The sequence below is a fragment of the Bufo gargarizans genome, chromosome 5, assembly GCF_014858855.1.
Source record: "Bufo gargarizans isolate SCDJY-AF-19 chromosome 5, ASM1485885v1, whole genome shotgun sequence".
Classification (NCBI taxonomy): Eukaryota; Metazoa; Chordata; class Amphibia; order Anura; family Bufonidae; genus Bufo; species Bufo gargarizans.
In genome coordinates, this window is record NC_058084.1 from 214121384 (window position 1) to 214193472 (window position 72089).

Sequence of the window (72089 nt, forward strand, 5' to 3'; positions counted from 1 at the left end):
CCAAAAATTAAAGAATGGTGATGCATTGATATGCCTATCAAACAGAATGCAACAATTAGGTATTTCAGTAAATCATACCCCTATGGTGAATTTACAAACCTTTAAAACCCAAATAATTGTGAATAATGGTATGCCAAATGAAGTTAATTTGTCTAAAGACACTATCATTGGTATGGCATTAGATTCAGATTATTATACTTTTGGGTTTCAGAATATAATTATTGGCCTAATACCTGAATCGTATCTAACAGAAGAACAATTGGTTGAACAAACATTTTATTCTTCTCCTGAAGGATTGTTCACCATTAGTTCAGTATATCCTTTTAATCTTGAAGAAGGTACCTGTAAGGTAGAGGAATCCTCTCTTACCTTTGATCATACAATCAATGAGCAGGAAGCCCAGGAATATCATGAGTTTGCTGAAAAAGCAGGTAAGTCAAATCATGACCTCACTGACAGATTGGAGGAAACCTATGAAATAGGTCAACCAGAAGTTTTTCCAGGGTTTATGGAAATGGTCCAGCAACAAATCTCATTAGCTGATGGATGCTCCAATGACCCAGAGCGACAACAACTAAAGGAAGTTCTCTTAGAATTCAAGGATATCTTTGCTAAAGATTCCTTTGATTGTGGTCTGACTGACATACACATTGCTAGGATTCAGACTGATCCTGAGGCACCTCCCGTTTATATCAAGCAATATCGTCTTCCACTAGCTTGTTACGACTCGCTAGCGGAAATAATCCAAAATCTCAAGGAGAGAGGTATTATAAGACCAGTACACAGTTCTTATAACAATCCTATTCTTGGAATTCTTAAACCGAATGGTCAATGGCGTTTATGTGCTGATCTTCGTCAGCTAAATAAACGTGTATATATGTCCGGCTGGCCCGTGCCATATATAGACCAATGCTTGGTACAAATGCAAGGCGCTAGGATCTTTACCACCTTAGATTGCGCTCAGGGATATTGGACCATCAAAGTGAGCCCTGAAGATCAATACAAATTAGCCTTTACTTTTGGTAAAGAACAGTTTGCCTGGACTAGACTACCGTTTGGGTACATAAATTCAGGTCATGAATTTGCTGTATTTTTACATAAGGCTATGCCTGATGCCACAGAAAGAGGAAATTTAACTTATGTAGATGACATTTTGATGAAAAGTACTTCATTTGACCAGCATATTCAAGAAATTAGGCATGTACTGAATCAGTTGAAAGAGGCAGGTGTGAAAATTTCTTTACAGAAAGCCCAGTGGTGTCGAACTAAGGTAAATTTCCTTGGACATGAGGTTACCTGTGAAGGCCTAAATCCCCAGAAGAAAAAGGTGGAGGCTGTTATGAAATCTAAAACGCCTACCAACATTAGTGAATTAAGATCATTTCTGGGTATGATGAATTACTCCCGTAAATTCATTGATAACTATGCTGAGATTAGTAAACCATTGCTGACCTTGTTAAAGAAAGGTGTACCCTGGACATGGGGGGAGGATCAGGAACAAGCTATGTCTGAGCTTAAAAGGAGACTCACCCAAGCCCCATGTCTAGCTTATCCCGAGGGGGGTAAACCCTTTTATCTGGAAACTGGTTTTACAAATCTTAGTATTAGTGCTGTCCTATGCCAAAAACAAGATAAATTGCATAAAGTTATAGCTTATGCAAGTAAATCACTGTCACCAGTAGAAATAAAGTTTAGCAACTGTGAAAAAGCTTTACTAGCCACAGTCTGGGCGCTTCAAAACTTTAGAAGTTTTGTACAGGGTGAGAAAATCATTGTTGAAACGGCCCATCAACCCCTACAATATCTACAGAGTGATAAAATTAGGGATGGTAACTTGTCTAACAGCAGGATCACTGCTTGGACCTTGTCTTTACCAGGATGGCCGTTGGAAGTTCAGTATAAGCAAAATAAAAAGTGTCCAGTAGCCCAAGGACTTGCTGAACTGCATAATTGCGCTGATAATTCTCAAACGGAAGAACCGATAGATGATTTTCTAGAGGAACAAAAATCTTCCCCTTACAAAGTGTATGAAGACGACTATTGCTCTCTACTCCCCTGTGCGTACATAGATGGTTGTGCTTACCATGCCATTGTAGGGGATGAAAGAAAACTAGTGGCAGGAATTGGAATTACGTGGATAGATGGGTGCCCGAGTATTTCAATAGGTTATAGTATTGGTGCTAAGAGTAGCCAGGTAGCCGAATTAGCAGCTGTCTACAAAACCGTTAAAATTGCTATAGAGCACAATATAAAGGAATTCGTCATTGTTACTGATTCAAATTATGTGCGGAACAGCTTTGTAGAATATATGCCCACATGGAAGAGGAGTCATATGTTACGGTCCAATAACAAACCAGTGAAACACGCCAAGTTGTTTTGTGCCATAGATGAGCTAGTCCGACATAATGATCTAACCATTTATTGGAAAAAGACTAAAGGTCATTCCAAAACCCAAAATAAAGATAAAGAGGGTAATGACCTAGCTGATAAACTAGCTAAACAAGGAGCCATAAGTGGTGATCATGTGAATATAGATCATTTACTAGAGATGATTCCCATTGACGCTATCACTAGACAACAAACTAAGGCCCAAACTGAAAATAGTATAGTTCAGTGGAGCCAAGAATCTTCTAGTGAGGATCTGATTAAAAGCCAGAAGGAAGATCTTATATTGGGAATCTTCTATAAACATATTGAGGATCCTAATAATAATCCCATATCGGAGGATAATTATACCCAAAAAGAAGACCTCCGATTACTTATGAAATCCAAATCCCAATTTAGTATTCAGGATGGGTTATTAATGAGAACCTCTAAAAATGGTATTCAGCAGTGGGTAGTTCCTACTACATTTAGAGGTTTAATGTTACAGCATGCCCATGATGCACCTACAGCTGGTCATCGTGGAGAAAAGATTACATATGAGTCACTACGTGATTATGCCTACTGGCCTCATATGTTAAAGGATGTCCAAAGTTATTGTCAAGGTTGTTTGGTATGTGCGCAATTTCAACCGCAAGGTCCTAAACATCGTGCTCCACTTCAGAAGAAAGGTTTTTCATTACCATGGTCTGACATCCAAATCGATTTTATTGGTCCTGTTACCCGGTCATCCCGAGGAAATAAATACATGTTAACCGTCACTTGTGTGTTTACAAAATGGGTAGAGTGTCTACCGGCCCGCAATAACACAGCCGAGACCTGTGCATTTTTGTTGATTAACCATGTATTTTCCAGATTTGGGTTACCATTAAGGATTGATTCAGATCGTGGATCACACTTTGTAAGTGAGGTAATGGCGAAGATGTGGAAGATGTTGGGTGTGAAGAGAAAATTACACATTGCTTATCGTCCAACATCTAGCGGATCCGTTGAGCGCTATAACCAGTCTATTGTCAACATCCTTAAGAAATATGTTAAGGAGTCGGGTAAAGACTGGGATATAAGGTTACCATTAGTACTCATGGCCATTAGAGCTACTCCAAGTACGGCTACCCAGATGTCACCTTTTGAGCTGATGACAGGAAGAAGAATGGTACTTCCTCAACATCTGTTGTATCGCACATCAGATCATAACCTGATCAATGCAGCCACGACACATCAGTATGTGGAGGACCTTCGTAAGTATCTTCAACACGCGTTTGCTTTCGCGCAGAAGAATCTTGAGAAAGCCGCCGTAAGTAACAAAACTTATTATGACTTGAAAACGACCAAAAAGGAATATGAGGTAGGAGATAGAGTGTATCTCTATAACTTTGCCCGGGATCGGGTAAAAGAAAGAAAATTTCTCCCATCATGGAAAGGTCCGTATGATGTAATTGATAAAATATCACCTGTAGTTTATAAGGTGAAAATTAATACCAAAGATGGTTTCATCGAGAAATGGGTCCATGTAAATCAATTGCGAGTATGTCATCCAAGATCAGAACTGAGAATCATAGAAGATGACGCTGAATAAGAGAATGAATAAGGATGCGTTAATCTGATTTCTCTCAGTTCACAGATGTTCCAATTCTGGGGTTTCCATATAAAGCATTTTACATAGCAACGCTAGGGAAACTGTATATCTCAAAAGAAAAAATAAATAAATATATATATATATACTGTATTCATACTTTCATTTTCCTTTATAGAAAAAGGACGGGTGGAACCAGACGTGATTCCTGGCGATGATGATGACAACAAAGATACAGATATCGTGCAGATGGTGTTGATTCAAGAGGTCCAATTAAAGACGGAACTAATCATCAACCCGAATCTACAGTCGTGTTTCAGATGTCCCAGGATTGTGAATGATGGCTAGGAAGATTATATTTCAAGAATCTTTGCGAAACTGGATCCAAGGACATTCATTGGATGAAGATACCGAATATCACCATTTTAGCTTGGGAAAGGAACCAAATTGGTACATTATGCATGAGAACAAAGTCACAGCAATAATGGCATGATTGGTGCCAAGTTTTGCATTTTTCTCACATGCTAAAACCATTGGACACAGAATCTCTGTGATAATATACTTTTCCAGGATTGACGTTATGAGGCGATAAAAGACTCAGATACAATATTGATGAACATGAAAATTCTTCCGACCTTCTCCCAGTTAGGTCTTAAGGGGATCCTTGACTAACGTGGGAAGAAGGGGGGGGATTTGTCAGAACTATTGAGTATGAATAAAGTCCATAATTATAAGGCCTATATAAGTGAATGGACATGAGCCTAAGGGACAACCATTTTGTCTTATTTTAAGGCAGAGTGAATTCAGGATTTTTTTTTTTACTCTGAAATTGCTAACCTAAGGTTTACGATATATACCAAAGTGTTTACCTAAGTCTGTTTTGTGAGAAGGAGATGTCCCAAGGTCTAATGAAATGTGATGGCCTAGATAAGACAATGTATTTGAATTCTGATGATTTTAGTAAATAGAAAGACTCTAATCTTTCTTTGTGATTTTTATATTAATCAATATAGGAGTAGATTGATTTTATATAATCAATTTTAATAGGTGTGCTGAATATATAGTATATATATAAGAGTATAGTCCTCATAGATATATTCAATTGTAAGATTAGAAATGAGGTATAAACTCCTCTGTCATGTTTAGAATCTGTCTCAGTGGAACACACAAATTAATTATTTCTTTCCTGGAATGGATGTGGACACAGGTAATCATGAACAAACCCTGTCTCATCCAAGAACAATGAATTGAGATAGCCATATTTATTTTGATTTAATCAAGTCTGGTCAAAAGACTTAAGGATACACAAGTTAGTTGACCAAGTGTAAAACTCATTGTCTCTTTAAGATCTTCTCAAGGTTTGTCTGAAACCTTAGATTACATATTAGTGCTATTATATATGAATAAGAGAAATAAATGAATGCTTCGATTTTTTTGTATGGAATACTAGTGCCATCTAGTGTTAGGGTAACAAAGATCTAGGGTATATTTTTCCCTAGAGGATGGTTCTATTAATTATAAAGTGAGGTCACTAGTTAATGATAAAACTTGGCCAAGCCCTTTCTAAGATAGGATAAAAAGATGGTATGGGCTGACAGAAGGAGGTCGATCTCGCTCTCTCTCTGGACATCATCTTGACCATCTTGCCAGTCATTGGAGGCAGCCATCTTAGAACCATTGAAACTGATTTCTGCTAGCTGACATTTTGGTATAGTATAACCTTACCTATATTTTATAGGATAATTAATTAATATAATACATATCTATAGATATATTCAATTAACCATACTTTGTGTATAGTATCTGTTTTGGAATAAGATTGGGGTGTACCTGCAGCATCATCCTGAAAATTAATCCAATACAGGGAGATTAAAAAGATACTAGTGAAAACACGGTATTATCTCCAAGGAACTGAATTCAGTTCTAGGCCAGTATGGTTGATAATATATATATATTTATATAGATAAAAGATAAACCAGATTTGGGTTTAATCGGACATTTGTCGGCTGAGAGAAATCAAGTATTAAATTGACTTTTAAAATAAGTAAGGGGTATTATTATAAGAAGGCATAATTGTGTGTGTATATATATATATATGTTCTCAATTATTTTTGTCTTTACCACTATTTTGCATATCATTGAGTGAATTTTATTACCGCCAATTTTATTATATATATTATTTTGCACTATAAATTGTATTAATAAATTACATATATATTTTGTCTGTAACTGGGTTTTGTCTTCAATTCAACGCAGATCACGAGCTTGTTTTAGCTTGATATTTATGATAATAAGTTAGAATCTCCTTTATTGCCGATTTTAATTTATTCACATAAATCATATAGACTGTCAATCGGAGACAGCATAAATATTCCGACAGTTTGGTTTTTAAGCATGTTTCCTAATAAAATACGCAGTGTGAGGTGAAGCTGGACAATCTACTTTTTTTTGCTAAGTGAAGCCGCCAGCCCGTCCAACGCTGTACTATCCATGGTGGAGATCAATTGATGTGCCGCCTGGCGGCATACCGAGCACATTAAGTGAAGCCACCAGCCTGCCCAATGCTTTACTATCCATGGGGGAGATCAATGGACGTGCAGGCTGGCGGCATACAGAACACATTAAGTGAAGCCGCCTGCCCGTAGTGCGGACTTAAGGATGAGTGGGTCAGCCCGCTCAACAGTTTAATGGCAGGCTCAGGAGCTGGTAATGAGAGCTCCTGAGCCACCTAATTTGCGCCATGTTCGTTTTATAAGATGCAGTGACTTTTTCCTCCGCTTTGGAAGGAAAAAAAGTGTGTCTTATAAAACGAAAAAATACGGTACCTACCAGATCCCACACCTGCCTCTCCTGTTCTCCGAGCTAAGCCTCAGTGGTGTACCCAAAGAGGCCAGTGATTGGCTACAGTGGTCAAGTTTTGTCAGCATGATGTCACAGCTACAGGCAGGTAAATAGACCCTAGCCAGGAGGACTGGAGCCTCGGTGCGCTATTCAGCAGATAAGCACTTACCCGTACTTCAATGTAGCTTGATCTGGAGGGTTGACCTTTTTCATCCTGAAACTGCACAAACCTTTTAAGCTCCTATTACAGTCCACGATTTTTGGGCCAATAACTGGGAACAAGTGTTCATAGGAATGCTCATTCATAACTGGCCTGTAAAACCATGCAGCTGATCAGCCAATAAACACGTTAATCATTTGTCGGCTGATTTGTATCTTACATCAGAATGAAAGAGGTATAATTATCGGTAGTACATCTCTCTGTGTAATCTGGGATGTGCTGCTGATAATCAACAGAACTGAATGAGGGAGGAATGACTGCGGTAGTGATCATTCTTCCCTATTCACTTTCCATTGGCTTGTGTAATAGGCTAATGCAAACAAGCGCTGATCAACATTTTTTTTGTGTCTCTTGAAATAGAGCGATGTGACTATGCAGCCCCCAAACCAAAATAAGTTGTGCACCCCTGTACTTGCATATCTCTGCATGTTAGGAATACCTTTCCTTTGTATACACTCCTTACAGAAAAAGATGCCCACATAGTCACAGAAAAGTATGTACAAAGAACAAGTTAAAACTCAGGGGGTCATTTATTAAAGGGGTTGTCCCACAAAATGTATTCTACAGTTTTCAATCCAGCACCTGGATCTGAATACTTTTGTATTTGCATGTAATTAAAAATTCTGTATAGCTACTGAGTTATTTAATAAAACGTATCTGTACAGTGCCATTTGAGCAACTCATTAAGAAGGTCACCCATGGTTATTTTCATCTTTCAACTCCCTCCTGAGCTGTGATAGGGAGAGAGCTCTAGCAGAATGGACACGCCCCCTGAGCTGCAGCAGAAAAGACTCTCCCCTTGAGCTGCCTTCTTGATATAAATCTAGCAGAGCAATGAATGGAGAGATCTCTAGATCCATGTGAGGTACAGGGCTGGTTCTAGCTTTGTTAGAAAGAGGTTGGCATGTACTATATTATGTCTGCAGAGGCGGACACATACAGCAGAGGGCCCCCACAAAGTAATTATTACCCCTTTGTACCTGCACATAGTAATGCCCACACTGTGCCCACTTCACAGTAGCTATGCCCAGATGTGCCCCCTTCACAGCACCTATGCCCAGATATGTGCCCCTTTCACAGCATTTATGCCAAGATATGCACCCCTTCACAGCAGTTATGCCTAGATCTGTGCCCATTTCACAGTAGTTATGCCCAGAGATGCCCCCTTCACAGCAGTTATGACCCAGATATATGCCCCCTTCACAGTAGCTATGCCCAGATATGTGCCCCCTTCACAGTAGTTATGCCCAGATATTTTCCCCTTCACAATAGTTATGTCCAGATATGCGCCCCTCACAATAGTTATGTCCAGTTATGTGCCCCCCTTCACAGTAGCTATGCCTAGATATGTGCCCCCTTCACAGTAGTTATGCTCCGATATGTTCCCCCTTCACAATAGTTATGTCCATATATGTTCCCCCTTCACAGTAGTTATGTCCAGATATGTGCCCACTTTACAGTAGCTATGCCCAGATATTGTCCCCCCTTCACAGTAGCAGTGTGATGTCTGACACTACATTGTGCTGCTGCTGTGGAGCCAGGGCCATATTTAGATTTTATGCTGCCCTAGGCACTTTAGTGCCAGCTTCATCCCCCCACTGAAGTCCATATTTGTTAGATAGCTGACAGTAAAATGCTATCCTTCAGGACTCCCTCATATGCCTGGGCTGACCTGTTACATTTGCACTTGGCAGCTGAAGGCATCTGTGTTGGTCCCATGTTCATATCTGCCCGCATTGCTGAGAAAAATTATGTTGTATTATATACAAACGGGGGCTTTACCATTACACCTATAGGCTCCGCTCTCTCTGCAACTGCCATGACCTCTGCACTTTGGCATGGCCAGTTGTGATGACATTTTCACTGCCAGGCCCTGTAAAAGTAGACAGGAAGCAGCAGTTGCAAATAAACTGGAGCCTCTAGGTGTAATGGCAATGCCCCCAATGCTCCTAGAGGCTCATTTGCATAAATCAAAACATTATTTTTCTCAGCAATGCGGGTACATATGAACATGGGATCAACACAGATGCCTTAAGCTGCCAAGCACACATGCAACAGGTCAGCCAGTTTCATAGGTACAAATCTACTGACATATGCCCTTTAAAGAGTTGTCTGGGTTCAGAGCTGAACCCGGACATATCCCCTTCTCCCCCCCTCTGACATTTCATGCTCCAATTCTCTCCCTTGGTCTGCACTGTAAAGCGTAGGGCAAGGGCTGTTTTGTTTACAGCCCTAGCAGTGTTTCCGGTGATGTCACCGGCACTGATGGGAAGCTTTACAGGCTAAGGCCCGTACTCAGGAGAAGTTGGGCAATGTGTTTTGGGGTGTCATTTTACCATTTTACATATACCCATGCTGGGTGAGAGAAATATCTCGGCAAAAGACAACTTTTCCCATTTTTTTATACAAAGTTGGCATTGAGTATATGTAAAATGACACCCCAAAACACATTGCCCAACTTCTCCTGAGTACGGCGATAGCACATGTGTGACACTTTTTTGCAGCCTAGGTGGGCAAAGGGGCCCACATTCCAAAAGAGCACCTTAAGGATTTCACAGGGCATTTTTTACACATTTTGATTTCAAACTACTTCTCACACATTAGGCCCCCTAAAATGCCAGGGCAGTATAACTACCCCACAAGTGACCCCATTTTGGAAAGAGGACACCCCAAGGTAATTCGTGATGGGCATAGAGTTCATGGAAGTTTTTATTTTTTGTCACAAGTTAGTGGAATATGAGCCTTTGTAAGAAAAAAAAGAAAAAAAATCATCATTTTCCGCTAACTTGTGACAAAAAATAAAAACTTCCATGAACTCACTATGAACTCACTATGCCCATCAGTGAATTTTTGTACCATAGTTTGTAAACGCTATAACTTTTATCCAAACCATTTTTTTTTTACCCAAACATTTTTTTTATCAAAGACATGTAGAACAATAAATTTAGAGAAAAATGTATATATAGATGTCGTTTTTTTAAAAAATAATTACAACTGAAAGTGAAAAATTTCATTTTTTTGCAAAAATTTGGGTAAATTTCGATTAATAAAAAAAAATGTAAAAATGTCAGCAGCAATAAAATACCACCAAATAAAAGCTCTATTAGTGAGAAGAAAAGGAGGTAAAATTCATTTGGGTGGTAAGTTGCATGACCGAGCAATAAACCGTGAAAGTAGTGTAGTGCAGAATTGTAAAAAGTGGTCTGGTCATTAAGGGTGTTTAAGCTAGGGGGGCTGAGGTGGTTAAGGGCCGGAACGTGTCACTTTCTGTGTTTTATGGGTTGGATCATATGACCTCGCTAACCAATCCTAGCCCTCCTGCACATATATAAGTGGCTCAGCCCCCTTCCTAGATGCCTCAGTATCAAGGTCCTTCTGTCCTGCTAAGGTTCCTGATATCCGCTTGTGTTCCTGGATTCTGCTACCCGTTTGATCCCTGCCTGCTTGCCTTGACTCTCCTGTTGCCGATCCGGATTTCCTGACCTGTACCTGTGCCTTGATATATTGCCTGTCTGACTTCGCCTCTGTCTTATCCTTCGGTCCTGCACTGTTGCTCCTGGTTAAGACTCAGCCTGCTGACAACGCCTGTGCCTCTGGTACCTTTCTCAGGTACCTCCTGGTCTGCCTGGACCAGGTGCGTTGTGTACCCCCTGAGGAAAGTCTATCCCCACCATCAGGGGTACTGTGAAGATCAAGGGGTTCACTTAGACAACGCCCTAAGAGGAGGTAGGACATGTGGGACAGTGGGTTCACACCCGATGGTTCATGACAGTGCTGCACCAATTTACAGTAGGTACCCACTTGTAGAGGCAATTTTGGTGTGGTGAGTGGGCCTATGCATTTTGATCAAGGCGTATACTAATGTCTCATGTACGGTATGTAGATTAGAGCTTGGTAAACTTTTATTTACTCTGAGAAGCGATAAGAATTGTGCTGAGAAGCAATAATAGATCAATGCATAGCATCGGGATATGCTATTCATGCTTTTTTCTCTTTTTTTGGAGTCATGCCAATTTTGGCCTTAATTTTATTTTTAAAGTGTGCTTCTTTGCATTGTCACGGTAATAACTTTTTTTTTTTTTGGTTGAAGTGTTTGTAAAAGCATATGTAAATCCAACTGCACTGCAACAACCCTGTTTATTGATTACATGTTAAAGCTTGTTTTTCTGTATGATGTTTTAACGTGTTATCAATAAAGGCTACATATTCCGGGATTGCTGCAGTGCTATGGTTCCTGTGCTCCCGACACTTCCGAGCATCCATTTATCCTGAATGCTCAGGGGGAAGAAATAGGAGCGCTAGCATTAACATTCCAAATTACACATGGGCTATTGCATAAGGCTTTGTTTTTTGCAGGATAAGTTGTTCTTTATTTTTACATACTCATCTCTGATTTCTGCCATTAAAATTAAGCTGCTGCTGTGTATTATAACAATTGCCCCACACCTGATACGTGTAAAGGACAGATACAACTTCTCTGTTTTGTATTTACTCCGGGTTTTGGTTTCCAAAACTGCATCAGGAAACCTGACTATGTGACCTACCCTAATAGTTCTCTACAACATTAAAGGTTATATCAAGTCATCCCCTATCCACAGAATAGGGTGTAACTATTAGAATAGTGGGGTCAGACTGCTGAGAGTGGTGTGTGGGTCCCTGGAAATGAATGGAGCAGCTAGTTCAGCATGTGCAGTACTACTCCTTTTATTCTTTATGGGACTGCTAGAGATAACAAGCTATTTGTAGCAGTCTCATAGAGAATAATTGGAACAGCATGGTGCATGCTAATTTAGGGGGTTCTAAACCCCCCATTCTCCTGATCACAGGGGGTCCCAGTGGTGAAACACCTACCAGTCTAATAGCTATCCCCTGTCCTGTGGGTAGGAGTAGATAACAATATAAGCAGAACACCCCTTTAACTGTTTCCAAGGACATGTGTATATGCAGAATGTAATATACACTTACTCACAAAAAGTTAGGGATATTTGGCTTGTGGGTGAAATTTCAGGATGAACCTAAAATGCACTCTAACTATTACAGGTGAACTTAATGCAACCTTCTCTAAACTTCTGAATGCACATGTCCAACTGTTCAATACTTCAGTACTTTTTGTACAACTTGCTGTTCTCTAACAAGGAGCTTTTAACGGCAAAATTCACAACAGGTGTTTGATCCATGAATCGCCCAACAAATTTCCTGGTTCAATTAGAATTGGTATTTAAACAGTCCTCTTCATCATGCTGTTCACATTTTGACATCATGAGACCAAGACAACACCTAACAATGGATCAACAGTACCTCGCCATTGCAAGGCATTTAAGCAGGATGACTACTGAGCTTAGATGGTCATGGACTGTTATCAGCAGGTTGCAACAGAGATACAAAGAGATGGAAGAGTCACAAAAAGGCATAGAAGTGGACATCCTTTGGCCACATCTCACTCTGACAACCGCTTGATTGTGAACAATGCTTTGTGGAACCTGGATGATGAATGCCACACAACTCCAGGCACATTTAAGGGAGGTGAGAGGTCACATCAGACCATTTTAAACCATTTACATAAGCGTAGTCTGCGTGCTAGATGACCTGCAAGGGTACCTGACCACAGACGTCATAGTCTTGCTTGTGCCAAGGAGCATCTACGCTCGACTCAGTGCTGTTCACTGATAAAAGTTGGTTCACGCTGAGCAGAAATGATGGCTTCCAACGATGTTGGAGACATCAAGGAGAGCACTATGCATCAGCAACTGTTTGCCTTCGGTGGTGGTGGTGTTACAGTATGGGTAGGTGTGTCTAGTCAATGCAGAACTACCCTACACTTTGTGAATGTTACAGTGACAAGTCCATACTTCATGAATAACATCATTAATCCAGTCATTGTGCTTCTACATGAACAACACAGCCTAAATTTTATCTTCATGGACGACAATGCGCAAGGTCATCGAGGTTGGGAGTGGCCTGCACTTTTTCCAGGCCTGAATCCAATTAAAAACCTATGGGATCAGCTGAGTCTTCGTGTAGAGGCTCGTAACTCTGTACCCCAGAACCTCAATGACCTAAAGGGCCATCCTTCAAGAAAAATTGAATGCATGTCTCAGCAGACAATAAGTCGACTTGAGAATAGTAGTGTTGATTGAGCACCAAAGTGCTCGGGTGCTCTGGCCGAACACATCTTTATGCTAGTGTGCTCTACCGAGCACCCTAGCACAATGGAAGTCAATGGGAGAACCTCAGGCACCCCCTGCTCGGAAGAGAAGAGGGTGTCTAGTTCACAAAAAAAGGTTAGAATTGATGGAAACCCCATCAAAATGGTTTGAAAACAGCATTAAGAGGATAGCTGGATGCGTCTTGGACTTGAATTTTCCATGCAAAAGGCTACACTAATAGTCTTGTATAAGACTATGAAACCAATAGATGGTGCTGTTCATGACTCAATGTCTTTCTTATATTCCCGTGTTTATGCAAATCAGTTTTTACATGACAAAACTGTATAGAATGGTTATTGAATATTATGTTAGGACAATCAGAAAACTTTTTGTCACCCTAATGATATTGATCTATGTGTGCAAGTCCACCCAAGCCATCCAACAGTTATGAAGCAACTTTGAGGTTTACTGGCTCTCAGTCAGATGAAAGCTGGTTTGGAATGTCTCATAGTGCACAAGGCTGCCATTGTAAAGTATGCTGATTAGTCTGTCATCTATTTCATGGATAGATTGATGGCTTGCATATACCTGGCTTTTGGCATATAACCTTTGTGTGGTTTTCTATTTTATGCCGTAGATAATAGGAGTCCAAGACACATCCAGTCATCCTCTTAATGCTGTTTCCAAACCATTTTGATAGGATTTCCATCAATTTCTGATTTTTTTTATGAACCAGACACCCTCTCTTCTTCATAGCAGGGGGTGCCTGGTTTGATGCTCGGGTCTCCCATTGACTTTCATTCTATTACTTGAGCACCCACAGTATTCGGCCGAGCACTCACTCAACACTAGTAAACAGCATGAGACGTCGTTATCAAGCTGTAATTGATGCTCACAGCCACATGACAAGTTATTGAGACATTGACATTTTTGTGGGGCTATACCCACCACTGTGTTGGCTTCAATAAATTGTTTTATATGAGGAAATCACCATTGCATGCTTCTAATTAAATGCCCTACTCTCATGATATAATATTCCTGTAGCATTAACTTTTTATATTTTCCATAAATTTCACCTGAAAGCCAAATATCCCTAACTTTTTGTGGCAGTGGTATGTTTGTGTGGTTCTATTTCTACACGCTTTCCAACATAACATTAGTGAATTTCATGAGATGCATTGGTTTTCCCTGTGGTTTCATTTTCAGAAATTAGTTTAGAAGAGTTGCTCTGTATACTGCAGTTATTTAATACTTGACAAATAAAATGTAAAATGAAAAGCAAAAAGAACAGCAACTGAATTGTCTTGTGAATTTAACGATTTATATTTTCCCTGCCAAAATATAGGCAAGATGAACTGAATATAATTAATATACTGCTATAAAGCATGAGGTTTTCTAAAGCATTTATCTCACAATCATCAACTCAGGGATATTTGTTGCATGAAACAATTCTGGAAAACACTAAATTGAGTATAAAGGGGTTGTCTGAGACATATTTTGGCAGTAAACTGATCTGATTAATAAAAAAAAATGTTATATTTACAATCCCAAACCCTGTCTATTTCAGTGCCTCCTCTCTGTCCATCCTGCTGGAGTTTCTTGTTCTAAATGCAGCAATGACATGCCCGTATACCACATGTGAAAGCTGCAGCCAAGCACTGGCCTCAGCAGTGGTCTCATGCCGCATACTGCTAAGGTCAGTGATTGGCTGCACAAGTACTATATAAGGCCATAATCAAAATAGTATGCCATGGCTGTGGCAGCGGGCAGTAGCGGTGGTACAGGAAATTAGTTATTTGGGCAACCCGGCACCCCCGCCAATCAGCAGTTTGAAGAGGAGGCGCTTGCCATGCCAGCGCTGCCTCCTCTTCACTGTTTACCTTCTTGCCGTCGCCTCTGCAGCGGCGAGCAGGTGTAATTACACCTAACCGTCCCATTCATTTCAATGGGACGGATCATTCCCATAAACTTGTATAGGAGCGATCCGTCCCATTGAAATGAATGAGACGGCTTGGGTGTAATTAAGCCTGCTTACTGCTGCAGAGGCGACGGCGAGAAGGTAAACAGTAAAAAGGAGACAGCGATGGCACGCGCCTCCTCTTCAAACAGCTTATCGTGGGGGTGCCGTGTGTCGGACCCCTGCCGATCTGATTTTGATGACCTATCCTGAGGATAGGTCATCAATATTAAAAGCCCGGAGAACCCCTTTAACTAGCCTACAACAACGATGGCCCCATTTAGCATAAAACAACCCAATGGTATTTTGGGGTGCCTAAGATGTAAGTGTAAAAGATATGAATTTTGGTGCAGTGTTAATATATTTTTTTTTATTAATTATTTTTTAATAAACACTGCAGACAAGCTGGTTAGTCTTAGGAAATCCATTAGACTGTCGAATATTCCATCCCAAAAATGGCAATTATCAAAGAATTATCATAGACTACCACTTTATTGTCTCACTTTGAAGACCTTATCTAGCACAAATATCCTCAATTGCTAAAGTGTAACCCATTTGACTAGCACTACCAACCTGCACACTTTTGTACTTTAAAATTTCACTGATTAACTTTGAATAACTCTTTCTGGGGTGCGATGAGAAAACAACAGGAATACTGCCACTGAGTTTTACATATATAACACAATACCTTTATTCTTTGGGTCAGTACGTCTACAGTGATACTAAGTGCATATATTTTTTTTTTTAAAGTTTTACTACTTTTACACAATAAAAAAAGTTTTTCTAAAGTTTTTGCATTGTGACATCCCAAGACGTTGTCTTCAAGATGTTTAGTCATCTGCCCTGAGCCTGACATCTGTCTTCGTAAATGTTTGTATTTCCCCTGAAAAGCAATGCTGGAGCTAATTTTATTAGAACTCAGCATTGTGTTGTTCCTCTGTAATTATGGTCATAGACAGCTTGACATTGTTAGCACTGATTTCCATAGGGCCTATTCAAATGGACAGATTATTGGGCCAATTATCAGGAACATGCATTCCTATGAACACTCATTCTCAGTAAATGACCCATCTAAATGTTCCACCTGTCAAATGAGCAAATGCTTGTTTGATGCACGATGTGATCATTTATGCAACACCTAAAAGCACAGCGTCCCCATACAGAAGAGATGATTGCTGCCTGTACAATCATTACAAAAACAAAGTAGACCCTGCTTGAATTCTATGGTTTTAAAATAAGGTAAATACATCCTCAGGTGAACAATGAGACGTAACAATGTTTTATTGTGTCATTATTTGACAAAAACGAGGCCATGAATGCAGAAGTTGTGTGTGAAAAATTAAGTAAACCCTTACTGCTTCCTTAGCAATTAAGAGGGTAAGTAGCAGCTAGGTGCCGCTAATCAAATGCCCTTGATTAACTGATCATCAGCAATGTGACCGCCTCTGTAAGGCTGGGGCTGCATAACAAGAAAGTCGCATAGCATTTCATGTAATGTATTTCAATAGTATCATATGTAGTAAATATAGTCCAGCACCGTCATCCATACTATCGGCGTATATTCCTAATGTTTGGACAATAAAGGTTTCAAGATTTTAATCTTCAGAGTGCTAGACTATATTTACTACGTATGACTATGCCTATTGGGGGCTGAATCCATGCACTGGACTGAAATAGTCTGCAACACTGGCTGGCATAAGTGTCTTTTTTCTATTTCAATGGTGTCACAATGTGACATATGACATGCTGCTACTGCGACATGATGGTCACAGAAAAAATCCAACTTGGATGGATTTTATGCGACTATAGCATCGCAGTCACAGCGTGTTGCATGTCGTATTGCAACACCACTGAACTACATTACATGAAATGTTGCATGACAGCCTGTACTAAAAACTGTTTTGGCAGTTTTCAGGTCTGGAGCATTTGAGCGAGCAGGCGATTGAAGGGAAATGCTTCCCTCCCAACAACTGACTGGCTGATCTGTCAGTGTAATAGTACCTTTAGACTCTACAGGCCTCAGGTAGCATGTTAAATGTACAAGTTCATGATAGCACAATTAGGAGAAGACTGAGCAAATATGGCTTGTTTGGAAGGGTTGCCAGGAGAAAGCTTCTTCTTTCTAAAATGATAATGAGAGATTGACTTACAGTACGTTTGCAAAGATGCAGCTGAAGAAAACCACAAGGCTTCTGGAACAATGTTTTTTTTACAGACTAGATCAACATGGAAGTGTTTGTCCATCAGCACAAACACCTCATACCAACTGTTAAGCATGGTGGAGCAACCACAAGGCCTGTGACCTTGAACTCGCCCACCAGAGTACCAGAGAATTCTCTGGAAGGCCCAGGCTGTGATGTAAAAGTAAGCCCCAAATATCCAGATTAAAAAAATATATTTAGGGCCTTCTTTAGAGGTAATAACTTACTACAAGGGTATATTTCTTTTATTCAAAATCTATTACACATTATTGATGACATAGTGATTTGGCCACGACAATAAATTCCTTTGATGGACCCAAGGAACCCAGTCCGACACTGCCTTGCAGTCATTGAGTCAATAGATAAAGGTTGGCTGAAACTTGGACATGCAACAGGACAATGATCCCAAGCAAAACAGCAAATCTGCACCATAATGATTGAAAAAGAAAAGGTGTTGCAATGGCAAAGTCCAGACCTCAACCCAACTGAAACGCTGTGGTCAGGCTTTAAAGAGGTTGTCCCATGAAAAAGAGCTATGACAGTTACAGGAAGAGAGGCCCTGTTCACATATCAATCTACTAATTAAAATAGTTCCTCTAGGGATATACAGTCCCTGACAAAAGTCTTGTCGCTTGTGTACAAATTGACCTGAAGTGCCGCTAAAATATATTTCTAATCAAGATTTTGTTACAAGAAATGGGTCATTTTAATCCCAACAGCTTTTGTAATAATGTTTAAGTTGAAAACGAAACTGACAAAAAGTATTCTAATATTCACAGCTTGGTAAAGCCCATTTAATCAATTTTTGCCAAGACATAAGTGTTGTCGCCTTGTCATATGAGCTTCCCCTTTTACTAATAATGGATCAATTAGGTCTCAGGTGTGTATGAAAAAGAACCCCAGTACACTAGACCTTCACATCAACTGCAACTAGACCTCTGCAAACATGCCTAAAATTCACCCGGAGACTAAAGTGTTGATTATCAAGAGGCTGAAGACCAGATCCACTCCTGATGTGGCAGACACCTTCAATGTGTCTCAGTGTCAAGTTCAGAGGATAAAAAAAAAGATTTGAAGAGACTGGAGACGTTTTGGACAAGGCCAGGTCAGGCCGACCCTGCCAGACAACTGCTCGAGAGGACCGTTTGTAAGCTCGAAAATCCAAGGCCAGCCCATTTTCCACTGCAGCAGAGCTCCGCGAGACCAGAAGTCCCTGTGTCAACCAGAACAGTTTGTCGGATTCTGTCTCGAAATGGCCTCCATGGTCGAATCAGTGCCCATAAGCCAGCACTAAACAAAAGACAATTGAAAACCCATGTGGCATTTGCCAAGGCCCACAGCCTGCTAAAAAGATGGATACTGGAAAAGTGGCAGAAGGTGGATTTTTCAGATGAATCTTCTGTTGAATTACACCACAGTCGCCGCAAATATTGCAGGAGACCTACTGGAACCCGCATGGTGACGAGATTTACCCAGAAAACAGTGAAGTTTGGTGGAGGCAAAATCATGGTCTGGGGTTACATCCAGTATGGGGGTGTGCGAGGGATCGGCAGGGTGGAAGGCAACATCAATAGTCTAAAATACCAAGAAATCTTAGCTACCTCTTATGTTTCCAACCATAAAAAAGGCCAAATTCTGCAGCAGGATGGTGCTCCATCGCATACTTCCATCTCCACATCAAAGTTCCTTAAGGCAAAGAAGATCAAGATGCTGCTGGATTGGCCAGCCCAGTCACCAGACATGAACATCATTGAGCATATGTGGTATAGGATGAAAGAGGAAGCATGGAAGACTGTTTTCTTTGCCATTCCTGATGACTACATCAATAAATTGTATGAATCCTTGCCTAACCGCATGGATGCTGTCCATCAAGCTCATGGAAGTCATACAAGATATTAAATTTGGATCTCACAGCACCACTACTTAATTTGCTGACATATTTTTGGATTTGCAGTAAAGTTGTTCAATTTCTGTATAGGCAACAAAACTTTTGTCTTACCTAAATTTGACCTTTCTGTCTTGATTAAATGATAAATCTTTTTTCAGTGAAACTAATTTATTTCAGTGCATTAAACATCATTTGGGAGGGCTTTAGCTTTTCATATGAGCTATTTCTAACGCCAATTGATTAATTAAAAGTCAGGTTTCTACAAAATAGAGAAGCGACAAGACTTTATGATATATTTATTAATCAGGAATAATTGATAATAGAAAATGAAAAATACAAATATACAAATATAAAATATGTGATATTGGTCCAGAACCACAACTGCTGCGTGCCCAGAAGCTAATATAAAAAAATGGATCCATATATGCAAGGTATTATGGTTATTACTGAACAAGAGTCCAATATAAAAATAATCCCCTATAGATATGGAGGCTATAATGGTTCTTTAGATATAATATCTAATAGCACAGAATACATAAGTCGCTGTTATTCCAATCAGTAAGGCTACTTTCACAGCAAAGGATTTTAAAATTGGAGGACAACGCATCCGTTTGAATAGTACAACCGGCTGATTCCCTTCAGAACGGATCCGGTTGTATTATATTGAAAATGAACATGCTGGATCCTGCATGAAATACCATTGTAAGTCAATGGGCACCGGATCAGGTACTATTGACTTACATGGTTTTTGATGCCGGATCTAGCATGTTCAGTTTCCCAAGCCGCACACAAAAACGCTTCTTGCAGAGATTTTGCGTCTGGCATGGGAACGCAACACAATGGAACGGAATGCATTGTGGAATGCATTGTGGTGCACTCCGTTCCAGTTTGTTCAGTTTTGTCCCCATTGACAATGAATCTCAAAACCGGAAAGGAAAATGCAGATGTGAAAGTAGCCTAAGGGTACTTTCACACTAGCGTTATTCTTTTCCGGTCTCAATACTGGAAAAAAACGCATCAGTTTTTTTTGTAATCTGAGTGGAAATCATTTCAGTATGCATCAGGATGTCTTCCGTTCCATCCCTTGTATGGTATTAGACCGGACAAAATACCGCAGCCTGCTGTGGTACTTTTTTCCTGCCAAAATCCTGAAACAATACCATTCTTGCTGGATCCGGCATTCATTTCCATAGAGATGTATTAATGCCGGATCCGGTACCAAGTGTTCCGTAAATTGCCGCATCGCCGGTTCCATGCGTCGGAATATAGGAGGAGTTGGTTTCGCTTTTGATCTTTGAAAAAATTAAAATACCGGATACGTTATCCCGGATGATACTGGATGAGACAGATCCGGTATTTCACCGAATCCGTCTAACGGATCCGGAAAAAAAGGATGTTAGTTTGCATACTGCCTGACGGATTCTAACAACGCTAGTGTGAAAGTAGCCTAAGTCAGTGATAGTTCAGTATGTTTACATACGTTGGTGTGCAAAATATTTTGTTTCCTTCAGTTTGCAACAATGTATTCAATTATTTGTCACTGCAGCGCTGGTATCTCAACGTGTTGCTCCTTGTTAGTGTATCACAATAGGGTGGATGACACTGCTATTTCAATTCACTCACCATAGATGTCTTCCCATACGGTGTTCGCCTGTATGTGAATACAGTAAAACTTACCGCTCTGTGTACACACCTTCTCTGCCAATACTTGCCTTCAGATAGAAGTTTACATTCAGATTATACTGAAACTGCACCCATGCACCGTGTTGATATTTGCACAGCTGAGCTTTGTGGTTCCACAGCTGATTGTGGATTTCCATGGCTGGTGTTTTTTTGTGGTTTGCTGGCTTCTATAATAAGCGAAGATTAGAATCCTGTTAGCAGTAAGTCTTCAATCACCTCTCTGTTTTTTGACAGACACTTTTATCGTCCTTTCAAGAAATCAGTCTCTTGTTATGTAGACATAGAATTAGGCTAAATGCGTTTTGGAGCTCCTAGCTCCCTCTTTGAGCAGAATACCTAGAGCAGAAGTAAAGACTAGCCAGGTCAAAAAACTAGAGGTCATGTCATGGTAGTGCAAGACAAAATACGGTCAGGTTAGGAGCCAAGGTTAGGAATAACAGATCAGAGGAGCAGAGTAAATAGCAAGCTGAGGTCAAAATCAGGAGAGTTTGTCAGATGCCATATCAGAATCCACAAGCGTAGTCAGGAACACAAGCCAGGTCAGAGTCAGGGATATCAATAGCATCAATAGTGAGGGTCAGAGAAATACCAATCACAGGCAACAGCTCAAGGCAGAATCCTGTTTAAATACCCCGCTACCTGTACGCGAAGCTTCAGCGTAGAATTTCATTGATCCTGCGTCCCACATGACCTGACGCCGACATCATCATGCCTGAGTCAATAGAGCTGGATCTAATTGGTCTGTGGACCACATGACCCCTTAGAACCCACCTGGAGATGACAACACCACCGTCCTGTGTCTAGCCCCGTCGTGGGAGCATGGACCTGTAAGTACATGACATGTACATTTGTACCACCGCTGATTCCAAATAATCTGCCTGTGTAAAGGTGCCGCTGATCACCCGATGAATGAGTGAAACTTCAACATCGGGTGAAACGATCTTTCATACAGACACCAAAATCATCATTTCTGGGTAGCAGATCGTACTGTCCTAGACCAATGACTCTGTCCGGGAACAATAAGTCTATATGGGGATGAGCAATGGCAGTAACTGTTCCTCGTTCCTCATCCCCATACAGAGAAGGGGATCTCTGCATGTAAATCGAGTGTTTTAATGAAGAGAAGGCCATTGATGGAAAGACATACTTGCTTCTCGACAATCGCATGCTCCATCGGGCCGGCCATGGGAACCCACCTAAAATACTAACATTTTTATTATTTTGAACTCTCGGCAAAGCAGCTCAATCCTCCTACCACTATTAATACAATAATACAGCTGTATATTCTAAATATATATATATATATATATATATATATATATATATATCCATTATGCTGTAAACTGTCTTTTCCACTCCTGTTTTTTTAATTGATTGCTGGTTCCAGATATTATAAAGCCAATACATTCATCTCGGCGATTAGACTGCTCTCTTGCTACACTAATATGGTATGCTATTACATTACTTGTATTTGTAGGAATCTATTTGCATGTCTATTGTGAGGAACAACAGGCCTGGCCAATTATGCGTGTCTACTGTAGATAACAATGCTCACTAGTTGGCTCCAAATGTTTTCATCACCTGGGTTAATGTAGGTGGCATGCTGTATTTTATTTGGATAATACATTGCTTTGATAAGAAGCCCATGAGAGTGGATCATGGAATCCTGATTTGACATATCCTTGTCAGGGATGAGGGACAGATCTCTGTGGGAGGCTGCCTGTCTCCTTTCCCAAATCTTTTAATTTATTCAGACAACTCCTTGCACAATACTTCCTTAGGTTAGCTCCTTCCAGTCTGACCTAAGCTCATACTGAGTACTACACCATCCCTTAAATATAGAAAATTGGAGCTTTGAATAAAAATAATTATTTGGATTATCCCATCCTTTTTCTAAATGTTCTTAATTATTTTTTTTACCAGGTTTCATTACATCCACTGATGACACATCCTGTACAGTAATCTGGTAACCGCCAAATGACTGATGTGTCTTTGTGGCAGAGCCAGACTCAAGTGTCCCAATCTTATCTGACATCACCAGACTAATGCAGGCCGTCACCAAAGAAGCAAAACATTGTTGTTGGTCCATTCACAACTAGTATGGAACTAAACCAGGCCGACTAAAACAAAGAAAATGTATTTTATATGTATTTATCAGGATATTCTTTTATTTCAGTTATTGCATTTTTACAGACACTTTAGTTTTGATCTGAAGTCCTTTATACCAATTATGGGATTAAACCAACATTTCTGCTAATCCCTTAAACTTTGTTGTCTTTGTTGTTTCCTCTTTGCTTATCTCCTGAAGATAAAAAAAGCTTTTCCTCTCAAACTTCATTTTTAGAAAACTTCCTAAGGGTCCTTTTACATAGGCAAGTGTAACAAGCCTTGATGATATAGCAGGTCAATCAGCTCTCACTGAAAAGGAGCCTTTGCGCTAGGCAATTGTCTGGGGTAAAAGGCTGCACGAATGATCATTCATAATTTACGATCAATCAAGCTGCCTTTTGTTTCCTTTAGTGTCAGCAGCACACCTCTTTGTTAAGATGGGGGGGGGGGGGGTGTGCTGCCGAAAAATGATCAACATAGGAATGGGTGCTGAAGTGATGACTGGACCTTTAACAATATTGTCTAATATTCAGAGGGATGTTTTCCAGACTTCCTGATGGAAATAGCTAATTTTTATGTACTTCTGCCTGATGCTTGGCTACTGCATGTCTGCTGCCATTTCTTTGCAATTTACTATAGCAGGAGAAGCCTGAAGCCTTTCCCTAATGGCCTTAAAAAATTGAATGATGCGTGTTTGCATCTTGCAGTTTCTTGATACTGTGAATAAATTTAATAGTACAGAGGTGGGACACCAACATCTTGAAGGGTTGTTTAATTGCCAGAAAATTAAGTGACCGCATATACACATTTTTGGGAATCTAACTATTATAATTTGCATGATACCTGATGATGTGCAATTAGGATTTTGGCAATCAACAGTTGTAACAAGTGTTGAGTCAATCAAAACCAAATTGACTTTGATCCGAATTTCAGGAAAAATTAGATTCGCTGCAAAACATCTATTTTTCATAAAATTGCAGTAAAAAAAAAAAAAAAACATACTCAGCTTATCCATTGCGTGTGAACAGGCCGTCGTGGCCATCTTGATTGCAGAAACCACGCAAAAATCTTGCGTGGGGTGACGTATGACATTACCACGCCTGGGCAGCGCGATGACATCATTACATCACAGTGCAAGGTTTCAAGCGGTGTCTTCAATCAAGAAGGCTGCAATAGCCTCAACACTTAGCAATTGGATTAGGTGAGTGTTTATTTATTTATTTTACCCTGATTAACCCCTGAAAGGCCTTAACTGTAGCCTCAGTTGCCGCGATCAGAAAATGACGTGGCATCTGAGGGGTTCAATGACAGGGGCGGCGTATTTGCTGTTTCTTGTCACTGATCTCACTACATACAAAGGAATGCACTTCGTGATTAAGTAATTCATCAAAAATCAAATTTATTTGTGAAATTTGGTGAAGAAGACAAATCACATTTTTCATAACTTTGATACATCTCTAGTTGTAAGGTACAAGTTTTTACATGTTGAGATGATCATAGGGGACATTCAAAATTTCTCAAATAGCACTTATTGAAGTATGTTAACATACCCTAAGAGCCCTTTAAAGCAAAAAAAGTTTTCCCCCAAAACAATTTAAAGTTTCAAGTAAATTATTTTTTTTTTAAATGTAATTTTCCCCAAATAAAGTAAAAAATATTTGTAAAAAATAGGGAAAAAATAAAAGGTTGACATATTAGGTATTGCCGCATCTGTATCGACCGGCTCTACAAATAAATCACATGACCCCACCCCTCAGATAAACACCGTAAAAAATCTGAAGTGACTTCAGACCTGAACTGGTCCTGAAAAAGTGGGTTTTAGAAATTTTCTGAAAAATTTCAAGATTTGCTTCTAAACTTCTAAGCCTTCTAATATCCCCCAAAAATAAAATGGCATTCACAAAATGATCCAAACATGAGGTAGACATATGTGGAATGCAAAGTAATAACTATTTTTGGAGGTATTACTATCTATTATAAAAGTAGAGAAATTGAAATTAGGAAATTTGCTAATTTTTCAATTTTTTTTGTAAATTTTGATTTTTTTTTAAATAAAAAATTATTATTTTTTACTCAATTTTACCACTGTCATGAAGTACAATACATGAAGAGAAAACAATCTCAGAAGGGCCTGGATAAAAGCGTTTTAAAGTTATCACCACATAAAGTGACACATGTCAGATTTGCAAAAAAATTGCCTGGTCCTTAAGATGAAAAATGGCAGGGTCCTGAAGCGGTTAAACAAAAAACGATTTCGTCATTTTTATTTTTGAAGTCTCAGGCCCTGATTTATCATACCTTCACTCCAGAATTCTGGCTTCAAAAAGTCATAAAATGTGGCTTTAGCGACCTTTTGGACGCAATCGCGCGGGTGGGAAAGAGGGCATGTTTAGCTATGTTAATTAGTTTCACTCCAGATTTATTTTTGAAAAGTCGCAAAAAAGTCTCAATCTTACTCCAAGAGGAGGATGGAGTAGGAAAATTGGAGCAGCTTTTCTAGACCCAAGTGTTAGGTTTAAGGACAAGTTCATCGAACAAAATGGAACATTTGATAAATGTGGTGTTAAATACGCCAACACAGACTCAAGCTACTTTTAGAGTTGCGACACAGCTCTCTGGCAAGCTGTTCCAGCATAGAAAGCCAGTAATGGGCAACAAAACCCCAACATATTTGCCAGGGAGTGGCCGGATCTCTGCCAAACCCCATTATAGACAATGTGGCTGGTAGGCATTCTGATAACACCTGGCAATGCTGGAACAGCCTGGTGGAGAGCTGTGCTGCAAATATGAAACTAGCCTCACGCATAAGTGACTTCAAATATTCCTCTCATGATACAATCTCCCCTCTTCCTGATTATGGAGGTATTCAGGATTGACATAGGGGACTCTACCAAATGACAATTGAGAAGCTAACCACTGGTCCTGCTAATACAAAGCAGACTCAGGCCTCATGCACACTTAAAGGGATTATCCAACCCCTATACTAACCCCCCCAATGCCTGGGCACCTCATATAGATTATACTTACCCCACTCCACAGCGCCCGCTTCGCTCCTGATACCCGCACGGCCACCGAATGTTCTGACCTGCACTACAGGGAGATGCTGCGGCAGCCGTACTGGGATCAGGAGTGACGTGGGTGGCGGGGAGTGGGGTAAGTATAATCTATATGAGGTGCCCGGGCATTGAGGGGGGTTGGTTAACGCCTTTAAAATCTTGTACAGATTCTGTTCAGCATGTGCTGTAATATGGTATGGGCAAAAACATGCCACTTTTTTTTTTCTCTCAAAGATTCCATATTTCCAATATTTTTGTGGCCATTCACAGAGGAATGGAGTAGGTTCTGCAATCTCAGATTTAAATGTTGGTAAGTATGGGATGCCAGTAGTGTAGCCCTGAATTCAAGTGATTCAATTAGGATTCTGAATAATACATTGGACAACTAATAAAAAAAATGTGAAGGCCTATGTTGTATACAGCACTAATCAGAAACCCTAACATAGGAATAGGGATACAATATAGCATGAGCGTAACATGAGCTGATGAGCTGTCAGGCAATGAATCACTACAATTCAGAAGGGAAACTAAACAGTCCGTTGTTTTCTCTTTTGGTACAATGACTATTCCCTGGCCACTGTTAAACTCGTTGGTTTGTTTGCACTGTCTTCTGCTTTCCATGTGACTGCAGTATGTGGGTGGCATCTGCAATCTGTCACTTTTTTTTAAGATAATCTGCCACTAAGTGACAGCAGCATTTCAACAGCGGCAGCACAAAGGGGTGAAGTGTCCATCTTACTTTAACTGAAGCCTGGTTAACTTTTTTTTTTTTACCTGACACACTACTTCATCAGTACAGTCCTGGTAATTAAACACTTGTAAAACACACAATTTAATCCTTGGTGGGGGCTCCTGAGTGTCTATTGATTGCTATGTTGTTTGAAGGATAATTTACATTAAAGCCAGCCAGGATCCCAAATTGGCTCATTGATTAACATGAACAATTTTATTGCTGTACTGTATTCTGGAACATCAACACATATCTGTACCCCTTGCCCAAGAACTATAATTATCCAATTAGTCATTAATAACTGAAGTGCTGTTCACACTGGTAGTGTTGCAGTAGTTAGGCAGTCTACTCCCTATAAAGTGTAAATTTAAGTACTGTATATTTTTATGAAAAACTTGATTTCTTTTATTTGATACAGTGTGAACAATTGCTTAACCTCTTAAGGACATAGGGGGTACAGGTACGCCCTGATGTCCTGGTACTTAGTACCAATAAAACCGTTTTCTCATCCCGCAAAAAATGAGCCCCCACATAAGATAATTGGATACAAAAAAAAAGACACTTAGACTTTAGAGATACAGCAATTTTTTTTTTGTATCAAAAAGGATGATATAGTCAAAAACCTAAATAATTGCTAAAAAAGTAGACTTATTAGGTATCGCCGCGTCCGTAAGAATCTCCTCTATAAAAATATCCCATGACCTAACCCCCCAGATTAACACGGTTAAAAAAAAAAAAAGAAAAAAAAAAACAGCTATTTTTGGCACTTTTTCCATTTCAATCCATTTTTCCCGGTAACAAAACAAGGGTTAACAACCAAACAAAAGTTAAAATGTATTACCCTGATACTGCAGTTTACAGAAATGCCACATTTGTGGTCGTAAACTGCTGTATCAGTAAAAGGGAGGCCGCAAAAGGAAAGGACCGACATGGTTTCTGGAAGGCCGATTTTGATGGCCTTTTTTATTGACACCATGTCCCTTTTGAAGTCCCCCTGATGTCCCCCTAGAGTAAAAACTCCCTAAAAGTGACCCCATCTAAGAAACTACACCCCTCAAGGTATTCAAAACTGATTATACAAACTTTATTAACCCTTTAGGTGTTCCTCAACAGTTAATGGCAAATGGAGATGTAATTTCAGAATTTTAATTTTCAATTAACACCTAAAGGGTTAACGATGTATGTAAAATCAGTTTTGAATACCTTGAGGGGTGTAGTTTCTTAGATGGGGTCACTTTTAGGGAGTTTCTGCTCTAGGGGTGCATCAGGGGGCTTCAAATGGGACATGGTGTAAAATAAACCAGTCCATAAAAATCTGGCTTCCAAAAACCAAACGGCGCACCTTTCACTCTACGCCCCGCTGTGTGGCCGTACAGTAGTTTATGGCCACATATTGGGTGTTTCTGTAAACGGCAGAGTCAGGGCAATAAAGATACAGTCTTGTTTGACTGTTAACCCTTGCTTTAATAGTGGAAAAAATGGGTTAAAATGAAAAATTAGGCAAAAAAATTTAATTCTCAAATTACATCCCCATTTGCCAATAACTCTTGTGCAACACCTAAAGGGTTAACAACGTATGTAAAATCAGTTTTGCATACCTTGAGGGGTGTAGTTTCTTAGATGGGGTAATTTTTGGGTGGTTTCTATTACGTAAGCCTCGCAAAGTGACTTCAGACCTGAACTGGTCCCTAAAAATTGAGTTTTTGTAAATTTCAGAAACATTTCAAGATTTGCTTGCTAAACTTCTAAGCCTTGTAACATCCCCAAAAAATAAAATATTATTCCCAAAATGCTACAAACATAAAGTAGACATATGGGGAATGTAAAGTCATCACAATTTTGGGGGTATTACTATGTATTACAGAAGTAGAGAAACTGATACTTTGAAATTTGCTAATTTTTCTAAATTTTTGTTAAATATGGTATTTTTTATGCCCCAAAAATTTTTTGGGGGACCAAATTTTTGCAGTGTCACGAAGTACAATATGTGACAATAAAACAGTCTCAGAACGACCTGGGTAAGTCAAAGAGTTTTAAAGTTATCAGCACTTAAAGTGACACTGGTCAGATTTGCAAAAAATTGCCTGGTCCTTAAGGTGAAATAAGTCGGTGTCCCTAAGGGGTTAAAGGGGGTGTCCAGCTTATTACAAGTGATGACCTGTCCCCAGGATAGGTCCTCACTATCTAATTGGGAGGGTGTGACACTCAGCACCCTCTGCGATCAGCTGTTTCAGTGTAGCTCTGGCACCAGAACTGCATAGCTCTGTCCACTGTGTAGTGGAAGGAGCTGGTTACCGCAGCACTGCTCCCATTCACTTCAGTGGAAGCAGCAGTGCAATAATCAGTTCTGTCCACTACACAGTGGAGGAGCTGTGTACCTTCAGTGCTGACTGCCTGCATTTGAGCTGAGCTGAAACAGCTGATTGGCAGGGGGTGTGGGACTCCAGGCAATCAGATATTCATGGCCTATACTGAGGATAGGCCATCATTTCTAAAACGATTGACAACCCCTGTAAGTAATTCAAGAAACACTGCAGTTTACTCTATTAAATGTTTCTTTCATATGCTTTCTTGTTAGTTCAACAGCGATGCTATCAAATTGGAGGATATCACTGCTAAGGCCACTAATTGACCACAGTTGTCATGAGGTGGTGTAGAACCATGGTGTCAACCAACAAATTTTACTTGGGGCTACTCTTAAGGGTGCTATCCGGGCAGCCCCTTGGTTTTCACCCTTTAATGCCTGTACAGGAGTCTGGCCTTCATTGCAGGGGAACCACCAGACCACTATCTCCTGGAGCAGAATCTATATGATTGACAGCTGATCCACGGGGATCAAGAGACACCAATGCAAAACACCAAAGCATCAGGCAAAACTATAGTCAGGAACAGGCTGAGGTCAGGTTAGACAGAGTATTAGCTACACAGAAAACAGTCCAAAGTCATGGTGGGCATTACAGGGTCAATATGGGATACAGGTATAAGTCAGATCAGTGGAGGGTCAATATCCAGAAAACGGGCAGAACATGGTACATGGCAGACAAACGAAATACAGTTCATCTTGGCAGAATCCTAATGGTCTAAGATGCTATTGCTCAGGCATTCTCCTATAGAGAAAGGTGCCTGAAGTACCCTAAGGTGGTCAGCCATAGGCTGGTGCGAATTAAGGTGTGCATGTGCTTACCCTTTAAAAACTTTACGGAGTACAAATACCCTACGGGCTGAGAAGGAGAAACCTCACCAGCAAGCCAGCAGCAGCTGGCATGGAGGGACAGTGTAACCCTGGTAGATAAGAGTATGAAGTATTTCTATATGTGTATAAAAAATAATGTAAAAAAAAATACATAATGATACATTAAACATAGTATAACTAGGTCAAATACATAGCATTTTAGTGTCTAATAAAGAGGCTCTGCTTTTGCGACAAGAACAATGTTGAAGTCTTACTGAATTTTAAAATTTGCCAGCAGTCCACAGGATCCTGAATAAAACAATGCCACATAGTTGCCACACCAGTTATGCAAGAAAGAGATCTAATAAAGTTACTGGGTTCTGGCTTTAGAACAAGTTCAACCTGTGAATCAACTAAGGGCTCATTTACATGGCCCACTGTGGGGCCATAACAGGCACCAAACATGACTCTTGAGTTATAACCCTCAGAGCAGCATCTTTCAGTGACAGTAGGGTGGTGGGTGATTGGAAAATAGTACAATGGAGGGCTTTGGCTGGGTAAGGCTTTGAATTAAGCTGAGAACATATGAGAAATATAGAGAAATGAGAACACATAGAGAAATTGAACACATGCTGGAGTGCTTGATGTAATGTTATAGGAGTGCTTGGACTGTGGACACTGGTAAGGTTGGAGATTAACACATAGTGCAAGGAATGAAGGGATGAACCAGAAAGTTTGCTAATCTATTTTGTAATTACAGTCTATAGCCTGTGTAAAGAAATGGGTTTGGTGTAAATTTACAATGATCCAACGGATTACTACTGTATGTGTTATAGCCATCCCCTGTGATGTCACAGCTCTATAAAACCCTCATCTCGTGCGGTCTCCTTTATTGTCCTGTGAGCTGAGCATAGGGAGAGATGTGGAAAGCGCCCATGCACTAGGGACAGTGCTGCTAAAAACGATTAATAGAAGAATTCAATACCAATAAGATAGAAGCCTTTATTATTCCAGTGCCCAGTGTGCCAACCAATACAATCCAGTCTGCACCTCTTAGGGGGGGCCAGGTCTTAATGATGACCATCCTCATCTTTTGCTGGCTTTACTTCCTAGAAAAGTCACCAAGATGCAGAGAGAGGAGGAGCTGGATGTTCCTGATGACATATACTCATCGATATTACAGGGAGTGCAGAATTATTAGGCAAGTTGTATTATTGAGGATTAATTTTATTATTGAACAACAACCATGTTCTCAATGAACCCAAAAAACTCATTAATATCAAAGCTGAATATTTTTGGAAGTAGTTTTTAGTTTGTTTTTAGTTTTAGCTAAAAACAGTACTGCACCTCCACCTTGCTGGCGTCTGAGTCGGACTGGAGCTCTCTGCCCTTTACCAATCCAGCCACGGGCCCATCCATCTGGCCCATCAAGACTCACTCTCATTTCATCAGTCCATAAAACCTTAGAAAAATCAGTCTTGAGATATTTCTTGGCCCAGTCTTGACGTTTCAGCTGCAGTGATGTTGTAGCTCTGAAATATGGCAAAACTGGTGGCAAGTGGCATCTTGGCAGCTGCACGCTTGACTTTACTCAGTTCATGGGCAGTTATTTTGCGCCTTGGTTTTTCCACACGCTTCTTGCGACCCTGTTGACTATTTTGAATGAAACGCTTGATTGTTCGATGATCACGCTTCAGAAGCTTTGCAATTTTAAGAGTGCTGCATCCCTCTGCAAGATATCTCACTATTTTAGATTTTTCTGAGCCTGTCAAGTCCTTCTTTTGACCCATTTTGCCAAAGGAAGTTGCCTAATAATTATGCACACCTGATATAGGGTATTGATGTCATTAGACCACACCTCTTCTCATTACAGAGATGCACATCACCTAATATGCTTAATTGGTAGTAGGCTTTCGAGCCTATACAGCTTGGAGTAAGACAACATGCATAAAGAGGATGATGTGGTCAAAATACTCATTTGCCTAATAATTCTGCACTCCCTGTAGATGATGTGGAAAAGGAGGAGAAGCAGATGGCAGAAGAAGGTCTCCCACCTGTAGGACAGGAGAGCGCTGGGGTTGGAGAAGTGGAGATTACTGTCAAATAACTTGAAGGAGATTGCAGGCCAGAACAGCAATAATACGCTTATTGTCGCCCACCTAACCAGCCAAACCCCATACCAGCAACAGCACCTGTTTAAAGATGCATTAAAGGTGCCGCATAGCCATTAACAATGAAGACTGACTATACAGTGCGGTCTTCAATATTAAATGAACTGCAGGTGTGGGCTAATTGGCCGCGCAGTTCTTCACCGCAGCATGGCTGCAAGCCGCCTGCAGCAATGCTGCTCCATGTGGCCGTACCCTAAGGCACAGTGGCCTTCGTGACAATTTAATTTGGAATTCATCAAATTCCTTGGCTAACTTAAAAGAGAAAGTTAATACAAGGCACTTACTAATGTATTGTTATTGTCCATATTGCTTCCTTTCCTGGCTGGATTAATTTTTCCATCACATTATACACTGCTCGTTTCCATGGTTACAACCACCCTGTAATCCATCAGTGGTCGCCGTGCTTGCACACTATAGGAAAAAATGCCAGCCTCTCTGTGGTCGGGACCATGGGAGCTCACGTAAGCTGGTACTTTTTTCTATAGTGTGCAAGCACAGCCATGTTCCAGGACTGGAGGGTGGTTGTAACCATGGAAATTTGTCTGCATAATGACTGCTATTTGCTAAAGTGGTAAAACCCCTTTAAGCAAAGTTGCCGAATTGAAATTTTCAAAACTTCGCTCTTCTCTAATCATAATAATGCATTGATTTAAAATAAAATATATCACATTTCTTAATCATTCCAAGTTGTAGATGCTAAAATCTCTTAGAGAACTGTAGAAAATAATTAAACATATATAATGTATACATGAAAATTATTGAGTTGATCTTTAAAGAAAAGAATATATTTTGTTTTTGAAATGTTATAGATTGAGAACAGCAAATGGGAAGTGGTCCATTTATCTATATAAGAAAGCGGGTCACCAGGAGGCTGGAGAAGTAAGCATTTGGAATTCCTGTTTAACATACTGATTCAATCTTCATTTAAACCAGGTTGTCTTTTAAAATGTGGCCAGCTGGCTAACTCGGTCCTTTCTTCGTAAGTTGACAGCTAATATGACAGGACTTATAAAGGCATTGTTAGCTTTCCGTGTATGCGCTGTAACTGATGAAGATGATTATTAGTTTTTTTTCCATTAGAAACTAATGCTCAATGCTGGATTTTCCCTCACAATATGGCATTCAGTACTATTGAACTCTGTTAGTGGCAAATACATTCTACAAGGGATATTTGACATTTTAATTTAACATCAATTAAAAGAAGACGTAAGTGGCAAAGAAAAGACTAGCGTGTCACAGGTCTAAATACAATTAGGAGATTCTCTACAATAGCTGTGTCTGGTCAAAGACTAGAGGATGACTCGATTATGCTGCCCTTTAAAACAAGATAACATCATGAAAACCCAAGCTCATCTTTTTTTATTTTGTGAAGTTAACTTAAATCTTGTATTCAGAATCTTGTACCTTTCCATGTATTTTCTGTCTGGATGAGAGGCTGTCTTCAAAGATGGGATGGGTGTCTGGAAACCCCAGCTTTCAAGATATGTGATGGTTCTTAGAAGTGAGACCAGTACCTATAAGACATTATGCCGTACATAAAAATTTGAATAATGCCTTTAATAATGATCATAATATTTATGAAATGTAGGACATCTAGGGCAACAAGTTGCAACTTTATGACTGGTACGATTACCTTAATTTTTCCCAAAAAATGGTGGAAGATCACTGGTAAGGCTACTTTCACACTTGTACTTTCCCTTTCCGCTATTGAGATCCGTCAATGGGGACAAAACTGAACTGAATGAAACGGAGTACACCAGAATGCATTCCGCAAGCAGCGTTTTTCTGTCCGTGATGTGGTGTGGAGCAAGATGGATCCCTCCTGACACAAAATGCAAGTAAATAGGGACGGATGCGTTTAACTCTGAGACAATAGAAAATGGATCCATCCCCCATTGACTTTCAATGGAGTTCATGACTGATCCATCTTGGCTATTTTAAAGATAATACAACCGGATCCATTCACAAAGAATGCAGACGTTGCAGTTGTATTATCAGTAACGAAAGTGTTTTTGCAAAAATGCTGGTGTGAAAGTAGCCTAAGCCATATCACTATTTAATATATATTGGGGATGTAGCAGCTCAACATGGAGGACCTTTCTAACAAAAGTGGGCAAAGTGGACATGCCTTTTATTATTCTCTGACAGTGACCAATAATCTCACAAGTATTACAAATGACTGGTAACACAGCAGAAGCATCTGTAATGTCTGTAAAAATTATTTTAAACATGTTGAAAAGATTGGGGCAGATTTGCTAAGGCTGGCCAGTCTTATACCAGTATTAGTAAAACGTTCCCTGGAGTGAAATGTGTAAAATGTATTAAAGGGGTTGTCTCACTTTAACAAATGGCATTTATCATGTACAGAAAGTTAATACAAGGCACTTAGTAATTTATTGTGATTGTCCATATTCCCTCCTTTGCTGGCTTTATTCATTTTTTCATCACATTTTATACTTTTTGTTTCCATGATTACAACCACCTTGAAATCCAGCTGTGGTGGCCATGCTTTAGGGTGTTTCATTTTTCCAAATATGACTTCGCTTACACCCCGAGTCTAAGTGATGTAAAAGATATATATGCCAAATTTCAAAAAGATTAGATAATATTTAGGGGTTGCACACATTGATCACTTTTATTACTACTCTCACTCCTGTACCTAGGAGGTTGGTCTAAAAAGACTTCAGTTTCTGGATCCCAGGGGCTCTGCATCAAGCAAGGTGGATGGCAAAGGCAATATTTGCACTTAAAATTGTCCTCTTCACTAAACTGTTGAATATTCCTCAACGAGAATTGAAAGGAATGAAACGGGTTGCACAGTTTGTCAACCCGCTTTTTACACAAGGCAATTGTAAGTCGATGGGCTCCAAAGAATGATTTGGATATGCTACAGCTTCTGAGCACTTACCCAGATGCAGACATAAAAAAAGTGCTCTCACAGTTGCTAAGAGACACCTCTGGTATCTGTCATAAACAAACGTAGGATTGGCTTTTTTGGACTAACGTATTACTCAGGCTGTTAATGAAAACATGACTAAAAATTTAGAAACCAAACCTGCAAAGAAAAAGGAAATGAAACGATTAGAGGGTAAAAACCTAGTTTTTGAGGGAAAAGGTCTGAGCCATTTCGTTCCTAATCAAACAAAGATGTTCTTTGAATTGTTTGGGATCCATGACTTGACAGAATACTGCAGTGATTCTCTAAGAAGCCATGTGAACGCTCTTAAGGTGGTCAATGATACCGCAGAAAGAGGGATTGCTCTGATAAAAAAGTTTAACGAAATGGTCAGGGATGAACAATAAAAACAATTCTTTTTGAGCGTAGTCGAGCATCACAGAAAAGTCGTCACCAAGCTAACAAAAGAAGGGATTGCATTGTTTAAAATTGATTAATATTACACATTTTGCCTATCATACTATCTATTAATCTTAGTATCTAGTTTTAATATTATTTTAAGTTTGTGATTTTGAGTTTTCCCAATTAAAGTAATTAACATTAAAAAATTATATTTTTTGCCTACTTTTACAAAACTGATCAAAGTGTGCAACCTCTAAATATTATCCAATTTGCTTAAATTTGGCATATATGTTTTACATCACTGAGACTCGGGGCATAAGCAAAGTCTGCAAAAATTTTACATTTTATTTTTTTCAATTATGAAATGAAACACCCTACCGTGCTTGCACACTATAGGAAAAAGCACCAGCCTATATGCGCTCCCACTGTTCTGACCACCAGAGAGGCTGGTGCTTTTTCCTGTAGTGTGGAGTCTCATGGAAACTTTTCCATGTTAAAATGCTATTTTTAGGTGAATGATGTTTTAGAATAATGAATAATGAAAAGATATGAGGACAGTTTTTGGATTGAAGTATAACTGTGAGTTTACAGTGGCCCAGAATTAGAAAAACATGGCATATATATTCCACAAACAGCGCCACACCTGTCCAGGAGTTTTGTCTATTGCAGTAAATTGGGCTCGGATGCAATGCCACACACAACTGACCTATTTACTAACCAGTAAGATAACAAGTCAGGGGAATAATATGCCTTTTTCTTTTTAGGGGCTTGGGGTAGTATTTGCTATTCCAATCATAGATGAGTTCTACCAGGAAGTAACCTGTTTAGGGCTATCATACAGTTTATACAGCTGATCTGAGCATTTTTCTCTAGATTTTGTGCAATTTATTCTGCAGCATACAATATACAGCCATTACCGTGTTGGACATGAATATTCGAATAGCGAATATTAATTGCGAATATTGGCACTTCGAGAATTTGCGAATATTTAGAATATAGTGATATATATTCGTAATTTCTAATATTGTAGATTTTTTTTTCATCCGTAACCTCCCTTCTTGCTTGTAGGCCAATGAGAAGGCTGCAATGTCTTTTTCTGAACTTAGCAACATCCCTAGCAATTAATAGGAAAGTTGCCTACCCCTTACTATATAAGAACCTCCCCAGCAGCCCTTGTATGCAGTATTTTGCAGATCTGAGCGAGTCAGCAGTGTTATTGCTGTGCTCTCTGCTTACCTGTGTCATTACATTAGATAGTTAGTTAGTTAGCTTATATATATAAGGCACAAAAATATAATAGTTAATCTGTCTGTTAGTTCGGTGGGTGACATATTCCCATTTTTGGTGTGAGATACACCTGCACTGAATCTGTGACAGGGTAATTAATATAGTTAATACGTCTGTTAGTTCGGTGGGTGACATATACCCATTTTTGTGTGAGGTACACCTGCACTGCATACGTGGCAGTAAAATTGATATAGTTAATCCGTCTGTTAGTTCGGTGGGTGACGTATACCCATTTTTGGTGTGAGGTACACCTGCACTGCATACTTGACAGAGAAATTACTATAATTAATCCGTCTGTTAGTTCGGTGGGTGACATATGCCCATATTTTGTGTGAGGTACACCTGCACTGCATCCGTGACAGAGAAATTGATATAGTTAATCTGTCTGTTAGTTCAGTGAGTGACCTCAAAGAATGAGGAGAGTATCATATAAGGGACGTGGCATTGGTCGTGGTGCTGCAGCTCCTGTTGCAGGGAGAGGACATGGTCGATCTGTGCCAGCTACACGCCCAACTGAAACACCTTCCTCAGGTACACTTAGGCGACAGAACGTTCAGCGTTATTTTGTAGGCCCGAATACCGGTGTACCAATGGTGAGGACAGAATAAGTAGAGGCGGTAGTAGATTGGGTGGCTGACAGTGCCTTCAGTTCCTTTACATTGTCTCCCACCCGGTCCCCTGCTGAAAGCGCAGAGTTGACACCTGCAGTCCATTTGCATCTGTCTTTCACCTCACCCTCTTGCAAATCAGCCAAGCAGTCTGAGCCCCAAGTCATGCAGCAGTCTCTTATGCTTTTTGATGACTCTGCTGGCAGGGTTTCCGTCGGCCATCCACCTAGCCCTTCCCCAGAAGTGGAAGAGATTGAGTGCACTGATGCCAAACCACTTATGTTTCAAGATGTGGACAGGGGAGGACCACCGCAGCATGTCTCTTATGATGATGAAACACAGATGCCAACTGCTGTGGCTTTCTGCAGTGTGCAGACCGGCAAGGAGGGCAGGGGTGAGGAGTGGGTGGAAGATGATGAGGTCCTAGACCCCACATGAAATCAAGGTTATATGAGTGACGTGTGCAGTTTGGAGGAAGAGGTGGTGGTCACACAGCACCAGCCGCACAGCAAAAGAGGGAGTAGGGTGCAAAAGCAGACTGGCCGTCCCCTAGCCAGTACACCTGCTACTGCCCACTGCACCCAGGGACTGAGCGCACCAAAACCAACTCCAAGGAGTTCCCTGGAGTGGCAGTTCTTCAGACAATGTGCTGACAATAAGACGTAAATGGTTTGCACACTGTGCAATCAGAGCATGAAGCGAGGCATAAATGTTCTAAACCTACGCACCACCTGCATGACCAGGCATCTAAATGCAAAGCACAAGCTGCATGGAGTACAAACCTAAAAAAAAACACAAAAGATCTCAGGCTCCTCCTGCTCCCTCTTCTGCTGTAGTCTCGGCCTCTTTCTCCCCCTCTGGAATGACAGTGGCACCTGCCACCCTGCAAACAGAGGATGTGGCAGCAACACCACCACCTCCACCACCGTCACCAAGCATCTCCACACTGTCCCATGGAAGCATTCAGCTGTCCATCCCCCAAACACTGGACAGAAAGAGGAAGTACCCCCTACCCACCAGCGATCCCTGGTCCTGAATGCCAGCATTTCAAAATTATTGGCCTTTGACTTTTAAAAACCTTATGGTGGTGGCTGTCCCACAGTACGTGGTTCCCAGCTGCCACTACTTTTCCAGGCGAGCCATCCCTGCCCTGCATAACCAAGTGTTGGACAAAATCAGGTGTACACTGCACAAAGACATTTGTTGAAGCACGGGCAGGGACGTTATATCTCCCTAACAGCACACTGGGTAAATGCAGTGGTGGCTGGGCCTGAGGCGGATAACAGTTTGGTGCATGTCCTTCGTTTCCTCCTGTTGCCTCCTCCTCCGCTTCCTCCATTACCATCTCCTCATCTGGTCAGCGTAACACCTGCATCGCCAACTTCAGCACAGCCAGGGGAAAACGACAGCAGGCTGTTTTGAAACTCATCTGTTTGGGGGAAAAACCACACACCGGGCAGGAGCTGTGGACGGGCATGGAACAACAGACCGATGAGTGGTTGGTACTGCTAAGCCTTAAGCCCGGCCTGGTAGTGTGCGATAACGGCAAAATCTCGTAGCAGCTCTGGGCCTAGCCGGTTTGACGCACATCCCTTGCCTGGCGCATGTGCTGAATTTGGTGGTGCAGAGGTTCCTGAAAAATCACCCCGATATGTCAGAGCTGCTGCAGAAAGTGCAGACCATCTGTGCACGCTTTCGACGCTCTCACCCTGCTGCCGCTCGCCTGTCTGTGCTGCAGCGTAACTTCGGCCTTCCCGCTCACCGCCTCATATGCGACATACCCACAAGGTGGAACTGCTGGAGAGACTGTGCGAGCAGCAGCAGGCAATAGTGGAGTTTCAGCTGCAGCACGCACGGGTGAGTCGCACTGCGGAACAGCACCACTTCATCACCAACAAGTGGGCCTCCATGAGAGATGTGTGTGCCGTGTTGCACTGTTTCGAGTACTCCACCAACATGGCCAGTGTCCACAGCGTTACTATCCCACTTCTATGTCTCCTTTAAAAAACGCTTCAGGCGATGATGGAAGAGGATGTGGCACAGATTTCAATGGTTATCAGGCCAGTCATTCACAAGTGGCTCGGGGGGTGAGTTCCTGCACCAACAGAGGCTAGGTACACAACTGTCCAGCCAGGACACAGTTCTACAGGATGAGGAGGATGGTGAGGAGGAGGAACCGTGTTCACAGCAGGGTGGCACCCAAAGCAGCTCATGGGCATCACTGGAGCATGGCTGGGGGGGAAACAGAGGACACCTTCTACGATACACCTCCCACAGAGGACAGCTTGTCATTGCCTCGGTGCAGCCTGGCACACATGAGCGACTACATGCTGTAGTGCCTGCCCAACGATCGCAGAGTTGCACACATTCTAACTAGAAATGAGCACATTTTTAAAAAATTTGATTTGCTGGTTTGCCAGTTTTTTAAAAAAACTTCAGTTCGAACTAAATATGGCGAATTTTGTTAAAAACAACAGCTATTTCCTGGCTGCAGAGAACCTTTATAGTGGTGTAGAACACTGTGCCTTGTAGTTACACACGTATTGAGTATGCTTTGGTAGTAAAATAATACTGTGAGTCCGTGTGACATGCAGATGACAGTCGTCGCTCTTAGAATCACTGCACACTTCATTTATAGTCACGGGGCCAAAACTGACCAAATAACTGAAGTATGAACTCAGCCTTACAGGTCGATGTTAGAGCCAAGAAGTAGCGCACTCCTTTTGCACTGATTCCACATAGATGTCTACAGAATCTGTTCTATTAAATGCTTATACAAGTAAAGCCCCTGCCCCCGACAGAGTGGAGAGGGTGTCAGCAGTAAGTTTGTGTTGACGTCACTGATTATTTTGCCCTTCTTCTGATCCGTCATAACAATAACACACAAAAAACTGATCCTGTCTGTGGAGCATCTGCCTTCACTCGGTCAGCATTTGGTCAGTAATCCATCAGTATCGCTAATGCAAAAAATAAAAATAGGAGTGGATCCAAAACATAGATGACACGTGAACTGAATATTTGCAAGTCTTCTGTGTTTTGTACCCACTCCTGCTTTTGGCTATGAAAACATAAGCCAATACTGATGAGACCACACAGGTCTTACAGGTGCTACACAGAGAGTATCCATTGTGCATCTAATTTTTCCTTCCTTCTGACAAATCAGAAGAAGGGTCAAATAAAAGATGATGTCAGCCAAGCCAAAAAGGCTAAATAGTGGCCCAATCCTGAAGTGGGGAGGGTGGGAACAGCATGAGAAGTCCACAGAGTGGCCCTATGACATAGTGTGGTGGTGGAAGCAGCATGAGGAAACCACAGAGTGGCCCAATGACAGAGTCTGGAGGTGGTGGCAGCATGAGGAGGCCACAGAGTGGCACAATGACAGAGTGTGGAGGTGGCAGCAGCATCAGAAGACCACAGAGTAGCAAGGTGACATAGTGTGGAGGTAGCAGGAGCATGAGGGGACCACAGAGTGGCAAGGTGACAAAGTGTGAAAGTGGCAGCAGCATCAGGAGGCCACAGAATGGCAAGGTGACATAGTGTGGAGGTGGCAGCAGTATCAGGGGACCACATAGTGGCAAGGTGACATAGTGTGGAGGTGGCAGCAGCATCAGGACGCCACAGAGTGGCAAGGTGACATAGTGTGTAGGTGGGTGGCAATACCAGTACTCACTGAAGATGGTGGGTGAAAGAAGGAGCACTTTGCATAAGATGTGTGGCATCAGGTGGGTGGCAGCATCGGAATAGTAGCTAAGGCAGGTAGCCAGAAGAAACCGGTCTCTTTTCTCAAAGTGTTGGTGTGGCACCATGGATGATATAGTCTGATGCATCAGGAATTTGTGGGTGGAAATCCTGTCTGATCCTCGCCTGATTCATTTTGACAAAGGTCAGCCTCTCCACATTTTGGGTGGACAGGCAAGTCCTTCTTGGGGTAACTATGGCCCCTGCCGCTCTGATGCCAGACTACTGGTTGCGCAGGACAGCTTTTCCAGGGCAAACTCGGCCAGTTGCGGCCACAAATCCAGTTTGGCTGCCCAGTAGTCCAGCGGATCTTCAATGACTGCTGGCAGGGTGCACTCCAAGTATGCCACCACCTGCTGGTTCAGGTTCTGCTCTAAGTCTAGCTGCTGGTGAGTAGTTTCTTCACTATGTGGGTGAAGAAAGCTGCTCATCAGCGACTGTAGACTCAGGCTGCTGCTGATGGAGCTGGTACTGCTCCTGCCACCCAACCAATCCCCATCAGGCATGGCAGTGGAACGTGAGAGCAGAAGGCCCCCCCTGTAAGAACTGCGAGAGGATGGATGATGGCGCAGATAGGCAGCAGCCAACTTACTACATAGAATGTCTTTATAGTAGTTCAGTTTGTCCTCCCTCTCAGCGGGTGAAAAAAAGGCCCCCATTTTGGACCGGTAGCGAGGGTCCAACAAGGTGGAGAGCCAGAAGTCATACCTCTACCGAATGGTGACAATTCGGCTGTCACTACGCAAGCAGGTGAACATGCAGCGGGCTATTTGCGCAACTGACTCAGAGGGACTCCCTGCTTCCCTCTCCACTGCATACTGCCACGGTGTGTCTGGGTCCTCTGCCTCGTCTTCCTCATCGCCCTGTAGCTCCTCTGGCTGCTCCTGTTCCTCCTGCTCCTCCTCTTCTGTCACCTGTGTAGAAAAACCACCTTTTTTGCTACACATTGCTTGTGCTGCAATGTACTCCAATGTGACCGTGAGAACTAGGCACCACGTCTCCAGTCCCCTGAACAGCCAGATTTACCAGCATCTGTTCCAGGACATGAAGCAGTGGAATGACATTGTTCATCCCGTAGTCCTGGCGACTGACAAATATCGTGGCCTCCTCAAATGGCCTGAGCAAATGGAAGGTGTCACGCATGAACTGACACTGGCTGACATCGAAGTTACACAGGGGAGTACTCCTGTCCTCTTGGATCATCAGGAAATCGTTGATGGCCTTTCTCTGCTCGTACAGTCGGTCCAACATATGGAGGGTGGAGTTTCAACGGGTGGAAACATCGCCTATCAGCCTATGTTGGGAGATGCCGTTCTGCTGCTGCAGCTCAAGGAGGGTGTGCTTTGTGGTGTACGAGTGGCTGAAGTGCATGCAAAGTTTCCTGGCAATTTTTAGGATGTCTTGCAGATGGGTGGAAGACTTCAGAAACACCTTGACAACCAGATTGAACACGTGAGCCATACAGGGCGCATGGCTCAGCCCTCCTTGATGCAGTACGGACACAATGTTCTTCCCGTTGTTGGTCACCATGGTTCCGATTTTAAGTTGTCACAGAGAAAGCCAGGTTTCGATTTCTTGCTGAAGGACACGGAGCAGTTCCTCCCCTGCGTGACTGCGTTCGCCTAGGCAAACGAGGTACAGAACAGCGTGACACCACTGTGACCTTCCCATGTGGTATGCTGGAGGAGTACTGTAAATTGTCCCTGCAGTGGAGGCTGAGGACACGGTGAAGGATGAGGAGGCAGAGGCGGACATTGTCGCAGGACCAATGGCGTGAGAACGTGTAGTCGAAAGCGGCGTCACCTGACCAAGTTGCTGGTGTGGCTGTACAGGAACCACATTCACCCAGTGGGCCATAAAGGACATGTATTGTCCCTGACTGCAGTTACAGCTCCACACGTCAGCTCTACCGTGCACTTGGCAGACATCGACAGACTCTAGGACTGGCTCACCTTTTGTTCTATATGTGTGTGCAGGGCTGGTACTGCCTTTTTGGCAAAGAAATGATGGCTTGGGATTCTCCACCTCGGCTCGGCACAAGCCATCAGTTCTCTGAAAGGTGCAGAGTCCACCACTTGAAAAGGGAGGGACTGCAGCATCAGCAATTTGGTCAGGAGAATGTTCAGCTTCTGCACATTTGGATGAGTGCACGAATACTGTTGTCTCTTAGCAATCGCATCGGTAATCGATTGCTGACAGAATCACTCACCAGGAGTAGGAGGAGCATCAGGACCAGCAAATGATGGGAAGGACAGACAGCTCCCATCGGCTGCCTTGACTGCCTGAAACCGAGTGCGTGCACTGGTTGATGCACCGATTGCTGCAGCAGGCTGGACCACCACATTGAAGCCACGGTTCTCCCAGGCCACTTTTTGGCGACGCTGCATATGTTGACGCAGGGCCATAGTGCCAACATTGGCACTCTGGCCACACTTCACCTTCTGCCCACAGATTCTACATATGGCCACGTTCACCTCCTCCGGCAGCTTAACAAAAAACTGCCACACCGCTGAGTAGGTGATTTTACCCCCAACACTACGCACTGACTGACTGCTACCGCCGCTGCCTCCGTGAACCCCTGCACCACTACTTCCTGGGCAGGTAGGCTCCCGCGAAGCGGATGGTCTACCCCGGGCATGTTTGGCTCCCACCTCCCACTGCTTCCACCCTGCTGACTCCTGGCCATGCTAGCGACTTGCTGGCTCCGCTGATGCCTTACGGGCAAGCTGCCACCCTCTTCTCCCGATGATGATGATGAAGCCCCTTCATCACACGGCTCCAAGTTCAGTTACATCATCATCATCGAGTACTGTCTGCACTTCACTGATGTCCTCCTCAACCGTCTCTGGGTCAGGAGCCTTGACCCCTCGCAACAAAAGCTCCCACGCCTCTCTCCTCATTACTACTTACCCGCCTAGCGGAGAAAACGGCGGATGTGTCCTCCACATCTTGGCTGGGCAGTAGCTGCTGTCTGCCTTCTAGTAGATCGTCCTTCCTGAAAAGTGGAGCCGAGCCTACGGCATTTAATACTTCTCGCGGTGAGGGAACTGAAAATGACATAGGAAGGTTCAGGACAGTTGGGGGCACAGGGCCTGCTCCCGGGCCATGCCAACTAAGCGTCGTGTCAGAGGGACCCACCAACTCTTGGATGGGGGTGTCTGATGTCACTTGGGACAAAGTGGATGACCGAGTCAACCATTAAAGAACCGCTGGGTTGCTGGTCAAGACACGACTGCTAGATGACACTGGGAGCTCAGGCCTCTCGCTGCGACCCCTGCTGCCATGCCCCCCTACTCTGCTGCAACCTGTGCCTGCGTCAGAAACATTTAGGCCTCTGCCACTCCTCTGTGCAGGGCCTGGCACTTCTCTGTCTGACATACTGCTAGATTAAATAAATAAATTAATTAATTAAACACCCCCAAAAAATTTTTGCACTTCACCACACAATGGCAAATATTTTTTTGTGCCACAAATTCACGCCAAAAAGGGCTTTAGAACATATAACTGCACCGCTGAGCGGCAAATTTTATTTTTACACTAATACACACCACAAAAGGCTTTAGAACAGATAACTACACAGCTGAGCGGCAAATATATTTTTGTTTTTTCCACTAATACACGCCACAAAAGGCTTTAGAACAAATAACTGCACTGCTGAGTACCAAATATATTTTTTCTTTTTTTTACTAATACATGCCACAAAAGGCTTTAGAACAGATAACTGCACCGCTAAGCGGCAAATAATATTTTTTGTTTTTCCACTAATACACGCCACAAAAGACTTTTAAACAGATAACTGCACTGCTGAGCGGCAAATATATTTTTTCTTTTTCCGCTAATACACGCCACAAAAGGCTTTAGAACAGACAACTGCACAGCTGAGCGGCAAATATATTTTTGGTTTTTCCACTAATACACGCCACAAAAGGCTTTAGAACATATAACTGCACTGCTGAGCGGCAAATATATTTTACTTTTGCCACTAATACACAACAAAAAGGGCTGTAATTTTAGCACTTCACCACACAATGGCTAATAAGCCCTTTTGTTCCCCACTAATAAAAGCCAAAAAATGCTTTAGAACATATAACTGCACAGCACAAGGGCAAATAAGACATAGAAATATTGCTTTGTAATAAAACCTGGTAATGCCTGTATCAATCAGCACTTGTACCCTAAAAAGACCGGTTTGCTGGAATTACAGAGCTGTATAATGGCAATTTGGATCCCCAGTCAGTGCTGCAAGGTGTAATAGGAATGTTCCTATTACCCAGGTTGTAACCTCCCCTACTAAACTCTTTTCAACATAAAAGCTGTGGAATGATTCCTCCCAGGGGCGTAGCTAAAGGCTCATGGGCCCTGGTGCAAGAGTTAGACTTGGGCCCCCCTTCCCTCAGTGCTTTGTGTGTCTTCTTATGCAGCACAAGGGTATTTGGGCCCCCTCAGGCTCCTGGGCCCGGTATCGACTGCTACCTCTGCACCCCATATAGCTACGCCCCTGATTCCTCCCTATCCTTTTCCTACTCCTTGAATAATCTTTCCCTGCACTTGTAAATCATTTTTTTAGCACAAAGAAGTTTTTTCTAACACTGTCCCTAGCGCCTGCAGACATCTCTCCCTGCACTAAGTACACTGGTAAATGGTAGAATCTAAGATGTCTGCCGCTATTTATAGGGCTGTGACATCACAGGGCTGGCTGCATGGCATTATGGATGATTCTGCCTTCCGAGAGTTGCTTTCTCCATGTGCTCACACGTTCAGCAGCCATTTTAGAAAAAATATGCAATTCGTTATCACGAAGCGCGAGAAAATTCGGCTTTGGTGCGATTCGAATTTTTCAGCTTTGATTCGCTCATCTCTAATTCTAACCAGTGCTGATTAATGTTTGGCCACCCTGCTGAATCCCTGCTACAGGGTCAACGTGCCATCCTTAATTCCGTCACTGGAGCGTGAACAGAAGATGCTCGAGTACAAGCGCACGCTGGTATATGCGCTGTTGATGGCATTCCCACCTGCCAGCTGGGGCTCAGTGGAAGCACAAGGTGAAGGAAGAGGAAGAAGCCCCTACGCAGCTGGGGCACCGCTAGCACCTCAGAAGGGCAGGTTAGTATGGCCAAAATGTGGAAAAGTTTTGTCAGCACGCAACAACAACCAGCACCAACAGCTGATACGGAACATCTTAGCAAGAGGCAGCATTTCAGCAATATGGTGGAAGAGTACGTTTGCACACTCCTACACGTACTGACTGATGGGTCTGCCCCATTCAACTTTTAGTTCTCCAAATTGGGCACATGACCGGAGCTTGTCATTTACTTCTTGGAGGTGCTGGCCTGTCCTGCGGCCAGTATATTGTCTGAACGTGTGTTTAGCACTGCATGGGGGGTGATCACAGACAAGCGCAACCGCCTGTCCACAGCCAACGTGGACAAGCTCACGTTCAGTAAAATGAACTAGGCATGGATCCCACAGGACTTGTCCATACCTTGTGCTGAATAGACAAGTATACCGGCCGCACCCAACCATTGTTATACTCCAGCACACTTTCTCTTTGCGTTCTCTTCTCCATTTCCCAATGTTTTGGGGCCTTCCCAAATTTATTAAAAATAAATAAATAAAGGAAAAAAGAAAAAACAGTCTTGGCTATCTCCTCCTCATCCACTGCCGCTTCCACCTACACTGCCACGTCTACCGCCTAATCAACCTCCTACTCCACTTTGACCTCCACCTCCTAGTTCAAGATTATTATTATTATTATTTTTTTTTACATTCTATGTTATTTAAAATTATTTCCCTATCCACATTTGTTTGCAGGGCAATTGTCCTGCTCTTACCCCCATTTTGCTTCCTTTTGCAGCCCACTAGCCCTTTCTATGACTATTTTACAGCCATTTTAGTGCACGTCCCCATTGACTTCAATGGGGTTTGGGTTCAAGTTCGGGGCCCGAACCCGAACTTTGACCCGAAGTTCGGCCAAACCCGGGGAACCCGAACAGAGAGGTGACCAAGAATCCAATTTCACTTTGGCTGATGGGAGAAACATCCACAAAGTGAACCATCACTGCAGCACTCCACCAATCTAGGCTTTATTGCAAAGTTGCCAGAAAGAAGCCTCTCCTCAGTAAAAGACACATGAAAGACTGCCTGAAGTATGAAAAAAGCATCTAAAGGACTGTTCATCATCTCTGGTCTAATGAAACCATGATTTAAAGTTTTCAGCTTCAATTTTAAGTTTCATGCATTATAAATGTCATTTTGAGCATCATGCATGCAAACTAGACATTGCTCATCACCTGCCCAATACCATCCCTACAGTGAACCATGATAGTGGCAGCGTCATGTTGTAGAGGTGTTTTTCAGCAGCTGGGAAATGGAGGCTGGTCAGGGAAAGCTGAATGTTGCAAAGTACAGAGATATTCTTAAAGAAAACCTGTTCTAGAGTGTTCTGGACCTCAAACTAGGCTGAAGCTTCAACAAGACAATGACACATTGAGATGGAGTATTGAGTGAAGAATGATGGGGAAAAAGTGCTTTTCCTTATATTTTAGCACAAGGCCACAACATAATAAAGATCCTGTGGTGATGTGTACATTAAAGTAGTGGAGGGAGTGTATATCTCACACAGTTTCCTCAGCTGCGTGAGGTTTCTGAAATCCAGAAAGATGCATTTGCTTCAGCAGAGCATAGTCTGTTGGAGCTCTTTCTTTAAGTTTAGATGGGCTGGATTTCTTTAGACTGGGAAATAAGGTTTGGTAGTGGGAATTACCAGTCCACACCCCTCTATTACAGGCTTTTCCCCTAGCCTGAGGTGATCCTAGGTGAGGCCTGTAGGGATTATCACTGGGGAAAATAAAGCAGACCTCAGAATGCAAGTCTGAGGAAAAGAAAGCCTGAGAAGCTTTGTGTGGTAACAGCCAGAAGGGCTGAAAGTGGGAATGAAGCCTGGAGAGCTGACCTGTGTGGTTAGAGCTTGGTGACTGGCTGACCGTGAGGCCAGGGGCAGATAGGCCATAGACCCTACAGGGTATTTTCCTGGTTGGCCGATGCCTATAGGGCCACCGGGACCCTCCTCACTGTCGCTGGCTGGGTACCTACTACTGGGGGAACGATAAGCGCCATAATTAGAGGAAGTCCAGGCAGCATGCTGAAGGTAGGGCTAGCTTGGTGTTGTGGCCCACATCTTACTTACTAAGCCCACTGCACCATATCCATATTAGAAACAGCTTTTGGGGAGGTTTTTGTGCTGCATGCAGTATCTTGTTCTGTGAGATGATATTCTGTGCTGCACTTTGGTATTACTGTCTCTGCAACTTGTATTGGCCCCATCTACTTGTATTACCCTTCCTCTGTCAATTTGGACCCACCTACAACATTGGGGCCACTTTTCGTTTTTTTTTCCAGGGCCACTTTAAGTTCCCAGTCCGCCTCTGCGTGCGGCTAGGTGAGACAGGAACCACCTGTGTATTAGGTAGAGCCCAGATGCTGGTGCTATAACTTCACGGCTCCAAGTGACGCTATAACTTGCATGCTGTTATGCTGCAGTGACCAAATAAAGCAGAGTTTGGACCTTGAAACCAAGAGTTGCCAACTCTACTGCGAGTATAGATCCCTACAATGTGAAAAAGTGAAGGGACCTGAAGACTTTCCAAATGCAATGTATATGTGTGAACATGCATGCATAATCCATAAATGTGCGTCATGGTTAAATATTTGTGTAATGTGTAAATGTGTGTGTTGTGTATATCTATGTGTCATGTATGTACATATGTTATCTGCATATGTTTGCATACCGTGTATATGTATGATAATGTCTACATGCATGGGTTATGTGCATTTGTATATTTTATAGCCACTTGTGCATTTCTGTGTACTGTGTAATGTGTATATCGGTACATAAGTGTACATAATGTGTAAATGTGTATGCAGGTATTTTGTATATGCTTGTGTAGATATGTGTACTGTGTATATGCATGCATAATGTTTACATGTTTACATAATGTGTAAATAATTGTGTAATGTATATGTTCTGTATGTTTATGTGCTTATTTGTATATACATGCATATATGTAGAGGAGGCAAGAAGAGAGGGGGGTCCTGAATGGATGCTCTTTACTGCTAGTGTCCACTCCTGATGTAAACATAATATTGTAATGCTGACTGAAGTATGAGTCGCCAGTATTTAATACCTGAGATTCTTTGTATATGTAGTACAAGTTGAGCTTCTCTGTACATGTCCAGTTGTTTTTATTTACGCTATTTCTAGAGATGTTGCCATCCTCCCGACTTTATCTGAATGGGCATACTCCTTTGCTATTTTTTTTTTTTATCTAATGCAGTTTATGGGAGAAAGCAGCCATGTTTTTTTAACCCAGGGGGGAGAAGACTGTGCTTGCAACCTTTTTATATGTCTAGAGCTTTTTACCAAATTAATTGGGGCAATCCTTGAATCATATAAATGTAAAGTATATGACTTGCTGGTGCATATTTAAAACATTTAATTTCTTTGTACTTTTATTTAAATTTTTTAGAAAATTAATTTAATAATAACAATAAGCTGAACAGTAAAACTACTTTCCTAGTGCCTTTTCCAATCCTCAGGAAATTCTGGCTATAGGAATAGTACAAGATAAACATTTTAGCGGTTTAAGAATTTCAATAAGGTTTTTTTTTTTCTTATTGGAAAGTTACTTATATCTCTGAGATGTAGACCCCATCACTAATTTACTAATTTGATCTCTACCACAAGCTTCAATATGTTCTTTCTAGTCCCTCTGCCTGCCACAGCCATTTTCTTTCCTTTGACATGAGGCAGGGCTGTGGGTGTTGAAGAGCCATATCCCAGTAGCGGACAATGAAACCTTCTCCCTCTCAACACTCCTCTAACTAGGCACAGACAGATTGTGAAGAACTGGAAATTAACTTAACCTGCCCTCTCTAGAAGAAAAAAAAGACTGAGAGAAAGAAAAAAGTGAAACCAGATTTTTGTAAGGGACAACGAGAAGGACAAAGAGCTGCAAGTGATGAATTACAGTAATTGTGTCTGGGACCAGACAGGCTCCTTTCCTTCTGCCTGTTTCCTGACCTAAAGGTGTTGATGTGTTATGACATCATGTGAAGTCTTTCATTTCTTGGAGTCTTCCTGTTTTCTTTTATCACCTAAGGATAGAGAAAAGAAACTTCAGTTCTAGAGCTCATTATATAAAACACCAGGCTTGCTTCTCAAGTCTAAACGTCAAGCAGAGTTAAACTTTGTGACATAGGAGATGTGTTGAGAGCGTCTTTCTGTGACATTACTGAACATGGCACGATTTCTTTTTTTAAATTTTTTTTTAATTCAAGTTTTAACAAAAGTGAAAAACATATGAAGCGAGACTGGAATGTAATAAGGAAAGGAAGCAATACTACACACATCAGTTATTTTGTCAGTTATTTCCATCAGTTGTTGTGAGCCAAAACCAGTAATGAAGCCTACTCAGAGATGAGTTGCAATGTAAAGATCTGCACCATTTCTGTGTTTTTGACCTGCACCTGGTTTTGGTTCACAATAACTGATCTAAATAACTGACCAAATAACTGAAGTGTGAACTTAGCCTTAGCAGCAAAAGTAACATTAATAATAGTAATGAAAACAGTTATTTTGTCTTAAATCAGTTCAAGTGAAGAAGGGCAGGTTCATCTAGCACTGTATATATCTAAAAAAAAAACTAAGAGAAAGACTATTTAGGTTAGAGAGACTGAGAACATAAGGGTCCTCTTAGGTAGTCAAGTCCAACAATGTACAGTTTTGCTACCAATCAGCCAATTGGAACTACAGTGCTCCAACACAGTTTTTGTACTGATGTCAATGCCAAAGGAGTTTTACAGTCAGGTCCATACATTTTGGGACATCAACACAATTCTAAAATTTTTGGATTTGAAATGAAACAAAACGAAAATGAAACAATGAAGATGTGCTTTAACTGCAGACTGTCAGCTTTAATTTGAGGGCATTTACATCTAAATCAGGTAAACGGTGTAGGAATTACAGTTTGCATATGTGCCTCCCACTTGTTAAGGAATCAAAAGTAATGGGACAATTGGCTTCTCAGCTGTTCCATGGCCAGGTGTGTGTTATTCCCTCATTATCCCAATTACAATGAGCAGATAAAAGGTCCAGAGTTCATTTCAAGTGTGCTATTTGCATTTGGAATCTGTTGCTGTCAACTCTCAAGATGAGATCCAAAGAGCTGTCACTATCAGTGAAGCAAGCCATCATTAGGCTGAAAAAATAAAACAAACCCATCAGAGAGATAGCAAAAACTTTAGGCGTGGCCAAAACAACTGTTTGGGACATTCTTAAAAAGAAGGAACGCACTGGTGAGCTCAGCAACACCAAAAGACCCGGAAGACAACGGAAAATAACTGTGAAGAAAACACCCTTCACAACAGTTGGCCAGATCAAGAACACTCGCCAGGAGGTAGGTGTATGTGTGTCAAAGTCAACAATCAAGAGAAGACTTCACCAGAGTGAATACAGAGGGTTCACCACAAGATGTAAACCATTGGTGAGCCTCAAAAACAGGAAGGCCAGATTAGAGTTTGCCAAACGACATCTAAAAAAGCCTTCACAGTGCTGGAACAATATTCTATGGACAGATGAGACCAAGATCAACTTGTACCAGAGTGATGGGAAGAGAAGAGTATGGAGAAGGAAAGGAACTGCTCATGATCCTAAGCATACCACCTCATCAGTGAAGCATGGTGGTGGTAGTGTCATTACGTGAGCATGTATTGCTGCTAATGGAACTGGTTCTCTTGTATTTATTGATGATGTGACTGCTGACAAAAGCAGCAGGATGAATTCTGAAGTGTTTCGGGCAATATTATCTGCTCATGTTCAGCCAAATGCTTCAGAACTCATTGGATGGCGCTTCAAAATACAGATGGACAATGACCCAAAGCATACTGCAAAAGCAACCAAAGAGTTTTTTAAGGGAAAGAAGTGGAATGTTATGCAATGGCCAAGTCAATCACCTGACCTGAATCCGATTGAGCATGCATTTCACTTGCTGAAGACAAAACTGAAGGGAAAATGCTCCAAGAACAAGCAGGAACTGAAGACAGTTGCAGTAGAGGCCTGGCAGAGCATCACCAGGGATGAAACCCAGCGTCTGGTGATGTCCATGCGTTCCAGACTTCAGGCTGTAATTGACTGCAAAGGTTTTGCAACTAAGTATTAAAAAGTGAAAGTTTGATATATGATTATTATTCTGTCCCATTACTTTTGGTTCCTGTAACAAGTGGGAGGCACATATGCAAACTGTTGTAATTCCTACACCGTTCACCTGATTTGGATGTAAATACCCTCAAATTAAAGCTGACAGTCTGCAGTTAAAGCACATCTTATTCGTTTAATTTCAAATTCATTGTGGTGGTGTATAGAGCCAAAAAATGTAGAATTGTGTTGATGTCCCAATATTTATGGACCTGACTGTATGTAGATTCTGCAGTTATTGAGTCAGGAGGGCATTGGTGACTTTTAAGCACTATGCACCTCAGCACTTGGCGACCCCGCTTTGTAACTTTGCTTGGTCTGCCACTTTGTTGAGTTGCTGTGGTTCCTAAAAGTTTCCACTTTGAGATAATACCACTTACAGTTGATTGTGGAATATCTAGGAGGGAACAAATGTCATTAAATAACTTGGGAATTCTAATTAATGGGAATTTAGAGAACCCTTTAAAAAAAACGATTATTTCACAAATGTGAAAAAAGGTTGCAGGTATTAAGAAATAAAGAATGTGTCTGGTCAAGGATGAATGTATGTTCCCAGGTGTTGAACTAGTTAAAAGTAGTAAAATATAACAAATACTATATACATTTCATGATGCAGTAATAGTACTAAAAATACAATTACTAACTCATTTTACCACACTGTGAATGCTATAAAAGCAAAGCCCAAAAAACAATGGCGGTAATACATTTTTAAATTCAATTCCACCCCACAAATTAATTTTTAACAGTTTATCAATTCATCATATAGAACATTAAATAGTAATTGTGTGGTTGTTAAGACTAGCAAAAAAAACGATTAGCAAAAGGAAACAATAAATTAAATGAATATATTCCCAGTCCAAGGCACATGTCTAATTGTATACATAGTAAATGAAGCCCTGATATCATCCACAAGAAAGTAACTTGCTCCGATGCAAATTTAAATTAACTACAGCTTTTACATACCTCTCAACTGTCCCAGATATGGAGGGACTGTCCTGGGTTTCGGCCGCTGTCCCGCGATCCTGTAATGGCCGTGGTTTGTTCTGCTTAGGACACAAGAGACAATTGATTACCGTCTGAGCCCCGCTTCACCATTCAGCTCAGCTGCGGGCGCTCCCCAGCAGGATACACAACATGCTGCTGGGCTGTGAAGGAGGAGCATGCAGGCCGGGGAATCATCTTGTGTGCTACCCTTACACAGCTCAGCAGCATGATGTGTAACTGCATTGTGCTGCTGCTGGGGAGCGCAGAATGTGCCTGATCTTTGGGGGAAGTAGGTGATTATTTGATTTTTTTATTTATGTATTTATTTTAACAGTACAAGGGGAGGGCAAAATTACCATAAAAGGGGGCACAATGTGGTCATAACAACCATAAAGGGGACACAATGTGGTCATAACAGCCATAAAGAGGGCACAATATGGATATAACTATAGTGAAAGGGCACAATATGGGCATAACTACCATGAAGCAGGCACAATGTGGGTTTAACTACCATGAAGGAAGCACAATGTGGGCATAATTACCATGAAGGGGGCACAATGTGGGCTTAACTATCATGAAGGGAGCACAATGTGGACATAATTACCATAAAAGGGGCACAATGTTGGCATAATTATTATAAAGGGAAAACACAATGTGGACATAACTACTGTGAAGGAGCACAATGTGGGCATAACTACTATGAAGGTGGCACAATGTGAGCATAACTACTGTGGGGTGCACACTATAGGCATAACTACCGTGTAGGCACAATGTGGGCATTACTACTGTCTGGTGGGACAATGTGGGCAAAACTACTCTGAGGGGGCACAGTTTGGGCATAACTACTGTAGGGGGTGCAGTGTGGACATAACTACTGTGTGGGGACACTAAAGCAACTGTGTAGATTTGGGCGAGTTAGGGGTGTGACTTAGCATTAAAAAATAGTATACTGCTATAGGACCATTGCAACCCTTACTAAGGAGAAAGTAAGTTACCCTCTAGTTCTGTGATGTAGTGTATATAAATGTACTTGATGTCCTACTACATTTAATAAAATAATACTGAATACATTTAGTAGACATAGAAGAATGCGACTGATGTTGGTTAAGAGACATTTGCAATAGTCAAGTGCTTCATATACAGTACACATTATTGAGGTAATGAATACTACGTCTTGTCGCCTGCATCTTTACTTGGATTTCATCATCCTCTAAAGTACAGATTGATTATTGTGAGTTTTATGTAGTACCTATTTACAAAGCTTTTTCTTTTGCTTTCCCGTAGTTTTCTCCATACATCTATCTTTTTACATCCTTATTAACCCGTAGGGTACCAGCACCGTATATCTACAGCCCTGGGAACTGGGTCTGAAATCCCAGCACTGTACAGCTATGGTGCACTGATCAGGCGGGCGCAGGAGTTGCGTCTGCCCGATCAGCTGCAGGAGTACAGCAGTCACTGTTAGCCGGACCCCTGCTGTATGCACTGGCATCGGTGAAAACACTGATGCCAACGCATTGACCCTCGCACTGCCACGGTCAATGCTAACCATGACATGTGCGGTATCCCGACAGGTCCCGGGTGTCCATCGGGTTCCCGTGTTGCTGTGACAGGAACTCAATGGCTTGGACAGCAGCCTGATGCCTTCTACATAAAGACTAATTCTTGCTGGTATAACTTATAATATGCAAGTAGATGAAGATTTTTAGAACAATAACTTTTCATATTAGTTTGATTAGGTTAATTCTGTATTCATAGGTTTGTAGAAGTTGGGATTAAGGTCTTTTTCTCAACTCTGTTCATGTTATTAAATTTTTGCTGTAAAGAAGAGGCATGTGATCTCTGCTGAGTCAAATTCAGTTTTGAGAACTGCAAAAGTAAACCAAGCATCTGTGATAATATCTTGTAGGCAGAGAAACTGCCCAATAATCTTACAAAAACCTCTGGAAGAGCATGACATTGTGATTGAATGGATTAATGGAATTTATTTATCAAAACAATTAAACATATACTGTACACTGGTCCATCAAGTTACAATATTAATTGGTTCCAGGATGACCATTGTATGTTGAAACCATTGTAAGTTGAGTAATCGGTTCCACAGCCCCAAAATGTCATCCAAGATAAGAGAAAATGAAGATTTAAGAAAAATAAGCAGATAACTAAGACAGATAAAACAAGTCTTTACATATACCAGTCTGGAATAGCTGCTAACTAGCTACTAATACAGATATTTTACCAGAGAAGTGGACAAGATTCGTTGGGTCTGAGTCTGAGACATTGTATATTGAGTCTGGTTTCAACTTAAGTTGGGTCAGAAAAGACCATTATATGTTGAAAATATTGCATCCTGAGACCATTGTATCTTGAGGGATCACTGTACAGCCTTATTCTACATAATTAAAAAAACTAATCTTTATTTTATGATGGAATAACCTTTGGATGGTAATATATTTTCCTCAAAAAGCATTTTATATAAAAAAATCTGATTTAAATAAAAAAATCTGATTTAAATAAAAGAAATCTGATCTTTTAGAATAAAAAAAAAAAAATCATTGCTTTTTATCCACCCTGCAGCCAATGCATTACAATACAGGGGATCAGACCCACAAAAGATGAAGTCCTAGGGTGGGACAAAAAATAAAGTAAAAAAAATAAATAAAAAAATAAAGTTTTACAAATCAAAAATCAAAAATTTCAAATAAAAAAAAGCATCCTTTTCCCCAAATAAATTTTAAAAACATTGTAAAAATTAGGGAAAAAAAGAAAAGTAGACATATTAGGTATCGCCATGTCAATATCGACTGGCTCTATAAAAATATCACAGGTGAATGTTGTAAAAAAAAAAAAAAACTGTGCCAAAACAGCCATTTTCTGGTCAGCTTGCCTCAAAAAAGTGTAATACCAAGCCATCAAAAAGGCGTATTTAGTCCAAAATGGTACCAATCAAACCGTCATCTCATCCTGCAAGAAATGAGTAGTAAAAAATTGTGGCAACACAAAAACAAGATTTTATTCTGTTCATTTTTGCTTTTACTGTGTAAAACTTAACAAAAATAAAAATAATAGATACATTGGGTATCGCCCCTTAGGTGAATGCTGTAAAAGAAAAAATGTTTAAAACCTATGCCAAAACCTTGCCTCACAAAAAGTGTAATGCCAAGCAATTAAAAAGTCTTATGTACTCCAAAATGGTACCAATGAAAACATCACCTCATCCCACAAAAAAATTAGCCACCACATAAGGCAATCACTCAAAAATAAAAACCAATGGCACCTGTAAACCAATCCATCAAAATCTGTGCTACAAAAGCCATATGGCTCTCCTTCCATTCTGAGTTCTGCCATGTGCCCCTCTAGCAGTTTACCACTACATATGGGGTGTTGTCATACTCAGGAGAAAATGGGTAAATTATGGGGTGCTTTTTCTCCTGGTACCCCTTGTGAAAATGAAACATTTGGGGCTAAAGCAACAATTTATTGGAAGAAATGAAACATTTTCACAGCCAAGTGTTTCCAAATTCAGTAAAACACTAAGGGGTTCAGTACACCCCATAATATATTCTTTAAGGGGTGTAGTTTCCAAAATGTGGTCACTTTCTGAGGGTTTCCACTGTAAGGGTATGTCAGGGTCTCTTTAAATACAATGGCTTGGATAAGTAAAAGCATTCCAAAGTTATTACCACATAAAGTGACACATGTCAGATTTGCAAAAATCGGCCTGGGATTTAATGGGGTTATCCCATCTTAGACAATGGGGGTATATCTCTAGGATATGCCCCCATTGTCTCATAGGTGCGGGTCCCACCTCTGGGACCCGCACCTACAACGAGAACGGAGCCAGGGAGAGTTGTGGCTGGAGGACCCCGGGTTTCCCAGGGTCCGTCCACCACCAGGCACAGCTCCCAACCTCTCCCATTGAAGTGAATGGGAGCCCACCGCGCATGCGCGGCCACCACTCCCATTCCTTTCTATAGGGCCGACGGAAATAGCCGAGCCAGCGCTCGGCTATTTTCGGCGGCTCCATAGAAATGAATGGAGGGCGGCTGCGCGTGCGCGGTGGGCTCCCATTCACTTCAATGGGACCTGCACCTATCAGACAATGGGTGCATATCCTAGCGATATGCCCCCATTGTCTAAGATGGGATAACCCCTTTAAGGTGAAAAGTGTCTCGATTGTTTATTTTGTCATGGGGCCATGCATACAGAGATAACTCGGACAATTCTGATTGCATCTGATTTCCTTTTTAGTGGATCTCTTCCTTTTCCCTTATATTTAACGCCTCACTCTTCTCTTTTTATTAGGGATGTACAATGTGATTGTTAAAGATTTTCATCATTTTGGATATTTATGGCATATCCACAGTATGCTCATCGCTTTCCAAACCTTCCATTGACTTCAGTGAAGAGAGCCATGGGCATGTGCAGCTGTAAGCCAGGTTTTCCACATGAGAGGCACAGTTCTTTAGTTACACAACTTCACAGTCACCATCCTGAACTGAGCAGCAGTGATTAATACCGCCTCAGTGGTGACATGTGTACTTATGGGCACAAGACTGCTGCCACCCCTGAGGGCATTGATTGGCCTGATGCATGACAAGCATGTAGATGGCACATCACACTTCCGATCCAGCCAAAAGAAGGGAGCGTGGCACTGGAACCAGAGCACAGTGACAGCTTATAGAACAGCCCTTACTCTTCCATTTAACAGTTACAAGTTGATATACAATCCCCTATGCTGAAGTAAAGCCACTTATTTTCTGAAACATTAAACTTTTTAGGCCACCAGCCATGTTTTTTCTCCACTCGTTTCTGTAATGTGAACCCTGTACCTTCATTGCTTAGTTATATTCTGTTCTTCATTCTTAATGAATGACACAGTGTAATGCCTCATTCACATGTCAGTGTTCGGTCAGTGATTTCCATCACAGAACAGGTGCAGATCTTTCACTTATACCTGATGTCTGTGGAGGCTCCACTTCTGGTTTTGGCTCACAATCACTGATGGAAATCACTGACCAAACACTGATGTGTGAATGAAGCTTAACGCCATATACAGGAAGGGGTACCATTTTGAAGACAAAGAAAGAACTGCTACCTCTAGCAATGAGACCAATACAATACACTAAAACCTAACCATAGAGCAGATAGTCATCTTGCAGTCTCAGGGGCTGCGGTCCTCAGGTATTGTACAGTAAACAAGATCTGTCAGCTCCGAAACACCCCCCAAACTAGAGTAAGCCATGGATAGTGTAAGTGATGCCGTGTCCAGTTATGTCATTTTTATCTTCATACTTACTTCACCCTGTGCTCCCACAAACCAGCAGTAAAATGCATTGAAAGGACTCCTAAGCTCACACACATAATGGAGGGGACTCAAAGAGGAGTACTCTCAATACATTTTACTGCTGGTTTGTGGGAGCACAGTGTCCAAATGCAAATGAGTATAAAGATTAAAATGACATAACTGGACTCCGTGTCACTTGCCCTATACACCACTTGCATTAGTTTGTGGGGGGGTTGTAGCTGACAGTTGTCTTTTTAATATTCTTATAAAAAAGAAGAGCAAAAACCAACCACGATCAGTAAACACATGTGTAAAGGTAAAACTTAGTACAGAAAAAAATGCAGGAGTGTCTATCGATCTGCCCTGCCCACTCCACAATCAAGTGTATTACGTTTATAATTAACACAAATTTTATTTTTTTTACTAGATTTTGATTTATCTTCTTTGAACCATCCCTTCTTACTTCCGACAATAAGCTGATCAGAGGGGCTCACGCTGCTGGTACCTTGAGTGATTAGTTGTTGTATGTGGAAGGAACCTGGTAACAAGTGCTCAATTTGCCTACAGTGCCCCCACAGTGAAAATTGAGCATTATACAATGCCAGTTGAATTCAATAGGCTGTCCTTGTAATGCGTGAACGTGTCACGTACTCCAAAGCAAGATATGCCCTTTGTAGCTGATATCTGCTCTGGCTGAGGTTCCTGAACAACGGACTAAACTAGCCCATGCCTTTAAATAAATTATTAAATAATAAGCAGTTTAATTATGTTATTAAGTATTATTTTATTATTCTAAATTATATTATTAATAATGTTATCATCCAGATTCATAAGTCAAAATGAAAATGAATAACGTATATGAAGAAATAGGTGACGCTATTTCTTTCTTAGCAGCTATCCAACACAAATAACTTGTCCCTGTATTACTGTATGTACCTTGTGATTATGTCATGTTCAACATGATATGTACCAGAGACGCACTTGGCAAGTTTATGCTATTTCTCTTCTAAGTGATAATGTCACTAATTAGTGCTTTACTTGTCTAGAAGGTTGATAGCATGATGTCTGTCTCTGCTTGGAGTCAGAGCTCTACGGTAGACAGAAAGTTTGATTAGTTAAATGGGTTGTTTTACAGATTATTTGTATTTATTATTACTGCTGGGCGATTTTAAAACCAATTATTATTAATGCTGGGCAACTTTACAACCAAGAAACAGTAAGTTAGGTATAAATGAAATAGTAGTAGTAGTAGTAGTAGTAGTAGTAATAATTCCTGTATAATATATACAGCACCCCTATTTATTTTATTATGCTGCATATTACTAACCAGTAGAGTATATTTTATATATTGTTATATTGTTAGTTAGGTCTTATCTGAATGCTTGATAATGTGATGTCTGTCTTCTCTTGGGCGCAGTGCTCTAGACAGAAAGTCTGATTAGTTCTAAGACTGATTGTTTTGCAGTCTTTTGTTATTTGGTCATCCTGGATTACAGACACCAAAGACACCATTCATCATGATTATTTTAGGAATATTTATATTAGTTGCCTAAATTACAATATTCATTTATTCCAGAAGGACGCTTGTAATTTGCAAATATTGTAACTGGAGACCAAGGGAAGAACAGTTTCTTAAGTCCCCCCAAATGTCAACCAAAATTGAAAAAAAATACTGAAGAAAAATTATACAAATCATAGCTGTTTAAAAGTCAGAAAGATGAGGAATCACTCTATATACAGTACAGACCAAAAGTTTGGACACACCTTCTCATTCAAAGAGTTTTCTTTATTTTCATGACTATGAAAATTGTAGATTCACACTAAAGGCATCAAAACTATGAATTAACACATGTGGAATTATATACTTATCAAAAAAGTATGAAACAACTGAAAATATGTCATATTCTAGGTTCTTCAAAGTAGCCATCTTTTGCTTTGATTACTGCTTTGCACACTCTTGGCATTCTCTTGATGAGCTTCAAGAGGTAGTCACCTGAAATGGTTTTCACTTCACAGGTGTGCCCTGTCAGGTTTAATAAGTGGGATTTCTTGCCTTATAAATGGGGTTGGGACCATCAGTTGCGTTGTGGAGAAGTCAGGTGGATAAACAGCTGATAATCCTACTGAATAGACTGTTAGAATTTGTATTATGGCAAGAAAAAAGAAACTAAGTAAAGAAAAAACGAGTGGCCATCATTACTTTAAGAAATGAAGGCCAGTCAGTCCGAAAAATTGGAAAAACTTTGAAAGTGTCCCCAAGTGCAGTCACAAAAAGCATCAAGCGCTACAAAGAAACTGACTCACATGCGGACCGCCCCAGGAAAGGAGGACAAGAGTCACCTCTGCTGCGGAGGATAAGTTCATCCGAGTCACCACCCTCAGAAATCGCAGGTTAACAGCAGCCCAGATTAGAGACCAGGTCAATGCCACACAGAGTTCTGGCAGCAGACACATCCCTAGAACAACTGTTAAGAGGAGACTGTGTGAATCAGGCCTTCATGGTAGAATATCTGCTAGGAAACCACTGCTAAGGACAGGCAACAAGCAGAAGAGACTTGTTTGGGCTAAAGAACACAAGATACAGAATAATAGGACATTTTAAACACATACATACATGAATAAGACCAAATTAATGGTGCCTTGCTGGTATAGACAGAAAAAATTCTGCTCCGTCCGTGGGGACGCAAACAGTCTTACCAGACCCTTTGTAGATAATGGGACAGGTTCCTAGATGACAGGAGGCAGGAAACATTGGGTGTACGCCGGGCGGGAGTAGGTGCTTTTGGTGTGTAGCCTGGTAGATCTGGAGGTAGGATTGGTCCTATGTCACCCTATCAAGGTGAAAGGGGCTATTATACTTCTCTTATCTACACGGAGCACTCACCTTTGAAAAGGCGACCCCGTCCGGTAGCCTGTCCCTGTAGTGGACCTGACCCTAGAACTACAGAATTTACCAGTGGTAGATGGATGATGATACTTCCAGTGGTCTCTCGACGTGGCACGTTTCTGTCCATTACTTCTTCAGGGGAACGACTGCAGGAGGTAACGGGGTAGCCGCAGGTATCTAACCCTAGGCTGAAATAAACACTGGGGGAAAGAACAAGCTACAAAAGCTTGCCTTCTGCTATCCCAGGGTGGGATGCAGTGTAGCACAAGAGGGGTAGTCCTGTGTAGCACGGTCCGGGGGATACGATAATCCCAAACAAATGAGGCCCTTATAGTTGAGGTAGAAGTATAATAGCCCCTTTCACCTTGATAGGGTGACATAGGACCAGGGCCGGTTCTAGGCGAAATGGGGCCCTGGGGCGGAAAACAATAAGGGCCCCCCCCATGATGCCCGCCCCCGCCATGACGCTTGCTTACTTTGTGGGGCACAGTGTAGCGCTATACTGTACATTGTGGGGCACAGTGTAGCGCTATACTGTACATTGGAATGAATGGATGGATGATGGATTCATTAACAACAACCAAACAAGGTACTTTCACACTTGCGGCAGGACGGATCCGGCAGGCTGGTCTCCCTGTCGGATCCGTCCTTCCGCTGTTTCGCCCCTATTGACTATAATGGGGACGGGGGCTGAGCCCCAGCGCAGCACGGCGAAAGCCGCCGGCCAAAAAATTTGGACATGCAGGACTTTTTAGTCCGGCGGCTTTCGCTGTGCACCACCGTGCTGCGCCGGAGCTCAGCCCCCGTCCCCATTATAGTCAATGGGGACAGAGCAGCGATATGGCGATATAGCGGAAGGACGGATCCGCCAGGGAGAGCAGCCTGCCGGATCCGTCCTGCCGCAAGTGTGAAAGTACCCTAACCAATGAATTATGAACCTATCAGACTGGAACTTGGCTGGGGGCGGCGGGCCTTCCCTGGCGCTGCTTGATTGATTTTCTTTCTTTCCTTTCCTTTCTTTCTTTTCTTTCCTTTCCTTTCCTTTCTTTTCCTTGCCCTGCTCAGTGCACCTGTCCTTAAGTACTGCTCTGGGCGAGGGGGCGGAGCCTTGTGCCTGCCTGTGCCGTGCATGCCGCTGCTGCTCCAGCCTCCAGACAGTCTTCACTCTCTGAAAGAGACCGAATCAGCGGCAGCGGCGCAGGCACAGCAGCCACCTGCGCCCGGCGGGGGGCCCCCTCCAACACTTGACTCACCCAGAGTGAGTAACTTAGTTTAATGTATTAATTACATTACTGCCGGCTGCCGCGCGGCGCCGGCGGCAGCCCGCAGACTCCAGCAGCACTGTTGTGACAATAAGAATAGTAAGGCCGGGCCGGCGCTAGGGGCCCCCTAATGAGCAGGGGCCCGGGGGCAATTGCCCTCCCTGCCTCTATGGTAGCGCCGCCCCTGCATAGGACCAATCCTACCACCAGATCTACCCGGCTACACACCAAAAGCACCTACTCCCGCCCAGCGTACACCAGGTGTTTCCTGCCTCCTGTCATCTAGGAACCTGTCCCATTATCTACAAAGGGTCTGGTAAGACTGTTCGCGTCCCCACGGACGGAGCAGCAAGGCACCATTAATTTGGTCTTATTCATGTATGTATGTCTTTAAAATGTAGTGAGTCCTATTATTCTGTATTTTTTAGACCACATTAAAAGTTATATTTTAAATAAGTATGCTCCCCCCTTCCTCTGTGTAGGGGCCCATTTTCCGCCTATCACTTCAGAGTGTTTTCATAGCCTGTATTGATTCAGTGCTCTGATCAATCTCTGCTAAAGAACACAAGGAATGTACATTAGACCAGTGGAATTCTGTGCTTTGGTCTGATGAGTCCAAATTTGAGATCTTTGGTTCCAACCACCATGTCTTTGTGCGACGCAGAAAAGGTGCCTGGTTCCCACCGTGAAGCATGGAGGAGGAGGTGTGATGGTGTGGGGGTGCTTTGCTGGTGACACTGTTGGGGATTTATTTAAAATTGAAGGCCTACTGAACCAGCATGGCTACCACAGCATCTTGCAGCGGCATGCTATTCCATCCGGTTTGCGTTTAGTTGGACCATCATTTATTTTTCAACAGGACAATGACCCCAAACACACCTCCAGGCTGTGTAAGGGCTATTTGACCACGAAGGAGAGTGATGGGGTGCTGCGCCAGATGAGCTGGCCTCCACAGTCACTGGACCTGAACCCAATCAAGATGGTTTGGGGTGAGCTGGGCCGCAGACTGAAGGCAAAAGGGCCAACAAGTGCTAAGCATCTCTGGGAACTCCTTCAAGACTGTTGGAAGACCATTTCAGGTGACTATCTCTTGAAGCTCATCAAGAGAATGCCAAGAGTGTGCAAAGCAGTAATCAAAGCAAAAGGTGGCTACTTTGAAGAACCTAGAATGACATATTTTCAGTTGTTTCATACTTTTTTGTTATGTATATAATTCCACGTGTTAATTCATAGTTTTGATGCCTTCAGTGTGAATCTACAATTTTCATGGTCATGAAAATAAAGAAAACTCTTTGAATGAGAAGGTGTGTCCAAACTTTTGGTCTGTACTGTATATTGAGGCGTGAATTCAAGGCCCTATGCAGTACACAGGATGTACAGTAAAATCAAAATGAATGCTGTTTGCTTGTTACCAAAAGAAGTACCCGTTCTTGGAACAGGTAGTTAGCAGCACAGCACATGTAGTAAATGTGGAGAACAGTAATGTATCATACATATAGCAAAGGTAGAGAGCAGTAAAACATGTTGCACAGTGTAGTACATGTAGATGGAAGTACAGTACATGAATGAAAGTAGATAGCGGTAAATGCAGCACAGGTAGTTAGCAGACATATAGTAAATGTAGAGAACAGTATCATACATTTAGCAAAGGTGCTAGAAAGCAGCAAAAAAACATTACAAATATGTACAGCGTAGTACATATAGTATAGGTAAGAGGCAAGTACAGTGTATGAACAACGGGTAGATAGCAGTATAGCACATGCATTATCGTACATATGGTACACATAGCGAACAGTACAGAACCTGCAGTGCAGGTACATAGCAGCCCACTATATACAGGACAGGTAGAGTTTAGTATTGAACATGTACAACAGGAGTAGATCAATACAATATATGTAGTACATATAGATGGTGGTATAATACAAGTAAAACAGGTAGAGAGCGCTACAGTAAATGTACATAAAGATTGCAGAACTGTACATTTAATACAAAAAGGGAGCAGGACAGAAATAGAGCACGAAGGGCAGATAAACGGCAAGTAGATAGCAATAGTACAATGCCTAATGGTTGACTTTTCATTAATGTGATGATTCACAGGCATCAAGATGCACCAAAAACCAGCCTTGTTCATAGTATTGTATATTGAATGTGGCTTTAGGTTATAATGGCCCAGAAAAGCCCATAGTAAGATGACAATTTTGTTACCTTAAATTTTTGTAACTTGTTGGATAACAGCATTATAAAAATCTATTTTACTGGTAACTTGCATCTATAGCCAAATACACTGAAAATACAAGGCAAATATCATGTTATGAAAATGTGGAATTAAAGTGTCACCTAATCACAATACCATTTTCTAAGGCATATGGTTCCTAAAAATACTTGTTTCGTTGTAAGATCACCTCTCGCACAATAAGAGGTAAGCAGAACACTTTAAAAGATTTTTTTAATATTTTATTTAATGTGATTGTTTTGCTTAACATTAATGAAAGTTACTATACAAGATTTGTATCTCTTTTTCCAATGTAGCTGTCTAAATACGGTATCCATGTAATTTTTCCATTCCATCATTTGACATTTGCGAACACATAGAGTGTAAAGTCCTCTATGTTGGATTCTCTAAACAGCAGTCAGAGTGCTGTCACTTCACACCAGCGTTCTTCCTGTAGGAAAGAGTCAAATATTTTATTGGTGAGGGCAATGGAGGCCTTTGGTATCACTAGTATAGACTGCAGGCTTTTCCTGCTTGCTAATCTCTGGCAGGGATTTACTGATAGGCAGTCTGTCGCTTTCCCTTACTCACTCCTGCTCTCTTCATGGCTCCATGCAGACAAGTCTGGCTCCACTTAAAAGCACAACCAAAATATTTTTTTCTGTACTGGAGATGCCTTTTCCCTCAGGGACTGTAAAAGGAAGTTTACTGGAACCACTTATTCAGTTTTTAACTTAGTTCTTCTAGACGTAATCCAAAAACAGACTTTCCAAGAGTGGCAATGGTGGAAAATATGCCACATAGTGTGCAGATAAACAAGGCACTGCAACACTGGACGCCATGTCTTATCACACATCCCTAGTTTTACATTAGGCTAGTAGACCTGAACATGGGGGGAAATGGCTTGTGTCTTAGAATGGACAGGGCCTCACCAACAGCTGATAACATCCTTTCTGGTCAAACACAGTCTGCAAAATGTACTGTCTATGAAATGTCATGTAAATGGCAAATTTACTCAGTGTCAGTGACACGTTTGCTGTGAGAATTTCTCAGGGACTTTTGCTTCATTATTCTGCTAAGCAAAAGGACATTTCTGTTAAGACTAGAAGGATTTATGGAAGGATGACAATCACAGCAACTATAATTGTGGTGACCTTAAAGTGCATCTCTGGAGAAGAAATCGAAATCCAAATTTTGGTCAGAGTTGAGTTTAGTCTTAAATATTCACTTACCTGAATGACACTGTGCTAGGGCATTAGCAATGTTCTCTTCTATGTCGCAGCTGAAGCCTGTGGTGTCCATGGCAAACAAACCTATCCAAACAGCACTGGCATGTGCCAATACAATATATATTATGCTCTCCTGAAAAAAACTATATAATGATGCCATGTTAGACGTCGGACATGTCACTCCACTACATCCACATGGGTAAAGGCAAATTTACTCTGCACCGATGTCAGGAAAGGATTCCTGCTTGTTAGTGGAAGTGAAGCACTGCATTTCCATGCAGCAGACACCTCCACATTAAGAGGATGAGCGATTGCTATCGCTTTTCCTCATACAGATTCATTGTTTATGGGCCCAGAAATGATGATTGAGGTGTCCACACCAAAGATCATTTCATCCGATGAACAAGCATACCGCTCATTCATCAGGGCATCTGCGGCACTTTAACAACGGTAGATTATTTGGAACGACCGTTCCTAGAAACGTTGACTGCCAATAATCTACCAGCCTAAAGGTGCTGCAGATCCCTTGATGAACATCAGGCCATTGTAAATCCAGCATAAGAAACACCCCAAAGTATATCACCTACACTAGGAAGTGATACATTTCTTACAGCATTTATTGCATCCGCAGGAGATGCATATTAACATTTTACTGTTCTGTATGTGAAAATCTATTGCCTGAAAATATCAGCTACTTAGCTCATAAGTAAGAACTGTCTATTGGCGTATCGCTATCAACAAAATAGAATTTGGTTATAATCCAGTATTGTATGAAATAATATTACACAACATAAACCAGTATCAATAATCATATAACAATATGAGCTGCCATTAATGCTACCATGTATCTGTCCCTTGAATCCTACCCTTAAAGGGGTTGTCCCATCCCCTATCCAGAGACTAGGGGATAATTGGCCCTTGCCAATCATGAGAATGGATGGCCTGTGCTCACCATTTGAATGGTGCTGCAGACATGCATGCGCTTCATTGAACTCTATGAGACTGCTGTAAATAGCAGAGTTCAAGCACTTGGCTATCTCTGGCAGCTCCATAGGGCCAAAAGGAGGGACAGAATGCATGTGTGCCTGCCATTCCATTCAAACATGAGAGTGCAGTCCCCCCTTCTCTTGACCCGTGGAGGCTCCAGTGGTCATACCTCTGCTGGTTAGACACTTTTCCCCTATATCCTGTGGACAACCCCATTAAGAATATAATTGTATGTAGGAATAAGTAACACAACTAATACAAATAATCAAATATTACTTGTGGGTTGGGCAATAATAAATACACAAATCAAACACGACAGACTGAGTATCTCAGTCCTTTCATGGATGTACTGTATCTAATAAACATCCAGGCTCCCACTGCCACATTTTAATTTAGCGATTGGTAAATCTCTATATTTTAAAATATCTTCATAGTTATATTTTATTTAAAGAAGAAGAAAAATATTTATTCTCTGACCTGTTAGAAAAGTACATGATGAACCGTGAGGGTAATCTTCTTACCAGTGACTGTATTTGTGAATTGCCCCCTCCCTTCTGATCCTCAGCTGTGTTATGTGACCAGCACCCTGATCTCCAAATGACAGGACAGGAAGTCAGTTACGTCTCTATTCATTCCTATGAGACTGAGAGTGAGACTTCCATAGGAATACATAGAGAAAAGGACTTCCTGTCCACACATAAGATGCTGTGTGATTTGAAAAGTCTGATTGCTGGTCATATGACACAGCTGAGTATCAGAAGGGAGGGAATAACTCACAAATACAGTCATTGGTAAGAAGATTACCTTCAGTACAGTTCACAACATGCATCTTTCTAAAAAATTGTGGGAAACCTTTTTTAAATGGAATCGCACTTCCTTCATATTTCCTTTACCCTACTGAGTAACTGTAGTGAAATCTTCCCTTCTCAGCATCAGTTGATTTAGATGTTCTTCAAGATATAATAAAGATGGATTTGCATTGAAAAAAAAAAAATGAATGATAAGGGGTCCTTGAACATAATATACTTCCTATGCAATCCCTCACTGCACTGTACTGGGTATGTTACGTTTCTTTGCCTGTGCTTAATGACTTCTTCTTTAGGGTAAGTCGTTGTCTTAATATATTGTTAGTTTTAGTCTAGTTGTTGGATATCTTTCATCCAGTTATACTATTTGTGCAAACAGTGTAAATAACTACTTCCTGTTCTGGCCATCCTAATAGTGGAATGTTAATGTATAAATGACAATGTGTACAGAATATTTTCCCATAAAACTATATTTCACTCTTGCTCTATAGCATGGTGCCTGTAGCTTACATTGCATTTTCAGGGTGACAGGTTCCCTTTAATGGGAGTTTGTAATCAGAAAATTCACTGTTATACCAGGAACAATGAGGGGCATTTACGAAAGTTTTTATGCCACTCTTGTGCAGTAAAAAAGTTGCAAATTATGGGGTTTATGGGAGGGGCAGGGCTTTGTGTAGCCCACCAGATTTACTATAAGTTACGGCAGAAATTTCCATAAGTTCTGGCTGAAGTCTACGCCAGCCCTTGGCTGGCAAAGAATTCAGATTCTGGCGCATGCACTGCCAGAGATGCAACTAATTTATTAAGAGGCATCTGTCTCTTAAAAAATTAGGCGTATCTCACGCCAGTGCACAGGGATCAAGAAGGCCGTATGGAAAAGCCAGTCTTGATAAATGTCCTGTCTTGTAGGGTTAGTTCAGCTGAATGTAATGATACTATTCACAGTGTTCCATTGTTTCATTGTGGAGAAAAAGTACATTTAGTTCATAAGCAAATGAGCAGTTAAGTGCACTGAAGGATCCAAGCAACTCTGTGCACACTAGCTCCTCTTGCCTCCTCTACCAGCCATTCCCATGTACAGTTTCCTCATAGTCTTCATGGATGGCCTCGTCAGTCAAGAAGAAGCCAGAAGTACTTTTCCTCCAAAATCACTTTGGGTTTTTTTTTTTTTTTTTTTGCTAGCATCTTTTGCAGCATTTTCATTTATAAACACCAGCTCCAGAAGTTACATTGAAGTCAATAAGAAATATTAAATGCTGCACAGCGTTTTTTTGTAGACAAGTTTCTTGACCTTTAAGGTGTGTTTTTTTGGTCAATGCCCTTGTTTGAAACTGCAGCATGCTCTGGGTCTGGCATTTTTCCCTCATTGTCTGGCATTTCTATCCCATAGACCAGGGATCTGCAACCTTCAATACTTCAGCTGCTATGAAACTACAACTCCCTGCATGCACACCTATTTGCCTGTCCCTTCTTAGAAGTGAAAGGAGGATTCTGGGAGCTGTAGTTTCAGAACAGCTGGAGTGCCGGAGATTGCTGATCCCTGCCATAGAAATTATTCGGGGGTTTTTTCTTTGTTTTTTAAAAAGTGCAGATGCTTTTTTTTATGCAAGGGGTATTTGTAGCAATACGTATTTTTCCATCAAAGAATGCCAGTTGCTAAACATCATATGGCCAAAATGTATATGGCCAAAATGCCTAAAAGTATACTACAAAAAATGACACAACTTAATAGATGCATTTTTCAGGGAAAAAGCCATGGCAAAAGCTATGTATGCCATACGTGGAAGCACCGCTGCCTAGAAACAATTATTCTAAATGCAGATCTCCTCTCCACTGATGAGCAGGCAATTATCAGAAATGAACATTTCCTTACTGATAATTACCTGCTGAGTCAGCCCGAATAAAGGGGCCTTGAGACAAAAGTGTCTATCCATGCACCACATTTATCATCCAGTCTGAAATATTATGGTAAATTTGGCGCCATGTTTAAGTTTACACCATCTACAGGCTTAAGGTTTCTTTACAATGGCCAAACATTGGCCAAATAATTGCTAATAAGCACTCATACGAACGCTCGTTAGCGATTATCTGCTGGTGTAAAGGTGTGGGTGTAAAGGTGATGCTTGTTCATCGGGCAATATGATTGTTTGTGCGGTCACCAAAATCATTGTTTGCTGGAAGCAGATGGTGCCGTCTAAATACGCTCTGCTGCTGGCAAACAATGATTCTATATGGGGCAAGCGATGGCATTAGTGTAAACAAGATCCCTTCATGTATTTGTAGTGGTCTCCTTCATTGACGAGCAGGCCAAAGCTTCATTCCCGACAATCGTCTGCTAAATCGTTCAGCATAAAGGGGCCTTTACTAAATCTGCCCCACTGTTTTCAGTCTCTTTGCAATATGGATAATAGATGAGGGTGCTGAATGAAAGACTCTGACTACTAACCCAGCATTTCCTAGTATGATATGCAACAGGCAGTGGGGTATGGACCCATTGTACTAACTAACCAGTTTGACTTTGGTCCTCTGGTTTTTACCCTTTAAACCCTATACAGGGATCTGGTCTTTGCTGCAGAGGACCCACCAGTTCCCAACCCTTGGAAAAGTCCAGCTGTAGATGGAAGCTGACCCGCAGGGGTCAGATATATCAGTGCAAAGCACCATGGGGTCAGGCATTACTTGTAATCAATAAGCAGGCAGATGTCAGGGCAGGCAGAGTTTGTACAATTCTGCGAAACTAGTCCGAGGTCAAGGCAGGCAGCAAAGCATCAGTATGGTAGACAGGCAAGGTTAGGACAGGCAGTGGCGTACATAAATCACTGCAAAAGGTACACCACAATGATATGCAACTGACAATACTGTCTAATCCCTCAGGCTGTAGTTAAAAACTGACACTTTAGCCAATGTATTCCAGTCAGGAACACAACGGAGCCCTTTTGCACCACCGTCAAGGTATCTCAGTGTGACATGGGTTCCTACCACTAGACTACCTATGGTGTGTGAATAATGTCTGAATGGTGCTAAAATCTAACTCACAGCCAAGCTCCCACATACCTCCATAGTGAGATCACTCATGCAGTGGGAGCAGAAATAGGAGCGGAAAGCCCCACCTATAACAGGCCATGTGACACAGGCTACCAGGTGCAACAGAATGTTACCAGCATTGTGCAATGGCATATTCCATACATATAAAGAAAATTACAAAAATAAAGTGGCCTAAATGGGAGGAAATGCTCAAAAAACCCAAACACTGTAGCATGTTTATAACCGGGCCTTTACTAAATATGCCCCAGTGTTTTCAGTCTCTACGCAATATGGATAATAGATGAGGGTGCTGAATGAAAGACTCTGACTACTAACCCAGCATTTCCTAGTATAATATGCAACAGGCAGTGGGGTATGGACCCATTGTACTAACTAACCAGTTTGATTTTGGTATAATCCTAAAGGGCATTATCCTGGTGATCCCCTGTTTTTTATCCTTTAAACCCTATACAGAGATCTAGTCTTCGCTGCAGAAAACCCACCAGTTCCCAACCCTTGGAAATGTCCAGCTGTAGATGGATGCTGACCCGCAGGGGTCAGATATATCAGTGCAAAGCACCATGGGGTCAGGCAATACTTGTAATCGATAAGCAGGCAGATGTCAGGGCAGGCAGAGTTTGTACAATTCTGTGAAACTAGTCCGAGGTCAAGGCAGGCAGCAAAGCATCAGTATGGTAGATATGCAAGGTGAGGGCAGGCAGTGAAGTAGCAGGGTCGGTAAAAAGGTAGAAGTGTATTACACAGGCAGACAATCAGAAAAGAACTTCACTGGAAAACTAGTAAACTAGGAACCTAAAGCTTAGGCACCTTTCTCCAGGGGTAGGTCGCTTAAATGGTGCCCAGCCATTCGCTAACAGAGATTTTAAACACTGGACACTGGCACTTTAAGAACTGGGGATGTGCACACGCACTAAATCAGACAGAAGGATGTCTTGCAGCCTGGCTGTGGTCTCCAACGCTGGATACATGAGTATGCTGGCCAGAATTTCTCACTAGAAGGCAGAGAAGAGCTAGCGGGGATGGGCCACCAAGCTAAATAAGCTATGTGGAGCTAGTTGCTGCCTATACAAACTGAAAAG